Genomic DNA, 72,089 nt, shown 5'->3' with positions numbered 1-72,089 from the left:
GTTTTTCCAGTGGTCATGTATGGATGTGAGAGTTGGACCACAAAGAAGGCTGAGCACCAAAGAGGTTATAATTTTGAAATGTGGTGTTGGAGAAGACTCCTGAGAGTCTCTTGGATGCTAGAAGATCAAACCAGTCCAACCTAAAGGAAATCAATCCTGAATATTCATTGGAAAAACTGATGCTGAAGCTCCAATACTTTGGCCACCTGAAGTGAAGAGCCAACTCGTTGGAAAAGACCCTGATGCTGGGAAAGATTGAGGGCAGGAGAAGAAGGGGGCAACAGAGGATGAGATGGTTGGATGGCATCACCGATTCGATGGACATGAGTCTGAGCAAGCTCTGGGAGATGGTGAAGGACCGGGCAGCCTGGCGCGCTGCAGTCCGTGGGCTCTCAAAGAGTCAGACGTGGCTGAGGAACTGAACACCAACAGAAGCACATACTGAATCATGGCATGCTGGTTTATGTGCTCTCCTTTTTCTGAAAGGACACAACCAACATGTCCTAATCCTATAGGATTAAGGTAGATGGGAAGATAGGGAGAGAGCGTCTACATGTTGTTTACGTGCATTCTAATGTTGCTCTATACAGTCAACAAAAACAAGACCGGGAGCTGACTGTGGCTCAGATCATGAATTCCTTATTGCCAAATTCAGACTTAAATTGAAGAAAGTAGGGAAAACCACTAGACCATTCAGGTATGACCTAAATCAAATTCCTCATGATTATACAGTGGAAGTGATACATAGATTGAAGGGCCTAGATCTGATAGATAGAGTGCCTGATGAACTATGGAATGAGGTTTGTGACACTGTACAGGAGACAGGGATCAAGACCATCCCCATGGAAAAGAAATGCAAAAAAGCAAAATGGCTGTCTGGGGAGGCCTTACAAATAGCTGTGAAAAGAAGGGAGGCGAAAAGCAAAGGAGAAAAGGAAAGATATAAGCATCTGAATGCAGAGTTCCAAAGAATAGCAAGAAGAGATAAGAAAGCCTTCTTCAGGGATCAATGCAAAGAAATAGAGGAAAAGAACAGAATGGGAAAGACTAGAGATCTCTTCAAGAAAATTAGAGATACCAAGGGAACATTCCATGCAAAGATGGGCTCAATAAAGGACAGAAATGGTATGGACCTAACGGAAGCAGAAGATATTAAAAAGAGGTGGCAAGAATACACGGAAGAACTGTACAAAAAACATCTTCACGACCCAGATAATCATGATGATGTGATCACTCATCTAGAGCCAGACATCTTGGAAAGTGAAGTCAGGTGGGCCTTGGAAAGCATCACTACGAACAAAGCTAGTAGAGGTGATGGAATTCCAGTTGAGCTGTTTCAAATCCTGAAAGATGATGCTGTGAAAGTGCTGCACTCAATATGCCAGCAAATTTGGAAAACTCAGCAGTGGCCACAGGACTGGAAAAGGTCAGTTTTCATTCCAATCCCAAAGAAAGGCAATGCCAAAGAATGCTCAAACTACTGCACAATTGCACTCATCTCACATGCTAGTAAAGTAATGCTCAAAATTCTCCAAGCCAGGCTTCAGCAATACGTGAACTGTGAACTCCCTGATGTTCAAGCTGGATTTAGAAAAGGCAGAGGAACCAGAGATCAAATTGCCAACATCCACTGGATCATGGAAAAAGCAAGAGAGTTCCAGAAAAACATCTATTTCTGCTTTATTGACTATGCCAAAGCCTTTGACTGTGTGGATCACAATAAACTGTGGAAAATTCTGAAAGAGATGGGAATACCAGACCACCTAACCTGCCTCTTGAGAAATCTGTATGCAGGTCAGGAAGCAACAGTTAGAACTGGACATGGAACAACACACTGGTTCCAAATAGGAAAAGGAGTGTGTCAAGGCTGTATATTGTCACCCTGCTTATTTAACTTCTATGCAGAGTACATCATGAGAAACGCTGGACTGGAAGAAACACAAGCTGGAATCAAGATTGCTGGGAGAAATATCAATAACCTCAGATATGCAAATGACACCACCCTTATGGCAGAAAGTGAAGAAGAACTAAAAAGCCTCTTGATGAAAGTGAAAGTGGAGAGTGAAACAGTTGGCTTAAAGCTCAACATTCAGAAAACAAAATTCATGGCATCCAGTCCCATCACTTCATGGGAAATCGATGGGGAAACAGCGTCAGACTTTATTTTGGGGGGCTCCAAAATCACTGCAGGTGGTGATTGCAGCCATGAAATTAAAAGACACTTACTCCTTGAAAGGAAAGTTATGACCAACCTAGATAGCATATTCAAAAGCAGAGACATTACTTTGCCTACAAAGGTCCGTCTAGTCAAGGCTATGGTTTTTCTTGTGGTCATGTATGGATGTGAGAGTTGGACTGTGAAGAAGGCTGAGCGCCGAAGAATTGATACTTTTGAACTATGGTGTTGGAGAAGACTCTTGAGAGTCCCTTGGACTGCAAAGAGATCCAACCAGTCCATTCTGAAGGAGATCAACCCTGGGATTTCTTTGGAAGGACTGATGCTAAAGCTGAAGCTCCAGTACTTTGGCCACCTCAATGGAAGAGTTGACTCATTGGAAAAGACTCTGATGCTGGGAGGGATAGGGGGCAGGAAGAGAAGGGGACGACCGAGGATGAGATGGCTAGATGGCATCACGGACTCGATGGACTAGAGTCTGAGTGAACTCCGGGAGATGGTGATGAACAGGAAGGCCTGGCGTGCAGCGATTCATGGGGTCGCAAACAGTTGGACACGACTGAGCGACTGAACTGAACTGAATGTTGTTGTTCAGTCGCTCAGTTGCGTCTGACTCTTTGTAACCCCATGGACTGCAGCATGCCAGACTCGTCCTTCACTACTTCCCGGAGCTTGCTCAAACTCATATTCATTGAGTCCGAGATGCCATCCAACCATCTCATCCTGTCATCCCCTTCTCCTCCTTCCCTCAATCTTTTCCAGCATCAGAGTTTTTTCCAATGAGTCAGTTCTTCTCATCATGTGGCCAAAGTATTTTGGAGCTTCAGCTTCAGCGTCAGTCTTTCCAGTGAATATTCAGGATTGATTTCCTTTAGGATGGACTGGTTTGGTCTCTTTGCAGTCCAAAGGACTCTCAAGAATCTTCTCACTGAAGAAGACTCAGTTCAAAGGCATCAGTTTTTCGGTGCTCAGCCTTTTATAATGTAACTGTATTCAAAAGTTACTGATTCTTTGTGTGTGGGGGGGGGGGCAGGGGGTGGCGAGCGGGGGTACTACAAGAGAGAGAATGGCCCCAGGCAAGTGTAGACAAACAGTTGGGGTCTGAATTACTCCCAGCTTTGAAGCCTCCGTGAACACTTTGGATTTTACTGTGAAAGCGAAGGAGCACTTTTCAGAGACAGGGCAGAGAAGGGGCGAGGACTAGATTTGTGAAGCTTCTGTTTTCTTTTGTTGTAGTTACTCTGGTTTCTCTGTAAAGAATGAAATGAAATGAGTCAAGATTAGAAACCTTGAAGATCAGAAAGGAGACTGCTGTGGAATAGATGAGATTAAATCATTGAGAGTTGATGGAAACAAAGAGAAAGATTTGATTTACATTTTGGAAGTAGAAACAGCAAGACTTAGCAGTGTGGTAAGATAGAAGGGAAGAAGTCAAGGCTGTCTCATACATTTGAAATTAGGAATAACTCTGACAGTTATTCGTTAATATCAAATTTAGAAAGACTGAATCACCTTTTTGGGTTATTAGTTTTCAAATGTTTGTACTGAAGTATGTCACTGCAGTGGGTTGAATGGTGACTTCTAAAAAGATATGCTCACGTCCCAATATTAGGAATTTGTGAATGCTACCTTGTTTGGGAAAAAGGTATTTGCCAATGTAATTAAATTAAGGATCTTGAGATGTGATCATCCAAGGTTATCTGGGAGGGCCTTAAATCCAATGACAATTGTCCTTTTAAGAGTGGGGCAGAGAGAATCCCATGGACAGAGGAGACAGGCGGGCTGTAGTCTCTGGAGTCAGAGAGACTCGGGAGCGACTGAGCGGATCACACACAGAGGGAGACGACAGGTGGAAGGGAAGACAGCCTGACAGTGCCCGCAGACACCTGGTGATGCACCCACCGGGCGAGCACGGCTGTGCGTGTCAGTCACCCAGTCGTGTCCAGCTCTTTGCGACCCCATGGACTGTAGCCCACCAGGCTCCTCTGTCCACGGGGTTCTCCAGGCAAGAATCCTGCAGTGGGCTTCCATTTCCTTCTCCAGGGGATCTTCCCGACCCAGGGATCGAACCCAGGTCTCCCGCATTGCAGGCGGATTCTCGGCCATGTGAGCCACCAGGGAAGCAAGTCTACCAGCCGCCAGAAGCTGGACAAAGGATAGATTCTCCATTAGCGGTGCCGGAGGGAGCTCAGCCCTGTGGAATTTCAGACCTCTGGACTCCTGAACTGTTGAAGACACTGCTGTTGCTGCAACCCAGCTTGTGGTAATTTGTTAGGAGAGCAACAAGAAACTAATTTTAAAAACACAGATAGAAATCATAAGCATACAGTTTCATCAATTAGGTCGAAGTGTTCATTACTCTTTCCCATTTAGGAAAAACGTTTAATCATGGAAATGTTCAAAGATAACACAAAAGCAGGGAGAGTAACACAATGCATCTTCACGTTCCCCACTCCCCAATGCTCGTCAACACACGGCCAATCCAGCTTCACGTGTACTTGCACACGCCCCTCTGCAGCGGAACTGCTTGGAAGCAAATCCTAGTCACTGTATTATTCCAACTAAAAATATTTCCTGGGGCTTCCCTGGTGAGCCAGTGGTTAAGAAGAGTCTGCCTTGCAATTCAGGGGTCAGGGGTTCAGTCCCTGATCTGGGAAGACCCCACGTGCGGAGGAGCAGCTAAGCCTGCACGCCATAACCACTGAGCATGCGCCCCGGAGCGCACAAGCCACTCGACTACTGAGCTCACGTGCAGCAAATAAAGCCTGCTCTCCCACAGAGCATGCGGTCAACAAGAAAAGCCACGCAGTGAGACGCCTGCCAGCCACAACTCGAGAAAGCTGGCACAAAGCAACGGAGACTCAGCACACCCAAAAATAGTTAACTAATTAAACAAAATTATTTTAAAAATTAAAATAAAAATACTTCCTAATAAACCTCTAAAAGATGACTCCTTTTTGACATAAGCAAAATGCCATATGTCACAATATTCCTAAAAATATCGGATACCTAGTCAGTATTCGAATTTGCCCCAACCGTCTCATGCACGGTTGCTCTTCTCAGGTGGCCTGTTGAAGCGGGATCCAGGCACGCCTGCCTTCGGTCTGTGGCTCACACATCCCTCGCCTCCTGGTCTGTGAGCGCTCTTCCGTTTTTCTTTTTCCTCCTAATTTATCTGCTGAAGGAACCTTGTCAGGTCTTTTGCACAGTCGAGTTCCTTGGATTTTAGTCCGTGCCTGGAGTGTCGTCAATAGTTCCCTATCTCCCGTTTCCTGTAAACGAGAAATTACATCTCGAGCAGAGTCGGCTTCACTGGTTTCCGCAGGGACACTTCATAAGTGAGGTTTTGGATTTGCATTGCATCGCATTAATGCCTCCGTGTCTTTTTGAGTGACGGTGAGACTGATCAATGGTTTTGGGTGTCATCAACCTCATCTTCCCCTTATAAAGTTCCCCGGTAGCTTTCCTCTGTTTTCTGTTCACTTGTGATTATTGCCTAGAGTGATCATTTGGGGTTGCAAAATGATGATGTTCTAATTCTTTTGCTCTTTTTGCATTTGTTAGCTGAAACTATTGTATAAAGAAGATCATTTCCTCATAAAGTATTTAATTACTTGGAGGTATGGAGAATTCCATGGACAGAGGAGGTTGTGGGCTCCATGGGGTCACAAAGAGTCGGACACGACTAACACTTTCAGATCTTCAGATGGTCCAAGCAGGAGAGGACCTCTCCCCCCAAAAATGTTCAATTTTTTCTCTTTATGAGCCAGTTTTCAGAATAAGGAATTGCTCCCTATCATACTCCAAAGATAACTAATGAGGTTTGTTTTGTTTTGTCTTCTGTCATTAAAAGCGATGAATTTTGTTTTATTGTTTTATTTCTTTTGTGGCGGGGGGATGGCGGGGGCGCGAGGCTAGCCAGAAGATACAAGTGTACTGTTTCCTTGTCTATGTCTCCTGGGAGCCAGTGTCTATGAGTGAATCCTAGACTCATTCACTCTTAAATTTATAGACTCATCACTGATTTCAGCACCCTTTATAAGGGAGGAGACAGGGCCAGAGCGACCTGGCATTTGCCAGAATAACTCACTTGGTTAGTAGCAGGCTCCAGGTGAGATTCCAAGTCCATGCTACAAATGCACATTTTGGGACTCCACCCCTGGAATAAGGTTACTTTTTCTAGCCAAGTGTCATTAGAAGATTTCCAGGTCTTAATAAACATCAGCCTAAGATTCATAGTAAACAGAATACCTGAAAACAAAGAAATCCCTAGCATAAACACGAACACTAAAAAATTAGATTGTACTTAAGAAAATCAAGAAATTATCCAGTAGATTTAAGGAACTCCTACAAATCAATAAGAAAAGATAGACATCCAACTGGAAATTGGGCAAAAGCCCTGGACTGACATTTCACAAAAGCAGCTATCAAAATGACCGATACTCATGTGAAAGAGTGCTCAGCATTTTAGTCATCAAGTAAATGCAGATTAAAAGCATAATGTGATACCACTACTCACCCACCAGATGTAACAAATAACAAAAAATACCAAAAGACAGCCACCAGGATTCTCATCAGTTACTGTTGGGAAGATCCCCTGGAGGAGGGCATGGCAACCCACTCCAGTATTCTTGCCTGGAGAATCCCATGGACAAAGGAGCTTGGTGGGCTGCAGTCAGTTGGGTCACAAAGAGTCGGACAGGACTGAAATGGCTTAACACATACACACACAGAGTTGAGAGTGCAAACTGGTACAACCATTTGGAAAACTAGTTAGCTGTACCTGTTATGTGCTTGTCCTGTGACATGGCAATTTCACTCTTAAATGTATACTCAAAAGATGTGATCAAGAATGTTCATTAGGGCCTTCCCTGGTGGCTCAGTGGTAAATAATTCACCTGAAAATCTGGGAGACACAGGTTTGATCTGGAAGATCCCACAAGCATTGGAGCAAGTAAGCCTGCATGGGACCCAGACCTCTTGAAGCCCAGGCACCCTAGGGCCTGTGTTCCACAACAACAAAAGCCACCACAATGAGAAGCCGGCGCACTGCAACTAGAGAAGAGCCCTTGCTTGCCACAACCAGAGAAAAAGCTCTCGAAGCAGTGAAGATCCGGCATAGTCAAAGATAAATGCACAAAACTACATATCTATATAAAAGAAACGTTCATTAGAAGCAGGGTCGATAGTAATGAAAACCCAAACACTATCAAAATGCCCACCAACAATGGGATGGATCAGTACATTGTACAGCTTCACAATTTAGTACTCTACAGCGGAGTGAACACAGACTGACTGCCAGAAACGTAAAGTTAAATGAAAGACCCCAGCCACAAAAGAGCGCATATTGTATCATTTCATTTACAGACAAGTCAAGACCACCCTAAACTAATCTACGTTAGAAGACAAGATACAGCTTTTTCAAATCCTAAAAAATGAGGCTGTTAAAGTGACCTGGAAGAAAGGCAGTGACTTGAAGACTTGGGGGTTTTCGGGACTATTCTGTTTCCTTATGAGTACTAGTTACACAAGTATGTTACGTTTGTGAACATTCAGCTAGGTGACATTTATGAGCATTTCCCCGAATACAAAATACACCTTAAAGGTTAAAAATTAAAAAATGGAAGTTAAGTCTCCAGCCTGTCATTTCCAGCCTATTTCCTTCCATTACCAATTCCCTTGATGTTTTATAAGTTGACTTTCAGTGTTAACATACTTGCTCTGTTTTATCAAGTGCTGGGCGCTTGATGTGATTTCCCTACAAATAGTTTGTAGAGTGGTTTTGGAAGTACAGTGCCAATGTTAGTTTTAAGCACAATATATTTTTCTCATAGAGATCACACTATAAATCACAGTACTTTTACTCAGCTTTATTATATCTGTGTAGCACAGCACCTGGAAGCACCCACACTTTCAGCTGCAGATTGTAGCACAGTTGATTCCTAGGCAGATTACAGCTATTAAGAGACATTAAGACAAGCATCAGATAAACTCTTCATTGTTGATCCTGAAATCTTGTCTGAAATACTGAAATTCTGAGATCTGCTGTCCTTTTTCATACTATTTCCCAGTAGTGATCTATGTTTAGTAGAAATAGAATAAAAATCATTTTTATCAGGTTTTAATAAAAATCATTCTGGAGTCCAAACTCCAACTTCCTCCACAGGAGCCCTCAAGTCTTTCCTCCAACCAGAGCTTTTCTCAGCATTGCAACTTCCTCTCTAAATAAAAGCAAAAGAGTTCTGCATAAATACAGACAGAGGTTGGATTAACACTGAGAATAATCACATTACCCCTAAAAGCTGCATTCTGTTGTTCAGAGTAATGGAGCTGGTGGGCTATCCAAAGCCGTAAAAAAGTCTAAAAGAATATAAAAACTTTTAAATTATGAAATGATGAGTTAATGGCTAGATATTAACCCATCAAAATAAACAAACACAGAGCAAAGGGAATGCATCAAGCAGCTGATCGCTTTATTGTAAGTTAAGAATTGCACCCGTTTTGCATTCAGTAAGGTTATGCTCAAAATCCTTCAGGTTAGGCTTCAGCAGTACGTGAACAGAGAACTTCCAGATGTACAGCTGGTTTTAGAAAAGGCAGAGGAACCAGAGGTCAAATTGCCAACATTTACTGGATCATAGAGAAAGCAAGGGCATTCTACAAAAACATCTACTTCTGTGAGCCAGACATCTTGGAGTGCAAAGTCAGGTCGGCCTTAGGAAGAATCACTGTGAACAAAGCTGTTGGAGGTGATGGAATTCCAGCTGAGCTATTTCAAATCCTTAAAAATGATGCTGTTAAAGTACTGCACTCAATATGCCAGCAAATTTGGAAAACTCAGCAGTGGCCACAGGACTGGAAAAGGTCAGTTTTCATTCCAATCCCAAAGAAAGGCAATGCCAAATAATGCTCAAACGACCACACAATTGCACTCATTTCTCAAGTTAGTAATGTTCAAAACTCTCCAAGCCAGGCTTCAACAGTACGTGAACCATGAACTTCCAGATGTTCAAGCTGGATGTAGAAAAGGCAGAGGAACCAGAGATCAAATCACCAACATCCAGTTGGATCACAGAAAAAGCAAGAGAATTCCAGAAGAACATCTACTTCTGCTTCATTGACTATGCTAAAGCCTTTGACTGTGTGGATCACAACTAAATGTAGAAAATTCTTAAAGAGATGGCAATACCAGACCACCTTACCTGTCTCCTGAGAAACCTGTATGCAGGACAAGAAGCAACAGTTAGAACCAGACATGAAACAACTGATGGTTCAAAACTGGGAAAAGAGTATGACAAGGATGCATATTGTCATCCTGCTTATTTAACTTATATCCAGAGTATATCATGTGAAATGCTGGACTAGACGAAGTGATGAATCACAAGCTAAAATCAAGACTGCTGGGAGAAATATTCAACAACCTCAAGTGTGCAGATGATACCACTCTAATGGCAGAAAGTGAAGAAGAACTAAAGAGCCTCTTGATGAGGGTAAAAGAGGAGAGTGAAAAAGCTGGCCTGGAATGACATTAAAAAACTAAGATCATGGCATCCAGTCCCATCACTTCATGGCAAATATATGGGGGGAAAATGGAAGCAGTGACAGATTTTCTCTCCTTGGGTTCAAAAATCACTGCAGATGGTGACTGCAGTCATGGAATTGATAAGACCCTAGCTCCTTGGAAGGAAAGCTATGACAAACCTAGACAACATATTAAAAAGCCGATAAAACTCCATATAATCAAAGCTATGGCTTTTCCAGTAGTCATATACAGATGTGAGAGTTGGTCCATAAAGAAGGCTGAGCATCAAATAATTGATGCTTTCAAATTGTGGTGCTGGAGAAGACTCGTGAGAGCCCCTTGGATTGCAAGGAGATCAAGTCAATCAATCCTAAAGGAAACCAACTGTGAATACTCATTGGAAGGACTGATGCTGAAGCTGAAACTCCAATACTTTGGCCACCTGATGGGAAGAGCGACTCATTGGAAAAGACCCTGATGCTGGAAAAGATTGAAGGCAAAAGGAGAAGGGAGTAGCAGAGGATGAGATGGTTGGATGGCGTCACCAACTCAATGGCCATGAATCTGAGCAAACTCTGGGAAACAGTGAAGGACTGGGGAGTCTGGCATGCTGCAGTCCACGGGGTCGCAGAGCTGGACACAACTTGGAGACTGAACAACAGCAAAATAATAAATAAACCTTGGGGAGAGGACTCACATCCGTGTCCCTGAAGGTCAAGTATCAGGAAAATCAAGACCATGGTGCTTATAACCCATAATGCTAAAAATCATAATTCCTGTCTTTTGGAAGTTGCTAGGCTTTATTTTTGTTGGTGTAGGATGGAAAGTCTAACCTTCTAAAAATTTATGACATTTTTTGAGATTTCTCAGAACCATAGCCTGAGTTTTTAAATTGAATAAGATATGAAAGTTTATCTTTAATATATTTTTGATATGCAGATCAGTGGTTCTCAAATGGTGCTCTAGGAAGCCCTAGGGGCCTGGGGCTGCTACTTAATATGTGAAGGGCGGGACCAGCATTAACAAGTAACAACTAACCACACTTCTCTGGTTTTCACCATCAGCTTCCACAAGGGTTTTAGTTAAAGAAACCATAAAGTGATTATTGAAAAAGAAAAAAAGTTTTAAGTAGACAATTCATCTGACTGAAGTATCCTCAAAAGGGAAGAGTTGACAGTTAAGGAAACTGAGACCCAGGCAGATTAAATGATTGATTTGCCCCAAATCCCAGAGCCAGCCAGGGGCAGGACTGGAACCGGAACTGTGTTTTCTGATTCTGATCTGGATGGACTTTCCAAACTACCAGGTGCCCATAAAGAGCCTCTGCGGTTTCCAAAAAGAGGGGATGGAACTCTTGAGTTGAAATTAGTGCATGCCTTTATAGTTTCCTTTAATTTCAGTGTTAAGACCCTTGATACATTTTTTTAATAACACATAGCGTGCTACATGAAATAATATGAGTAACAGAACCACGGATAAACTATTAAGGCTCCACTGCCTGTTTGCTCCCAAGTGCTATTTGCAAACAGAAAAAGAAATTAGTTGCTAAAAATGTTTAATTGGTTACAGTCTAGAATCCTTCAAGAGTAAAAGTGTCATGGGAACCGATTAGCTCATTTTCAAGCTTAAAACAGGCCTTTTAAGTGAAGGGTTGTTTTTTTTTAATATCAGGGTGTTAGTTCAAAAATGCTACATATTTAAACACTAGCCTTCTCTCTGTCATGCCAGCTTTATTTTCTGAAGAAAATTCAATTCACTTCTTTTTCCAGTTTGGTAGCCAAAGGGTTAAAGATGGGGACCACTTTTTTAGCCTTTACTAGAGTCAGGCTCCCATTCAATCTAAATATAGCCATGCCTTTGCACCATTTTTAACCCTACAAAGCTGAGATTCCTGTCTACCCAAATTAAGGATAAGCTTACATAGCCCATCCTCAGCTGAAACCATGGCAACCAGTACACAGTACACATCCTGCATCTTACCCGGTAGTCCTTAAAATTCTTTAATCACAAGACAGGAAATCTGTTTTGTTTGGTTGTCACTTGACAGATTTACACTATAGGAGGGTCAACCATCTGCTTTTATTTAGGGGCAAAAATGGATTTATGACAGGATAAGCTTTAAAATTAGGGAGAGACAGAGTGGTTTTTATTTACTTATTTATTTACTTACTGCCTTATTTCAAAACAAGGATCTACGGGAACTCCTAGAACTTCCAAAACGGGAAATGGAGAAACTGAGAAGAGAGACTGGAGGGCGGGCTTTCTGCAGTTATGGCCGTGCAAACAAGCGGCCTGGCAGCCAGCCAAACAACGGAAACAACGTTCAGCTCTGCCCGGCGGCACCACCAAGCAGCATGGTTAACTGGTGGAACGTGAAGGAATAGTTATTTTTCTGAGTTTTGTTTCAAACTGAAAATAGCTTTATGATTTTTTTCTGATTGCAAAGTCAAAACACATGCTCAAGTAGCCAATCCACACATTTTAGAAAGGAAGAAAGTAAAAAGTAGCCCAAATCACCCAGAGGTAACTGTTTAAAACTGTGGTGACCCTCCCCCAACATCCCTCTGTGCACGGATACGTGCATGCCTTAATAACTGTATTTGAATAAAGAGCATTCTGGATGATGTTTTGTGACCTGCTTTCCCGCTCAATTCATCGTGAAGATCTCTCCATACTGATTAGTATAGATTTGTTATATATTCTACCACATAGATAAACCCAGATTAATTTAACTAATACCCTAGTTAGGAGTATTTAGTGTGTCCAGCATTTTTCTCTTATGAGCAACACTACAATGAAAACTTTTTACATAGGTCTTTGTGCTACTGATCAATTATCTTCACAGGATAAATTTCTAGATGTGAAATTGCTAAGTCAAAGGGTATATGTACATGTTTAAATATTTGGTCCATATCATGAGGACTGCACCCTGGAAACTGTATACATAAACAAAGCAAGTGGGTAAAGCTTCTCTACACCCTCACCAATATTGGATATCTCATTCTTTATCTTTTCCTACCGAGCAGGCAAGATGTTATTACATTTTGATGATAACAGCTCTTCTCTCATCAATTCATAAATCGAAGAAAAGGAAAAATATAATAAAAATCTAGATGCCTAGATGATTTTGAAATGTTCTTCCAGTTTAAACACCCTATAATTCTACAGAATGTCAATTAATTTCTCTATTAAACATCTATTATAAGCAAGAACCCAAGGGAAGAGAAGCTAACCGTGAGTGCCTAATGTCTATGAAAACAACCCTTTCAGATGCTTGTTTTAGTGATCATTTTATAGACTAAAAATATGGAGGTTCAGAAAAAGTTAAATGAACATAGAATCAGAGCAAGTAATCTGCCTAGAAAGCTGAGGGTTTTATCATGCTGTGTATTATTGGGGTTCCTGTCCTTCAGGAATATACAGTCTATGCTGAGGCAGGGGTGAGAAGTGTAGGAGAGGCCATTTTCACATAAAAAGAATTTTAAGTCATATCTCCTGATAACTCAGGTCAAGCCCTTTTCCTCCTCCACCCACCCCGATCACCACCTTGCACCATTCCCTTAGGACTCAAAGTGGCACTTTATGGATTATAGATGCTCAACAAATAAAGTCCCTGCCCCTCCCCATCTGCCTGCCTATTTGTCCAGGAGGGTTAAAACATTCTCACTGTAGACGGGGAGGTTCTACCATATGACAGTTGCCTGGCAGCTTCAGTCATGTCCGACTCTGTGCGACCCCATAGATGGCAGCCCACCAAGCTCCCCCATCCCTGGGATTCTCCAGGCAAGAACACTGGAGTGGGTTGCCATTTCCTTCTCCAAAGCAGGAAAGTGAAAAGTGAAAGTAAAGTCACTCAGTCTTGTCTGACTCTTCTCGACCCCATGGACTGCAGCCCACCAGGCTCCTCCATCCATGGGGTTTTCCAGGCAAGAGTACTGGAGTGGGATGCCATCGCCTTCTCTGAGAATTACCACTAGCCATGGGTAACTCACATTTTCTATCACATTTTCTACGGCTCAATGTTAATTCAGAATGGCACATCTCAACCACCCTTACTCTAGCTTAGTTACTAGTTCTGAGAGCTAACAAAGAACATGAGCAACAGCTGAGGACCAAAAAGTTACTGAATTCTGACTGCTTACGTTCACCTGTGGTCAATAGGTCCAAAAGTCAGTGACTGATGCACTCATGATGGTCTGGGATCTTGACTCTTCATAACCATTCTTGCAAAGAAATATTTCACATAGTGCAAAGTAGCTTTTTAATTTGTGTAAATATAGGACAAGCTGCAATTCAACTGTTTCTGCAGATTAAATATCCTCAAGCAACAGCTGGGAAGAGATACACATTTCCATTGCAAAGTTCATAGAAACCTCACCTAGTGTATAAAGCTGGACTATATTTCCAGACAGTGACTAAGTGTTCCATGTGCCTTGGATAAGCTGCAGAAATGTTGATTTTAATCAGTTCCTGTGGTTTTTCTAGGTTCTTGGATATGACAAGTTTCGTTGGTGAGTTGTCTACCCCCCTCTAAGATTAGCCTTTCTATGTGAGTGAGAGCACCATGGCATAAGGACACACAATGATAGCCCATCCCAGGAATAAAAGTGGGCCGATAATATTTGCTGCAATAGACACATGCTCTTCTTTCTAATTTGCCATCTTTTTTCCCCAAACAAAAGTGTTATTATTCAACAACAAAGGGTCTGACAAAATGCCGCAGAACTCATACTACAGAGTGACATAAAAGCCGGAGATGATGAATGTTAAGTGCATTCTGGCTTGATTTATTTTAAAGAGATCACTTCTAAGGCACACTTGGGATCAGTACTTGGGGTATTAGAGATGTGTCCTGACAGCTAGGGTTTGTCAGAACATGGGTGCCTTGTTCTCTTTTACGTCTGTTTATGCCCGTGCGTTTGTTGTCAGTCACTGCTCAGGGGGAGGGCAAAGCAAAACATAACAGGAGAGAGCAGCAGCTAAGAGGGGAGACATTCTCTCTGGCTAGTGCGGAGGAGGGCGGATTGGCTGCCCAAAGTTCTGCTTTTAGTAGTTGCTGCTACGATCATTTCAGCCAGTCCAACCTGTCCCTACAAATGACTTCCTGTTTGGGCACTGATGTACAAGTGTAGGTCTTCCCTGGTGGTCCAAAAGTTAAGAATCCATCTGCTAATGCAGGGGATAAAGGTTTGATCCCCAGTTCAGGAAGATTCCACCTGCCTTGGGGCAACTGAGCCCGAGCACCACAACTACTGAAGCCCACACGCCCTGAAGCCCATGTTCAGCAACAAGAGAAGCCACCTTACCCGGAAGCTCGCTTACCGCAATTAGAGAAAGCCCAGGTGCAGCAGCAACCAAAAGAAGTAAAGATTAAAAAATATATATCCAAGTGTACAACCAAATCCATAACCTCTTCCTCCTGTACACACAGGTAGACTCAGCTTCTTAGCCTCCCTTGAGAACCTGATGGAATGTGAACGGAAGCTATGAGGGCCACTTCCGGTCCTGGCCCATAAAATGTTCCGTGGATAATCCTCCTCTCTCTTCTCTCATCTGCCAGCTGGAGAGCTGTGCCCAAGTAACCGTGAAGTCATGTGGGGGAAATGGTGACACCCCCTCCAGAGCCAGAGCCTTGAACGATTATTTGAAGATCAGCTGGCTAACACCAAGACCCCTGTCAACTGGAATGTACAAAAAGGAAATATAAACATCTATAATATCCGTTCTGTTCAGTTCAGTCACTCAGTCATGTCCGACTCTGCGACCCCACGGAGTGCAGCATGCCAGGCCTCCCTGTCCATCACCAAATCCTGGAGTTTACCCAAACTCATGTCTATCGAGTCGGTGATGCCATCCGGCCATCTCATCCTCTGTCGTCCCCTTCTCCTCCCGCCTTCAATCTTCCAGTTTCAATCATCAGGGTCTTTCCAACTGAGTCGGTTCTTTGCATCAGGTGGCCAAAGCATTGGGAGTTTCAGCTCAGACATCAGTCCTTCCAATGAACATTCAGGACTGATTTCCTTTAGGATGGACTGGTTGGATCTCCTTGCAGTCCAAGGGACTCTCAAGAGTCTTCTCCAACACCACAGTTCAAAAGCATCAATTCTTTGGTGCTCAGCCTTCTTTATGGTCCAACTCTCACATCCGTACATGACTACTGGAAAAACCATAGCCTTGACTAGATGGACCTTTGTTGACAAAGTAATGTCTCTGCTTTTTAACATGCTGTCTAGGTTGTTGATAACTTTCCTTCCAAGAAGCAAGCATCTTTGAATTTCTTGGCTGCAGTTACCATCTGCAGTGATTTGGGAGCCCCAAAATAAAGCCTGCCACTGTTTCCACTGTTTCCCCATCTATTTGCCAGGGCCCCTGAACTGTGAGGGGAAGGGGATGATGGGTTTTTATAGTAGTTCTCCTACCCTGACTACCACAGTATGGAGGAGCCCAGAGAAAGAGGAAGCCATGCTCGCTCTGAACGGGCCTGTTCTGACCTCCTGTCTGGTCACCTTTTCTTTGACCTCCCTGTCTGTTTGCTTGTTTGCTCTCTAATAACTGACCCTGAGCATGATGGGGAGGAACATTGGAAAAGACATTATGAAGATGGAGAAGAACACGCATTGTTGCGGAAAGAAATGCCATCCTAACCAACAAATAAATGTTGGACATGTTCCCTAAAGGAGACATTCTGCTAGATGCTGGGAATACAAAGGCATCAAACCTCTTCTCTACCTTGGAATTAAGACAAATGTTAAAGGTACAATCCTGTCCCTCAATAGGCTTACAAATTATTTGAAAAAACATGACTTCAAAGATAAGTTGCCTAATCAGAGAAATGCATTTGAGTCAAGCAGAACTGATTTGCCATGCCAGAGATGCCCCTTATTTGACTTATAGAAAATGAATAATCTGTGCCTCAGTATCTTCATCTTTAAACTCAGAAGATGCCTGAGAAGCATGGTTAAGGTTTTTCTTTTTTTTTTGGCCACACTGCATAGCCTGCAGGACCTTCATTCCCTGACCAGGAATCAACTGAACCAGGCCCCACAGTGCAAGCTTAGAGTCCTAACCACCAGTTCAATTCACTTCAGTTCAGTCACTCAGTCGTGTCCGACTCTTTGCGACCCTGTGAATCGCAGCACGCCAGGCCTCCCTGTCCATCACCATCTCATGGAGTTCACTCAAATTCACGTCCATCGAGTCCATGATGCCATCCAGCCATCCCATCCTCGGTCATCCCCTTCTCCTTCTGCCCCCAATCTCTCCCAGCATCAGAGTCTTTTCCAATGAGTCAACTCTTCGCATGAGGTGTCCAAAGTACTGGGGTTTCAGCTTTAGCATCATTCCTTCCAAAGAAATCCCAGAGTTGATCTCCTTCAGAATGCACTGGTGAAGCCCCTTAATTTTTTAAAATTGGAGTAGAGTTGCTTTACAGTGTTGTGTTAATTTCTGCTCTACAGCAAAGTGAATCAGCTTTGTGTTTACATATATTCCCTCTTTCTCAGATTCCCTTCCCATTTCGGTCACTACAGAGTATTGAGTATTAGACACAGTAGGTTCTCATTAGTTAACTATCTTATACATAGTAGTGTATATATGTCAATTCCAATCTCCCAATTCATCCAGTCCCCACCATGTATTTTTAAAAAGTAGCTTTTTCTTAGTGTTTTAACAAAGACCAAAGTCTAAAATTTTGGAGCTTTGTATCAATGTCCAAGCCCAACCCTAACTGAATTAAATTAGAATTGCTATGAGGGAGGCCTAGGTATTAGTATTTTTCAAAAGCTCCCCTGGGAGATTGTTAATGAGCAACCAGGTTTGGCGTCCAACACCTAAAGCTCATGACTTACCGACTGGTACTTTCTTTTTTTTTTCAATTGGTACTTTCGAATTGTGGTGCTGGAGAAAACTTGAGAGTCCCTTGGGCTGCAAGGAGATCAAAGCAAGTAATCCTAAAGGAAATCTATCCTGAATATTCATTCGAAGGACTGACGCTGAAGCTCCAATACTTTGGCCACCAGATGTGAGGAACTGACTCACTAGAAAAGACCCTGATGCTGAGAAAGACTGAGGCCAAAAGAAGAGGGTGGCAGAGGTTGAGATGATTAGATACTATCACCGACTCAGTGGACATGAATTTGAGCAAACTCTGGGAGACTGCGAAGGACAGAAGAGTCTGGCGTGCTGCAGTATGTGGGGTCGCAAAGAGTCGGACACGACTTCGCAACTGAACAACAAAATGCCAATTGGTGCTAATGTGTGCTATGCAACTGGGAGATGTATTTGATCATGTCTGTTGTTGAAAAGGAAGCAGAACCTGTGGCCAAGCGCCTATCATCCTCACACATCACGTCAACTGTCCACTGACCGCAGGCTTTCCTGACTTCTGACTTAGACTGTAACCACTAGAGGATACCGAAGTATGGTATAGGGAATATGTAAAATCATATTTAACAGAGAAGAAGATAAAATAAATCAATTTCTTTTCAGTTTAATATAAGATGCCTCACTTCAGTCAGTCAAGAAGATACCAGGCAGAATAATTTACTCCCTCACCCTGAAACTTTTCAGTTTTTTTTTAAGACGCTAGTGTCAACAGTCTGTGTGCTTAAACATAATTTAAGACCATGAATAATTTTCTAAGATCAAAATACCAGTGAAATCACTAACACTAAATCTGCCATCTTCCATAAGCAGCTTGATAGCATGGGTTCAAAATAACTCCAAAGTTTTAGCGATTTGGTCTTTATCAGAACACGAGGAAAAGGCTACTTTTTGAGAATACATGGTGTTTTTCACCAAATAGGGACTGGAAGTAACATTTATTGCATTTTAACTCTTTTATTTTAAAGGTCAAGAAACTGAGGCTCAGAGAAGCTCAGGGAGGTATTACATACAAGTTCATACAACCAGTCAGCACCATGCACCCCAAGGATTTCCATTTCGTAAGTCTTCAACCTGTAATATTTTCATGCTATCGTAAGCGAAATTTTTAGAATTGTTAGAACAATTATTCGGCATAATGCCAAGAACAGACAATACCATGGGGGAAGGCAACCTTTACATAAAATTTGAATATGAGTTTGACTTATTTCAAGTTAGTTCTCAAGTTGCTTTTATTATAAATAATGAAAATACCCATATAGAACAGTAAAAAAAAAAAATCTATTGTAATTTCTAATTTGGGGAGACATTTTGGATTGTCTATTCCAAGTGGCCAAAAAAGTTACTTTCTAGAAGAATCCATTTCCATAGTGTAGTTTGAAGTCTACAGAAAATTCTAACTATGTTGGGTTAGGATTATGTATAATTGTGAGGAATAGTGGCAGCCAATTGCATGCTTCCACTGCAAGGAGCACAAGTTGAATCCCTGGTCAGGGAACTAAGACCCCACATGCTACACAGCATAGCCAAAAAAAAAAAAAAATTGCAGAAGTTTAGTTTTTACTTTTGTGGAAGTCTGACCCCAGGGTTGGACTCTACTAGGGTTGGACTCTACTCCAGGATTGAGATGAAGCTCCACGGTGTCAAGGTCTCAGGCTCCTTCTAACTTGTTACTATGCTGAGCACTGCCTTCATCCCCAGGGCCACTTCATGGTCTGAGATGGCTGCTCCATGACCTGCCATCACATCCACTTTCCAGCCCAGAGGAAGGAAGAAACAGAAAAAGAAAGACATACTGCTAGCTTTAAGGACACATCCTTAGTGTTGCATACTTCTTTTCTCTTTTACACTTTAACCAAAATTTGGTCATATGTATTGGACTTCCCAGGTGGCTCAGCAGTAAAGAATCCACTTGACATGCAGGAGACACAGGAGACGGGTTAGATCCCTGGGTGGGGAAAATCCCCTGGGAGAGGAAATGGAAACCCACTCCAGTATTCTTGCTGGAACGTTCCATGGACAGAGGCGCCTGGTGGGCTACAGTCCAAGGGGTCACAAAGAGTCAAACATGGCTGAACACACACACACACATTCTTGTTGCAGAGCATGGGCTGTATACACACAGGCTTCAGCGGTTGTGGCGCATGGTCTTAGTTACTTCCCAGCATGTGTGATCCTTCAAGACCAGGGATTAAACCCATGTCCCCTGCATTGGCAGATGAATTCCTAACCACTGGATCACCAGGGAAGTCCAGAGAAGCTGCTCCTTCTGAGGGGTTAATTCTCCAGTGAAAAATGCTCCCAAACTCAATGTGAATGACAGATTATCTCTGCATCATTTCTCAGTTCAATTCAGTTTAGTAGCTCAATCGTGTCCAAACCTTGCAACCCCATGGACTGCAGCACGCCAGGCCTCACTGTCCATCACCAAATCCCCGAGCTTACTCAAACTCATGTCCATTGAGTCAGTGATGCCATCCAACCATCTCATCCTCTGTTGTCCCCTTCTCCTCCTGCCTTCAATCTTTCCCAGCATCAGGGTCTTTTTAAATGAGTCGGTTCTTCGCATCAGGTGGCCAAAGGATTGGAGTTTCAGCTTCAGTATCAGTCTTTTCAATGAATATTCAGGACTCATTTCCTTTAGGACTGACTTGTTGGATCTCCTTGCTGCCCAACAGACTCGCAAGAGTCTTCTCCAACACCACAGTTCAAAAGCATCCATTCTTTGGAGTTCAGCTTTCTTTATAGTCCAACTCACACATCCATACATCACTACTGGAAAAACCATAGCCTTGACTAGATGGACCTTTGTCAGCAAAGTAATATCTCTGCTTTTTAATATGTCATTTAGGTTGGTCATAGCTTTTCTTCCAAGAAGCAAACATCTTTGAATTTCATGGCTGCAGTCACCATCTGCAGTGATTTTGGAGCCCCCAAAATAAAGTCTGTCACTGTTTCATTTGTTTCCCCACCTATTTGCCATGAAATGATGGGACAAGATGCCATGATCTTAGTTTTCTGAATGTTGAACTTTAAGCCACCTTTTTCATTCTCTCTTTCATTTTCATCAAAAGGATCTTTAGTTCTTCTTCGCTTTCTGCCATAAGGGTGGTGTCATCTGAGTATCTGGGGTTATTGGTATTTCTCTTGGCAATCTTGATTCCAGCTTGCGCTTCATCCAGCCCAGCATTTCATGTGATGTACTCTGCATAGAAGTTAAATAAGCAGGGTGACAATATACAGCCTTGACATACTCCTTTCCTGATTTGGAACCAGTCTGTTGTTCCATGTCTGGTTCTAACTGTTGCTTCTTGACTGCATACAGATTTCTCAAGAGGCAGATCAGGTGGCCTGGTATTCCCAACTCTTTCAGAATTTCCTACAGTCTGTTGTGATTCACATAGTCAAAGGCTTTGGTGTAGTCAATAAAGCAGAAGTAGATGCTTTTCTGGAACTCTCTTGCTTTTTCGATAATCCAATACATGTTGGCAGTTTTATCTCTGGTTCCTCTGCCTTTTCTAAATCCAGCTTGAACATCTGAAAGTTCATGGTTCATGTACTGTTGAAGCCTGGCTTGGAGAATTTTGAGCATTACGTTGCTAGTGTGTGAGATGAGTGCAATTGTGTGGTAGTTTGAGCATTCTTTGGCATTGCCTTTCTTTGGGATTGGAATGAAAACTGACCTGTTCCAGTCCTGTGGCCACTGCTGAGTTTTCCAAATGTGCTGGCATATTGAGTGCAGCACTTTTACAGCATCGTCTTTCAGGATTTGAAACAGCTCACCTGGAATTCCATCACCTCCACTAGCTTTGTTCGTAGTGATGCTTCCTAAGACCCACTTGACTTCACATTCCGGGATGTCTGGCTCTAGGTGAGCGATCACACCATCGTGGTTATCTGGGTTGTGAAGATCTTTTTTGTACAGTTCTTCTGTGTATTCTTGCCATCTCTTCTTAATATCTTCTGCTTCTGTTAGGTCCATATCATTTCTGTCCTTTATTGAGCCCATCTTTGCATGAAATGTTCCCTTGGTATCTCTAATTTTCTTGAAGAGATCCCTAGTCTTTCCCATTCTATTTTTCCTCTATTTCTTTGCATTGATTACTAAGGAAGACTTTTTTATCTCTCCTTGCTATTCTTTGGAACTCTGCATTCAAATGGGTATATCTTTCCTTTTCTCCTTTGCCTTTCGCTTCTCTTCTTTTCACAGCTATCTGTAAGGTCTCCTCAGACAACAGTTTTGCCCTTTTGCATTCGTTTTTCTTGGGGAAGGTCTTGATCACTGCCTCCTGTACAATGTCATGAACCTCTGTCCATAGTTCTTCAGGCACTCTATCAGATCTAATCCCTTGAATCTATTTGCCTCTTTCAATGTATGATCATAAGGGATTTGATTTAGGTCATACCTGAATGGTCTCGTGATTTTTCCCACTTTCTTCAATTTAAGTCTGAATTTGGCAATAAGGAGTTCATGATCTGAGCCACAGTCAGCTCCTGGTCTTATTTTTGCTGACTGTATAGAGCTTTCCCATCTTTGGCTGCAAAGAATGTAATCAATCTGATTTTGGTGTTGACCATCTGGTGATGTCCATGTGTAGAGTCTTCTCTTGTGTTGTTGGAAGAGGGTGTTTGCTATGACCAGTGCAATCTCTTGGCAAAACTCTGTTAGCCTTTGCCCTGCTTCATTTGGTGCTCCCAAGGCCAAATTTGCCTGTTACTCCAGTTATCTCTTGACTTCCTACTTTTGCATTCCAGTCCCCTATAATGAAAAGGATATCTTTTTTGTGCGTTAGTTTAGGAGGTCTTCTAAGTCTTCATAGAATCATTCAACTTCAGCTTCTTCAGCATTACTGGTTGAGGTGCAAACTTGGATTACCATGATATTGAATGGTTTGCCTTGGAAATGAACAGAGATCATTCTGTTGTTTTTGAGACTGCATCCAAGTACTGCATTTCAGACTCTTTTGTTGACTATGATGGCTATTCCATTTCTTCTAAGGGATTCTTGCCCACTGCAGTAGATATAATGGTCATCTGAGTTAAATTCACCCATTCAGGTCCATTTTAGTTCACTGATTCCTAAAATGTCGATGTTCACTCTTGCCATCTCCTATTTGACCACCTCCAAATGGCAACCCACTCCAGTACTCTTGCCTGGAAAATCCCATGGACGGAGGAGCTTGGGAGGCTGCAGTCCATGGGGTCGCAAAAAGTCGGACACGACTGAGCGACTTCACTTTAACTTGCCTTGATTCATGGACCTAACATTGCAGGTCCGATGCAATACTGCTCTTTACGGCATTGGACTTGCTTCCTTCACCAGTCCCATCCCCAACTGGGTATTGTTTTTGCTTTGGCTCCATCTCTTCATTCTTTCTGGAGTTATTTCTCCGCTGATCTCCCTTAGCATATTAGGCGCCTACTGGCGTGGGGAGTTCATCTTTCAGTGTCCTTATCTTTTGCCTTTTCATGCTCATCTCTAGGGCAGGAGAAAAACTGGGCTCAACTGGGCTTGCTCTCATTCTGAAAGAATCATATAAGTCAGTCTTTTAGAAAAATGTATGACTTTATACATATTTCTCTCAGCCAGCTTAAAAAGAGGTTTGCCTATGACAAAGGACTTAAGCAAATTCTCATTTACCTTTTCCATTTTATGTGTCCATGATTGCACAATAAAATAGAATTTCTGTTTTATGGGGTGGTACATGCATAGACACTAAACATACCTAGTGAAACGTCACTGAGATAATTGTCTCACTGCCTGTTTCCTGACTTAGTGTGGTGAGCACTAAATTGGGAGTCAGAAAGCTGAGTTGTGTGGGCTGAGGGTGTGCTCTGGGCTCCAGCAGCCTTTTCGGCAAGATGAAGCTTTTGGCTTGGTGATTACTGGCATCCTTCTGGCCCCTACATTATCTGATGTACAAGGGAAAGTATTTGTTTACTGTTAGCCTTGTTTAGAAAGTAAATTAATAAGGCTCAGAGTGTCACTGTTCTTTAGCTTATTTGTCCAGTTATCTTATATAAGGATCTACTCTGCATGTTATAAATGACACAGAGGAAACCATTCTGTGCCCAGACCATGACCAAAGTTTCTAGTCTGTGCCTTCACTGTAGGCTGTGTCTCCTGGACATATTTTTTAACTCACAACGCTTTTCTTTAATTTGAAGTTTCCTATGGGTACACATGTCAGTGGACACTTAATATCAGGTAACAAGAGCTGTTTTCATTATGTATTTTCATACTGTTGGAAAAGTTAGATTAAAAAAAAAAACATGAAACAGTGAACACTGAAAAATTGTTGCAGACAGGGAAATGAAAGGACTCAGAGAAGGTTAGAGAAACCTATATTTCAGTCAATAAAGGCAGAGACTGACCGTGGCTGGGGGAGTCAGTAACCCAGTCTCATCTCCAGCATCTAAGCTTCGTTATTGGTCAGTCGCTAAGCCGTGTCTGACTCTGCGACCCCAGGCTCCTCCGTCCTCCACTGTCTCCCAGAGGTTTGCTTACTTGCTCAAATAGTATAAAGAAGTAATTAATGCAGTCTAAATTTAAACAGTCCTGAATGTCCTTCATTTCTGTCCTTAATTTTCTTTAGAGTGGAGATTAGATCCCTTAGGGCATTAAAAAGGGATAGTTGTCATTGGTGGCTTACAAACTCAGGGTTTTTTATTTGATTGCATGTGGCTATTTGTGATTCATAGGTACAGCTAGAGGAGCTTCATTGCAACTTCCTAGAAATCCACTAATCATTAAAACTTCAGACTATTTTTTAAGTGAAAAAAATAATATCAGGGTAAAGTAACGCATCAGTTATGCTATTTGCTTTGCTTTCTTTTTAATGGTGAAGACACTTATAAACAGAGAATGCATTAAGTGGAGATAACCAAACCTTTAGGTCAAGCATCACCTTTGATGTATTGTGGCAACTGATTGGCAGTGGAATAAGAGATAAAATGCTCTTCTTAAGCTATAGGGACAGCCTACCCAGTAACCACAGAATGATTAAGTTCTGTTCATGGAGACTTCTTCTCTTAATTGGATGAAAAGATTTAAGGAACACATCTGGGGAGCCATGGAGACGTATGATAGTTACTACTGGGCTTAATACATGCAATTCTACGAGTGATTCTTTTTTTAGTAGCAAGAAATCAGCTAAGCTCCCCCCAGAGTCAGAATCCTGTGCTCTTTTAAACTGTAGGAAGGGACTTCCTTGGTGGTCCAGTGGCTAAGAATCTACCTGCCAGTGCAGGTTCAACCCCTGGTTTAGGAAGATCCCACATGCCACATGCCCCATGCCACAGAGCAACCAAGTCCATGCCCCTAACTACTGAGCCCAAGTTCTCGAGGCCACGCGCTGCAACAAGAGAAGGCACCGCAAGGAGACGTCCTCGCGCCGCAGCCCCCTTCCCCCGCCCCGCCCCCCCACAACGAGAGAAAGGCTGCCAGCGGCAAGAAAGACAGGGTACACCCGGCAGTAAAATACATGAATCAGCTTTAAAAAAACCTCTTTAAAAATAAATAAACTGTAAGGAAAATAAAAACGTAAGTGTGGAATGGAGCATAATAAAAAGTGCAGTGACCTCTGTGTAGTGTTACACAATTGAGAATAATTTTCTATGGGCAAGATGATATTTGTGTTCAGATGTCAGAGTTCTTTTCCCCACGGGAACTCAAAATGGTCTTTTGGGATCCGTTTATCCTATTATCACCCTTTCTTGTCTCTTTTATTTTCTGTTAGGGTCATGTCGCTTTATTGAGAATTATGGTCATCACTGCTCTCTCTAGCTTTAACAATTAAATTAAGAAAAATCAAGTTATAGGTTGACAATGATGACAGTTTTTTATTCATGAAGGGCCTTTAGATAATACAATAATTTCTTTCTGTGCTCAGGAAAGAATTCAGTATACATGTCACTACTATTGGAGAAGTTCTACCTCGGAGTCACGTTTCAAAATGCTTTTCACTCCTTACACTCCTCGAGTAAGATTTGTAAGTTAATGTTGTCTTCTGTGGGTTGGCTGTCTTCCTCACAGAGACGCAGTTTAAAACTTTCCTAAAGCCCCCTCTAGTGACAAACAGCAAATTAGTCCATTACTTTATAACATTTAATACCATCAAGCTTTAAAGTTCCATTTTCTCATCTATTTATTAGATAAATGAATAACCTACAGTATTTTGATTGGAGAATGGTTAAGATATAGTCAATAGCTCGAATTTCCAGGTTCCCACCAAAACCTAGGGGATTTTCTTTTGAAATGAAAACCAGCATCATTTAATTCCATTTCTTTTCTCTGCCCTGAAGGGTACACCTTAAAAAAATCCCCTAAAAAAGGTCCTTCATTTTTATCCTTCAGGGACATTAAAGATGAAAATATGTTTATAATTAGCCACTGAATGGGAAAAGATTATCTTGGCCTTTACCTCTTGGTGTCTCCATTACATTCACTGGATAATTTTCATTCATAAAGCTGAGCATGGCCAAACAGGAAAACATAAATTCTCTAAATTATGAAAGCAATAGTAATCTATAAAGATATAGATTAAATGTAAATGTAATAATACAATGTTTTAAAATAATAAGTAATAAAATACAATCAACTATACAGTATATGTATTGGACTACATATTATGGTGTGTAATATATTATAGTATGTAATAATATATAGCTTATTTCATTTGTATCTCTTTTTCCAAAGAGCTTCAAACTCATCTAATTAAAAATAGGCTTGATTAAACAATTAAATAAGAGAAGAATAAAAGCCTTGAGTCGTATCTGACTCTCTGTGACCCTATGGACTATAGCCCACCAGGCTCCTCTGTCCAGGGGATTCTCCAGGCAAGAGGTCTAGAGTTGGTTGCCATTTCCTTCTCCAGGGCATCTTCCCGACCCAGAGATCGAACCCGTGTCTCTTATGTCTTCTGCATTGGCAGGTGGGTTCTTTAACTGCTAGCTCCACCTGGGAAGCCCATATAGAGTATATGTATTAGGCTATATATTATGGTATATAATAATATATAGCTTATTTCATTTGTGTCTCTATTTCCAAAGAGCTTCAAACTCATCTAGTTAAAAACAGGCTTGATTAAACCATTAAATAAAAGTAGAAGAATAAAAGCCACCTGCGTAATATAGGGAATTAAAGAGATGAATAGAAAAATAGGCTATGAATAGTTATTGCAGCAAAGCATGTCTTAGTTTTGAGCTGACAAGGTAAGACAAAAAGAAGAAAGTAAGAAAAGTGGACATTCCAGTGCATTAAGGGAGAAAACTGCTTTCCTCCTGAAATACAGACAGACAAGCCTCTAGATAGCAGTAACGAAAACGCATCATCGGAATGATTCCTTAACAATGAGAAATTCATGTTTTAATACTCAACAAGAAGTCTCAGGAACGTCTGTGCTCCAAGGACATTGCAGTTGGTGGTGATTCCCCTTCGGAAGCGTGTTCCCGGGAGCACACTCGACAATAAACCCAGGCCAGCTGCATACATTTACCCATGATCGGGGTTATCTCTGGGAATAGCAACCGGAAAGGATCTTCTCTCTCTTTTTTATACAGAGTGCAGACAAAGGATAATTAAATTAACTGTCATAAAGGGACTCATGATATGTTCTCTGCTATGGTTGGAAAGAAAAGGACTCTATCGTGCACTTCTTGAAAGAACCGGAACAAAATACTTAAAAATCATGAAATGAGGATGGTTTCAGTTGAAGTTGGCTACCAAGCAATGTAGTCTTCACAACCTTCATTTTGTTGTCTCTCAATGGTAGAGCCCCTTTCCTTTTGGAAGCCAAAATTTCCTTTTGATACCCAAAGCCTACTTTCACAAGAGAAACTGGCATCACCCTTGAGTGAGTCAGGTCTTGTGTTGCCTCTCCCAGGGCTGTTTGCCCTCTATGCTTCAGCTCTAATCCAATTTAACAAATGCTTACTGGAGGTCTAGTATATGCAAGATATTTTCCAGATGCTAGTACTGGAATAAAAGGCTTCCTGTTCTTAGCGATTTCAAGCATTAATGAGCAGGTAGGCAAGAGTGTCTTTGTTCTCTAGGTAACACCTGAATCTCAGCCCTTCAGTTCAGTCGCTCAGTCGTGCAGCAAAGTCCATGGACTGCAGCACACCCCTGCACCCCTGGGTATCCTGCCCCTGTACCCTTCTAAATGACTTTTTGTCGTTGGGGCCGCAGGGACCGTCACACACTTCCACATTTCTCAATTCTGAATCTAATTTTCTCCTTTCCCTGGAGTCTTAGAAAATCAGGAATTCAGGTGAATTTCTGGCGATAGATACCCCTTTCCTTTTCATAATCTTCCTAACTTACTCCTTTGTGCCTGATTTCCCCTTCTGAGACAAAAGTCTTAAAAGAGAGAAAACTGTTATTTGCTGAACATCTTTTTCTGCCAGGCACTGTATGTGTTAATCCTTACAACTACAAAGTTAGTAGTATCTCTTACATCTTAGATAAGAGGGGCTTCAGGCTTGGAGAGGTTTACAAAGCAACTCAACAGATGTAGGAACTAATTGCAGCAGAAAACTCACAATTAGACGTTCCACATATCTGCCTTCAAAGAGTACTTTTGCCATTACAGAAGAGATACTGGTGGGGGTTGGAGGGTGCAATTTTGTGTTTCAGAGGACCTTGGCAACAGCTGGGGACCTTTCCTGGCACAACCAGGGGTGGAATAGGTGGGCTGCTACTGCCATGCAGTGCGCAGAGGTCAAGGCTCGCTGCTAAACACTCTGCACTGCACAGGACAGCCCAACAATCATGCATCCAGCCCCGAATGTCCGTAGACCCGCTGCAGACAAGGACAACATTACAGAACGCTGCCCGGCCCCAGTCTGTCCTCGCGTCCAAGGATTCAAAAGTAACTCCTTCGAAATTAAATTGTGGAAAGCCACGGATAATTCAACGCCTTGTTCATGTTACAACTGTCTTCCATCATAAAGGAAAATTGATGACTTAAGATTTTATTTTTTAAAATATAAATTTATTTATTTTCATTGGAGGCTAATTACTTTACATGGTTTTGCCATACATCGACATCAATCTGCCCCGGGTGTACACAAAAAGGCGGAAGGTGGTGGTGGAAGAGGAGGGGGTGCGGGGAAGCTCAGAAGCAGAAAGGAAATGTGAAGTGATTACTGGGATTAAGAATTAAGATAATATGTAGATACCTTTCATCCCCAGGATTTTCACTAATGCAATGTTCAAGTACTGCTGCTTGTAAATTTAATTATTTGGGGCTTCCTTGGTGGCTCAGATGGTAAAGCGTCTGCCTGCAATGCAGGAGACCCGAGTTTGATCCCTGCGTCGAGAAGAAATGCAAACTGATTGTTGGGGTTAAGAATTAAGATAATACGTAGATGCTTTTCATATACAGGATGTTCACTAATCCAAATGTTCAAGTCCTGCTTGGAAATCTATCTGGAGCTGGTTAAATGCTACTCTGAGTTCAACCAACAATTTTTTCCGGAACCCATGGAACACGGACGCCCGATGAGGCCGGCATGTCTTCCCGCTCCGACAAGGCCTGCCCGGTGCGGGGGCGGAGTCCCGACGGGCGGCAGAGCCGCAGGGCCGCAGGCCGGCGCTGCACCCCAGCGTCTTCACGTCCTCCGCTCCCATCTCGAGACCCGGGGGGCGGAGGGGGGCGGGGGGGACGGGGGCGCGGCCCTGCGCGGTGACGTCACAATCCGGCGCCTCGGGGCCCGCCCTCAGACGCCCGCCGCGCGTGAGTCTCCGGCCGCCTCCGCCGCCGCGCCGCCCCGCCCTCCGGCTGCATCTCGCCGAACCTCTGCCGCGGGGAGCCGGCCCGGCCCCTGGAAGGGCTGAAGGGGACGCCGCAAGTCCCCGCGGTGTGGCCGCAGGAGGACCCGAGCATGGACGCCAGCCGGAGAGGTAAAGGGCCGCCGTCGCGGGCTCCCGCCGGCTGCCCGGCCCCCTCAGGTGTGAGGTCGGCGTCGCGGCCGCGCGCGCGCGCGCTCCCGGGCCCCTGCTTGGTCGTCGGCGTTGCCTCCGACCCTTCCACGAGCTGTCTAGGCCTCTTGCCGCCGAGGAAGCCCTGCGTGCGGGCTCCCCAGGTGCGCTCGTTGGCTCAGAGTTTGTTACCCCGGCTCCGGGAGGCCCTGTCCCCCTGAAGTCGGGGTCGGAGGCAGACCTCCCTGAGCCCCGATTCAAGTCCCCCCTCACCCGCCCCCTGCACTTAGGGGTGAGCCTCGGTCTCCATCTCGAACGTGGTTGTAAAAACACCCATGTCTTGGCGCTCTTGAGGATTAAATGCGGATAATACCTACAAAGCTCTTGGCACACTGTTAACTACTTCAGTTCAGTTCAGTCGCTCGGTCGTGTCCGACTCCTTGCGACCCCATGAATCGCAGCGCACCAGGCCTCCCTGTCCATCACCAACTCCCGGAGTTCACTCAGACTCACGTCCATCGAGTCCGTGATGCCATCCAGCCATCTCATCCTCTGTCGTCCCCTTCTCCTCCTGCCCCCAATCCCTCCCAGCATCAGAGTCTTTTCCAATGAGTCAACTCTTCCATTGAGGTGACCAAAGTATTGGAGCTTCAGCTTTAGCATCATTCCTTCCAAAGAAATCCCAGGGTTGATCTCCTTCAGAATGGACTGGTTGGATCTCCTTACAGTCCAAGGGACTCTCAAGAGTCTTCTCCAACACCACAGTTCAAAAGCATCAATTCTTCGGCGCTCAGCCTTCTTCACAGTCCAACTCTCACATCCATACATGACCACTGGAAAAACCATAGCCTTGACTAGACGGACCTTTGTTGGCAAAGTAACGTCTCTGCTTTTGAATATGCTATCTAGGTTAGTCATAACTTTTCTTCCAAGGAGTAAGCGTCTTTTAATTTCATGGCTGCAGTCACCATCTGCAGTGATTTTGGAGCCCCCCAAAATAAAGTCTGACACTGTTTCCACTGTCTCCCCATCTATTTCCCATGAAGTGATGGGACCAGATGCCATGATCTTCGTTTTCTGAATGTTGAGCTTGAAGCCAGCTTTTTCACTCTCCTCTCTCACTGTCATCAAGAGGCTCTAGGAGTCAGCCCAGCCCAGATAGTTTGCATCTTCACACTGTGAGCAAGGCAGATAAGGCAGTCTTCAGACTTCTCCCAATTCAGTGTTCCTATCTATTTTAAATTATACCTTTAAACCAAGCTGCCACATGGTTCCTAGCAATGTCTTGCTTTGCATACAAATGTGCCTTTATTATGTAATCATCGATCAAAATAAGTGCTGTTCTGAATGTAGGAGATAACTATTCATTGATCAGCAAGCTGTATTTTCTGACAGTTTACCATGTAAGTTCCAGAAAAAGCAAACAAAAATACGTTATGGTTTTCAAAAGTTTTACCACAGAAGCGAACATGACTCTTGGTGTATACTGGAAACTATTCCGAAATTATCTCGAGTTTTAGTGCACAAAACATCTTGTACATTGATTTCACAGTGAATAAACTAATAAGATCATAAATAACTTCCCAAGGTCCCAGTTAGTGACACAACAGACTTTCAATCCAGGTATGATAAAGCAAAACCTTAGAGCATCTCATAGTAGAAATGGGAGCATGGGAAAGGATATATGTAAAAATTAGAGTTATCATAGACTTAGTAAGTCTATTTGTTAATTAGGTTGTTTTTAAAATCAAGTTCATGTAAAAAAAGTAAAAAGGTTTCTGTTTTTATAGCTTACCCAGTTTAGCTCCATTTTTAGGACAGTATATGATGTATAGTATCAAACATTGCTTTTTATTGAGCTTTTAAGGAAAATGTATTACTCGACAGATCTGGGGTAATTGTTAATAGAAAACCATAAATAAATTTAGCTAGAGCTAAAATACTTAAGGAGACATGGAGCAACGGACTGGTTTAAAATTGGAAAAGGAGTATGACAAGGCTGTATATTGTCACCCTGCTTACTTAACTTATATGCAGAGTTTTTGAAGTCCAAACCCCCTACCTCAGAATTCGATGGTATTGAAGATAGGACCCTTAAAGAGTTAATTAAGTTAAAATGAGGTGGTTAGAGTTGCCCTAATCCCACTTGGGGAACCCCATGGACTATAGCCCACCAGGCTCCTCTGACCATGAAATATATGCAGAGTACATTATGTGAAATGCCAGCCTGGATGAATCACAAGCTGAAATCAAGATTGCTGGGAGAAATATCAACAACCTTAGATATGCAGATGATACCACTCTAATGGCAGAAAGTGAAGAGAAACTAAAGAGCCTCTTGATTACGGTGAAAGAGGAGAGTGAAAACTCAGCATTCAAAAAACTAATATCATGGCATCTGATCCCTTCACTTCATAACAAATAGAAAGGGGGAAAAGTAGAAGCAGGGACAGGTTTTCTTTTCTTGGGCTCCAAAATCACTGTGAACAGTGACTGCAGCCATGAAGTTAAAAGATGCTTGCTCCTTGGAAGAAAAGTCACGACAAACCTAGACGGTACATTAAAAAGCAGAAACATCATTTTGTCGACAAAGGTACATATAGTCAAAGCTATGTAGCCATGTATGGATGTGAGAATTGGACCATAAAGATGGTTGAGTGCTGAAGAATTCATGCTTTCAAATTGTGGTGCTGGAGAAGACTCTTGAGAGTCCCTTGGTCTGCAAGAAGATCAAACCAATCAATCCTAAAGGAAATCAACCCTGAATATTATTGGAAGGACTGATGCTGAAGTTCCAATACTTTGGCCACCTGATGCAAAGAGCCAGCTCAGTGGAAAAGACCCTGATGCTAGGAAGGAAGGAAAGCAAAAGGAGACGGGGGCAATAGAGGATGAGATGGTTGGATGGCATCACCGACTCAATGGACATGAGTTTGAGCAAGGTCCAGGAGATGGTGAGGGACAGGGAAGCCTGACGTGCTGTAGTCCATGGGGTCACAAAGAGTTGGACATAATTTAGCTACTGAACAACAAAATTGCACCTTTTAAATTGATTAGATTTCATTACCTCTGATGATTTTGAGAGCAGAGGGTACTATGACATCTAAAGTTATTTATCTTTTGTCACGGCCTCTGACATTGTGCTCTCTCACTTCTCTGCATATACCTGCTTTTCCTTTTTCTGTAAACTGTAGTGAAACACGTGTTCATTAGGAAGGAACTTGGAAGGAATAAACTACATACTTCTTAGCCTGTTTCATATGATATAATAGTAGCATGCAGCATGATTTGAGTACTAGCAATTTATATTGATCAGGACAGTGTAATGGTTAAGACTCAGGAGCCAGACTGCTGAGGTCTTGGGCAGATGACATGTCTTACCTCTTTGTGCTTCATCTATACAATGTGAATAATGATAGTACCAATCTCATAGGATTGTTTTTAGGATTAAGTGAGTTTCTAGCTACAAAGTGGTTAAAAGGTTGCCAGGTACACTTAGCAGTATTCAGTAAGTGAATACAAGTGAAGAAATCCAACTCAAATTGATTTAAGCGAATGGGAATTTTTGAGCTCCTGTGGAGAAAAGTCTAGGGAGGGTAGAGCTTCAGACATGGTCATATCCCAGTGCTCAAGCAGTGTTACCAGTGATCTTCTTTGGTCCTGGTTCCACTTACCTCTGTGTAAGTTTCCTTCTCAGGTTCCCACTGTGTGGGGCAAGATGGCCACCAGTAGAGTCAGGCCTGTTTATGTTCTAGGGATTTCCTAATAGTTCCAGTAGAAGTCCCAGGACGGTGTCTCATTGTCTGGACTTGGGTCAGCATAACTGGCCGGTTTGGGATGATACGCGCCCCTCCGACAGTGGGATCCTCTTGAACCAGCTAGGCTAAGCGAAAGGAGGAGTGGTTCCTCAAGCAGGTGGAGGTCCTGTTTTCCTCAAAGGGGCACTGGATTCTGGGTAGGCAAAAAGTCAGCAGTTTTCTCCTCTGGAGAAATAAGATTTGTTTGAGAGTTTGGTGGTTAGTTTTCTCCTTTTATATTTCTATGTGCTCCTTCATGACTGTCTTTACTACCAACTCAAGTGTTCCCACTGTGACTTCTCTTGTCCTAAATAAGTTAATGTTTTTCCTTCTTGCTCTGACTTATGATGTAGATGGAGCTTCTTGGATTATCTTAGGTGGTTTTTTTGTTTGTTTCACTGTGTTCTAGCAGGATTTGCTCTCTCATCCTGGATTTTAGTTCTACTGACTTGATACCTCTTTTTCTGTTTTCAGACATCCATATTTGTTTCAGACTTTGACTGTTTCTTCCCCACACCTTGATAGCTTATAAAGCAGACTGACCATTTACCCATTTAAAAGATGTCTTGGAATACACTATATTTGCTTGTTGAATTCCATTAAACTCTGTGACTCAGCCTTCCTATCTTGGAGGTTACCCCTCAAAACACAGTCACTTTGGGGGGACAGAAGTTGTTTTGTGATGAAGTATATATCTAGTTTTCTGGCAGCGCATCTTGTCTGAAAGGTGAGACACTGACGTTAGGGGAGATATTAGTTTTCTGTGCCCCAGTGTTCATTACAGCACTATTTGCAATAGCTAGGACATGGAAGCCACCTAGATGTCCATTGACACATGAATGGATAAAGAAGCTGTAGTACATATTGGAATATTACTCACCCATAAAAAGCTGTAGTACATATGGAGTATTACTCACCCATAAAAAGAAACACATTTGAGTCAGTTCTAATGAGGTGGGTGAAACTAAACCTTGTTACACAGAGTGCAGTGAATCGGAAAAACAAATTTTGTGTACTAACACATGTGTATGAAATGTAGGAAGATGGTCCTGATGACGTTATTTGCAGGGCAGCAGTGGAGACAGACGCAAAGAGCAGACTTGGCGTGGCTAGGGGGGAGGGGAGGGCGGGGTGTGTGGGGAGGGTGGTGTGGGGACACGCGCTGCCACCTGTAAGATAGATAGCCAACGGGGGTTTGCTGTATGCCGCAGGGCATGCAAACCAGAGCTCTGTAACAGCCTAGGGCGGTGCGATGGGAGGTTCACAAGTGTATGCCTATGCTGATTCATGCTAATGTCTGGCAGTTTGCAATTGTATAAAACAGTTGTATGATTCATGTTAATGTTTAACAGTTTGCAATTCTGTATAGCAATTATCCTTCAAGTTCAATTTAAAAATAAATTAAAAATATAAAATAAATATAAATAAACAATTAAATATAAGATGTTTAGATAGAATCCAAGCAGGAGGGTAAATGGATTGGACTAGACGAAGCTTAAGACATCTTTAATCATTAAGTTCTGACATTTTTATGTACTTTTATATAATAATTTTATAGTATATATAATTTTATAAGTTACTAAATTACTCTATGAGAGGATCACTTTCTTAAAATTATTTTTAAGGACAGACCAGCCTATGATTAACTAAAATAGTTAATATATCTATATTAACTCAAAATCTTATTGATTGTATCTCAAAATCATTTAAAAACCAATAGGTCAGTGATTTATGGAATAAAGTCAGTACATCCTCAAGTAACATAATTGATGTGTTTATCATTTTATCCAGTAAAACTTAAGTCTCAAGGCAGAACTTTTTAAAAAGTAACTTATTTTCTTAAAAAAGAAAGCCTTTTATCTATGGCAGCAGGATTTTTATGTGATATATTATTGCTGGTTAGTAATTGAATTGATTGAATAAATTTTAAACAATTTTGGTAAAGATAAGCTTATGATTTTTTATGTGTTCAATAGTGTCTTTGTGCAAGTGCTGTTTCATTTGTCCTAATTCATGTTTTTTTGTTAAAAGTCAGAGCAACCTCTGTGCTTCCCACATTTGATCCATCATGCCTATTTAAAGGACACTTGAGCACCAAAAGTAATGGTAAGTGAGGTACTTAAAATGGTAAAAGATGGTTAAAAGATGGACCAATTGTGTTTCCTTTATGTGTAAATTATATAGCATGATGAAAAAATACTTCCTTTAATCAATATTTGAGCGTCACACTCCTGCTGGGCTGTGCCCAGTAGTGTGCTGCTCTGGACGACCCCGTGGACCGTAGCCTGCCAGGCTCCTCTGTCATGGGATTTCCCAGGCAAGAATACTGGAGTGGGCTGCCACTTCCTCCTCCTTCATACTGCTACTTAGGATTAAATATTGCAAGAATTCCTGAGACTAGAGAGTGTAGGAGTCCATCCTGCCCTGGATGTGGCCCTGGTCGCCTCCTGCCCCCTGTGGCAGCTCCAGCCCAGCTCTTCTGTTGCTGGCAGACTGCCTTGGCTGAAGGCTTGCCTTCCTTGTTAAAATGGTGATTAGCAGGTGGTTAAAGACACAGCACTGAAGAGGAAAAGCCAGTCAGAGAAAAAGAGAAATGCACTTGAAAAGGCCGTTTTGTATCAGCAACAAACACTTGTCCAGTTGGGCCTCTTTATCCAGTTGGAATTTCTAGATCTTCTGAAAGGAAAATCAATATTCTCTAAGATGTTTTTTAAATCTATATTCTCTAAGACCAAACATCTTAATGTTTTTACATTTTAAGGACTTTAAATTTTAATGTACATTTTAAATATTTTATAATTGTAGCTTAAAGTTTTTAAGCCTGGGTTTTTGGTCAAAATAATTGAAAGTCTTTTTTTCCTTATTTACATGAAAAATCTTTGATGCTGATCCTCCAAATGTGAAGGAAGAATCATTTTCTCACTTATTTCTTGGTAATAAAGCATATATATAAACATGGAACCAGAATCATAGACTTTGAAAAGTATTTTTAAATAAAAATTTTGAACTAGTTTTAAAAGATACTTACATAGAAAACCAGATTGAAGAGCAGTATGTTGTTTACTAACTTGTTTTTTTAAGAATATGTTGCAGAGCTGGTGTAGAAACAGTGATTGTGAGTATGAGATTGCTTTGGTTCACATCCACACTATGTCCTTTATCAGCTGTGTGACCTTGAAGACGTTACATTCCTGTGCCTCAGTTTCCACATCTATTAAATGGTGATGATAATGACTAAATGAGTTACTGCGTGTAAAGAGCTTGGAACAATGTATGCATGGTACCTATTCAATAAGTGTTTTTAGCAGTAGTTGTAGTATCCGTGTCAAGGTTATCACTATTGCATACACTTCTATTATGCATAGAATTCCCTTAGAAGGATGCATTAAAGAAGCAGCAGACTTTACTTCTGGGAAAGAGCACTCAGGGTCAGGGCAGGAAGTTCACTCCTTTACAGTGTCTATGCCATTTTAGCTGCAGTTTTTTTAAACTACATGTATGTATTATTCTCAAAACCTATTTAATATTTTAAAAAATTATGCCTGTGTTTATGTTTATATTGTATATGTTTATACTTGTATATGCGTGCTTAATTCTAAGAATTCTTTTAACAGTTTAGATGAGGTCAAGAAGTTTAATGTCATCTAATTTCTTTGTGATTGTACTTGTCTTAAGGTTGTCCTAATACTTCCAAAAGAATTCAGTAAACTGATTTGTAGGACTTGTTTTCAGGTATAAAATTAGAAATTTTCATCTCAGAATAGAATCTTCACCTGTAGGATTTGTTTGATTTCCCAGACCAGTGTATTCAAATGTTAAACATGATAACATTATTTTATCATCAGGGAAGCAGCTAAGTATTTTTAGTTATGAGATGAAGAGCTGTCAATAAGAAATAGTTTTGTAAATGTAATGGTAGATTATCTTCCACAATCTCTTCCCAAAACTCTCAGGCTTGTAAAACTTAGGAAGGTTTGAACCCAGAGTAGTCAATAGCTTGTCAGTTATCATTGCAGGATGACAGCTAGGACATACTCAGCATCACAGATACAGTGCCAGTATCTCCATGGTTAAAGTTCAGAACATTTTATAAAAATGTACTTAATACTGAGTAACTTGTTTATCTCATGATGGTTTTTAATTAATTTTAAATATATAATGATTAAATGTGTTTTAATTTTTAGCTTTTTGCACTGACTCCTCCTCTCTCAGACTAAGTTCCCTCCAACTGGTCAAGAATCACATGGCTGTTCACTATAATAAAATCCTTTCAGCCAAAGGTAAACATGTGCAAATGTTACTTTCTGTACCCAGTTTAAACCCTTCTCAGCTTCACTTCTAATTTGTGTTAATCTGTAGCAAAAATGAATACATTATGTACCAATGGGTTTGTGCTTGGTGTAGTAAAGTACCAACTACAGATTCTATACACCTAGCAAATTCGGAATGCCATTTTATTAACTGTGTTTGAATATAATGTCTCTATTTCATTTTACCTGTGTTATCCCTAATATATTTTTGTGATTAGATGCTGATCTTAATCTTGTGATTAGACAGTAATTTATAATCTGTTCTTTTTAACACATTCATTCTTGTACATATTGGCTATGGTGGCTTATACTAAAAGGCAGAGTTGACTAGTTGTGATGAGGTTCTATGATCCTGCGAAGCCTGTGAAATTTATTGTCTGTTCTTTTACAGAGCACGTTCACTGACTTCTGGTACAGACCATTTCATCATTTCACCAAAAACTTCTCCCTAGTACTTTGCAGTCACTCTCTTCCCTCCAGTTCCTGGCAACCACTGATCTTTCTTCACTGTAGTTTTGCCTTTTCTAGAATTTCATATAAGTGGACTTACACAATATGTGTCATTTTGGATCTAACTTATTTCAGTTAGTTAACACCCTTGAAACTAACCCATGGTCACTATTTCTTTTTTTGCTAAGTAGTATTCCATTTATTGAATATACCATAGTTTGTTTATCGACGTTCACCAGTTGGTGGACATTTGGGTTATTTTGACTCACTTTTGGCTATTAGGAATAAAGCTTCTGTAAACATTCATTTAGAATATTTGACTATATGCTTCCATTTCACTTGGATAAACTTATTTACTAGGAGTGGAACTGTGGGGTAATATAGTAAGTGTATGTTTAACTTTATAAGAAACTGCCAAACTGGTTTCCAAAGTGGCGGTCATTTGTTTGTTTCCATCACTTCCACATCCTCACCAGCACCTCCTATTGGCAGGCCTTTTTTAGCCACTCTCTGGGTATGTAATGGTGTCTCAGAGCATTTTAGTTTGTATTTCCCTAATGCCTGGTGATGTTTGTGCTGCTGCTGCTGCTGCTGCTGAGTCGCCTCAGTCCTGTCCGACTCTGTGCGACCCCATAGACAGCAGCCCACCAGGCTCCCCCGTCCCTGGGATTCTCCAGGCAAGAGCACTGGAGTGGGGTGCCATTGCCTTCTCCAATGCATGAAAGTGAAAAGTGAAAGTGAAGTTGCTCAGTCATGCCCGACTCTTAGCGACCCCGTGGACTGCAGCCTACCAGGCTCCTCCACCCATCGGATTTTCCAGGCAAGAGCACTGGAGTAGGGTGCCATTGCCTTCTCCGCCTGATGATGATAAGCAGCTCTTTTTTCCTTTTTTTAAATTGAAGTATAGCTGACATACAGTATTATGTTAGCTTCAGATGTACTGCATAGTAATTTGACATTTGCTTATGCTCTGAAATGATCAGCAAGGTGAGTCTACTAACCATCTTTCCCCATAAAAAGTTAATTACTGTGTTACTGACTCTCTCCCTTATGCCATGTATTACTTATTTGTGGCTTACTTATTTCATAAAAGGAGGCTTGTACCTTTTAATCCCCATCATTTTATTTTGCCCCACATTCTCAGCTTCCTCTTTTTTGCCAACAGCATTTACTCTCTGTATCTGAATCTTTTCATTTTGTTTGTTTTTCAGATTTGCACATAGAAATGGGATCATACTGTATTTGTCTTTTTTGTCCAGTTTATTTCACTTCCAATAAAACCCTCTAGATCCATTAATATTATAGCAAAACACAAGATTTCATTTTTTGTAGCCAAGGAATGTTCCGTAGTGTATATATACCACGCCTTGTTTTTCCATTCATCTATCAAAAGGTACTTAGATTGCTTTTATATCTTGACTATTGCAAACAGTGCTGCAGTGAACGTACAGATTGGTGTTTAATTTCCTTCCGGTAAATTCTCAGAAGTGGAATTACTGACTCATACGGTAGCTCTATTTTTAACTCTGAGGAGCCTCCATAGTGTTTTCTGTAGTGATGGTACCAGTTTAGAATCCCACCAGCCTCCATAGTGTTTTCTGTAGTGATGGTACCAGTTTAGAATCCCACCAGCCTCCATGTGTTTTCTGTAGTGATGGTACCAGTTTAGAATCCCACCAGCAGTCATGAGGGGGTCCCTTTTCGTTGGGCAACTTTTCTTATTCTTATTTTCCATCTACGTATCTTCTTTGGTGAAACATTTATTTAAATCTTTTGCCCATTTTTTAGAAAATGGGTTGTCTTCTTAGTGTCAAGTTGTGGGAGTCCTCTTCATGTAAATACAGTCCTATGTCAGATACATGTTTTGCAAATATTTTCTCCCAGTCTGTGATTTGTCAGTTCATTTTCTTGATTTAAGTTTTTATTATGAAATAACTTTAGACTTAACAGAAAAGTTGCAAAAATAGTACAGAATGTCACAGAAACCCTTCATCTAGCTTTCTCTGATATTAAGATTTTATATAGCTATAATACAATTATTAAAACCAGAAAATTAATATTGACAGCATACTATTAACTACAGACCTTATTAGAATCTCAGCAGTTTTTCACTAATGTCTTTTACAAAATTTTTTATTTTACCATTTGAATAACTAAAGTTTTTAAAATGTTGGTTAAGTTTTAGCTTCTACATTGTTTGTGATCCATTTTGAATTAGTTTTTGCATGGGGTATTATATAAGGATCAATTTTTTTGCCTAAAAATGTCCCAGGTACCATTTGTTGAAGAGATTGTCCTTTCCTCATGGAAATGCCTTGGCACTTTTTAAAAGATGATTGACCGTATGCAAGGGTCTGTTCTAAATTTACTCTTCAGTTCTGTTGATCTGTATGTCTGTTACAACACCACACTGCCATAATCACTGTAGCATTACAGTGAGTCTTGAAATCAGATAATGTCGCTGCTCTCATTTTGCTCTTTTTTCTCAACTTGTTTTGGGACTCCAGTTACTATGTTAAGTGAGTGATAAGTCAGTGACACTCAGTACCCTGGTTTTCTGATGTTTCGTGTTGACTAGTTTGCATTGCTGTGTTCAAAATCACTACTGTTTCCTTCTGCAGTATCCAACGAGCTGTTAATCCTAACCAGTGTGTTTTTTATCAAGGATATTTATCATCTCTAGAAGTGGCATGCATACAAGGAACTTCAAGTTCTGGAACCTCTTGTGATTTTGACTTTTGATAGTTATTGTCATTTATAAATATTAAGAACAGTATTAAAGCAAGTGATTTTTCTCTTTCAGCTGCAGTAGACTGCTCAGTTCCACTAAGCATGAGTGCCAGCATCAAATGTAAGCAATTTTTAACATACTGCCTTTAAAAAAAAAAAATATGGTAAACTGCACACACAACTTAAAATTTACCTTCTCAACCATTTTTAAGTCTACAATTCAGTGACGTTAAGTGCATTCTTCTTGTGGTACAGCCATAACCACTGTCCATTTCCAGAATTCTTTCCATCTTGGCAGAACTGAAACTCTGCCGGGTTTGTTGGGATCAGTGTATCCAGGGCAACAGCAAGAAGAGCTGCGTAGCTGGTGTGAAATAAACCAGCTGGAGTGACAGGTGATGAGGTCATTGAGATAGGTCAGAGAGATGCAGACCACACAGGGTTTGGCCATGTGCAAGCAAGTGAAAACTCTAATTGACATTGGAAGCCATTAGAAGGTCTTGAGAAGAGGAAGAGGAATAGCTAGTTTAACTTTTTAAAGTATTTCTCTGGCTGGTAAGTTGAGAATAGTCTACAAGGGGCGATGGTAAAAGCAGAATAACTAGTTGGGAAACAGCAATTCAAGTGAGAACTATTGGTGGTTTGGATCAGTGCTTGTAAGTAGAGGATGGGTGTGTGTACTTGCTCAGGCACTCAGTCCTGTCCAACTCTTTGCGACCCCCATGGTCTGTAACCCACTAGGCGTCTCTGTCCTTAGGATACTCATTGTGCTTGTAAGCAGAGGGAGTATGAAATGGCTTGATTCTGGAAGCTTTTCAGATGTCTGTCAGCAGTATTTCCTGATGAACTGGACGTTGATAGAATAGGAGAGAAAAAGAGGGGTGAGTCAAAGATGCCTCCCAACGCTGAAAACACAAGCGTTATAATTCACTGATGTTGTAAATATAATAGGAAGCCATCTAGGGGAGGAAGTGAATCAAGTGAGTCGGAAATTCAATCTTGGTCATTCTAAGTTAAAAATAAATGCCTATTAGAAATCCCAGTGGAGGTGCTGAGGAGGCAGTTGGGACGCAAAGCCTGGAGCTCAGGAGGAGGTTCCGGGTGGAGGTAAGCATTGAGAAGCTGACACATACATGGTTTGCTTACAGAGTTGCTCCCATTGTTTGGTTTAGAATTTAGACTGAGTGCTTATTTGCCCCACGATACTTTCTGCTTTCAGTCAGTGGAGACAGGAGTTTTCCTTTATGATCATGTAAATGAAAAAACTTGTGATGTCTTGAACCGCAAAGATTACCATCACCGCATTGAAGTACAGTTAACAGTCATTACTGTGTGTGTAACGTAGGTGATGTGCGTTCTAATCAATACAAACTTACTTAGAAATAGGCTTTATAGACATATTTTCAAAAAGAAATAAGTCTCTGGTCTTGAGTCATCTCTGTTTTTATAGTCTTCTGTCAAAGCAGACAACTGAATTGGTAATTTCAGTCATTGTCTGAATTAGGATTTCTGTATACTTTGTTGAATTGTTTAAGTAATGCCATATTCTAATGCATTAGAAAGGCTTTCCTTTTTATGTTTTTAGTTTGGGGCTGTGCGTGGGCTTTCTCCAGGTGCGGTGAGCAGGGGCTGCTCTTAGCGGCGTGCTCAGGCTTCCCTTTGCTGTGGAGCACAGGCTCGGGAGGTGGGCTCCGTCGTTGTGCCACGTGGGCCGAGTTGCCCCGCTGCATGTGAATCTTCCTGGGCCGGAGACTGAAGCCGTGTCATCTGTCTTGGCAGGCAGATTCTTAATCATTGGACCCCCAGGGAAGTTCCAAGAAAGCCTTTACCTTTTATAGCAGTTTTATTGACAAATAATTTTCCTACCATAGAATTTATGGATTTTTACTAAGTTTACAAACCTGTGCAGCCATCACTGCAAACCCCTCGAGAATATTTTCATCATCTTAAGAAGTTCCCCAAAATGGTAGCTTTGCAGCTGCTTCCTCATCCCACTCCTCGCCTTGAAAGCCACGGATCTGGTTTCTTTCCCTGTACATCTGTTTATCAGTCGATTGACACTTTGGCTGTTTGTTTTTTGTTCATGACGAGTAGTGCTTCTGTGAACATTCATGTGCAAGTCTTGTGTGTGAATGTGAAGTTTCATTTCTCTTGAGTATACACCCAAGAATGGAATTGCTCGGTCATCTCATAAAATTACATTTAACTTTTTAAGAGACTCCCAAACTGTTTTCTGAAGTGACCATACCATTTTACATTCTTGCCTCCGACATACTAGGATCTCAGTTACTCCGTATCTTTGCTAACACATTATTGACTCCTTTTTTGATTGATAGCCATTTTAATGTGTGAAGTGGTGTCTCGTGATTTTAATTTGCATTTTCCTCATGATTAATGATGTAGAACATTTTTATATGCTTATTGGCCGTTTGTATTAAATGTATCTTTCGTAAAATGTTTCGTAAATGTATCTTTCAAATGTTTTGTCCCATTTTTTCCCCCAAATCAGGGTGATTTGAAACTTGAAATTATCTTGTCCATCAAGTTGAGATACATTCCAATTAAAAAGCATATGTTAAATTTAAAATTTTACATGAAAATACAAGTCATTTAATTTATGGTTAGCCTCTTTAAATTTTTTATTTTTGCCTGCACTGCTCTTTTGGCTTTCATTGAGTTTATGTTGCAGTATTTTTTGTGCATTTGTTTAGCTTATTGCTTTGTGCAGACTTTCTTTAGTTGCCGCAAACAGAGGCTACTCTTCTAGAGCCGAGGCTCTAGGCCTGTGGGCTTCACTGGGTGTGGCTCACGGGCTCTAGAGCATAGGCTCAGTAGCTATGATATCAACACAGGCTCAGTTGCTCTGTGATGGAATCCTCCTGGACCAGTGCTCGAACCCATGTCTCCTGCACTGGCAGGCCGATCGTTATCCACGGTGCCACCAAGAAAGTCGCTCACCTTCCTTTTAACTCTGAAACTGGACTAGCTTTCATTTTGCTGTTTTCAGTCTTTGAAAATGACTCAGTACCTGACTTAAAGCTCACTAAAATGTGAAACCACTTTTTTGGTTTGTATTTTCAAATGAATAGCAGTTAAGAAAAATGGAAGTCAGTTATCCTAATTAAAAATAATACTTTAAAATTTAATGTCATTTTGGTCATATAAAACTTAAACTTTTATAACATGATATTGACAGTAGTATTTCATTTGTAGGGGAGTGTATGAATTAATCCAACCTCTGCATTTCCAACCTTTGTATCTCTGCGTCTGCTAGCAGTTGTTCCCTTAAGCCCTTAGGCTTAATCAGTTTGTCATATCTTGTTTGTGCTCTTTCAATAGTTAATCCATTTGAGGTTTCAGGAAACCATATGGATTTTTATTTACATATCAGTAGTGTAAACATTTTTAGCAAGGAAAAGAGTACTCTTTCTTAGTCTTCAATCATCAAAAAATTATTTTTTTTATTTTACTCTGTATTTCAATATTTTTTCCTCTCAGATGCAGACCAACAGCGAAGAGAGAAACTCAAAAAGGAATTAGCAAAGTGTGGGAGGGAGCTGAAATTTACTAAGACTACAGTGCATCCTAAAAGTCATTCCAAATCATTACTTAACACTCTACAAAAGGTAAGATAGTATTTTTACCTTTTCAAAGTAAATGTTTCTAAGATACTTCATTGATGGTGCAACCTGAGTTTTTTATAATGTTTGCTATAGGTCAGAATTGGTAACCTTTCCTGTAAACAGTCAAATAGTAAATATTTTAGGCTTTCCAGGCCACACAGTCTCTGTTGCAACTTTTGTGCCACTGGAACACAGCTGTAGACAGTACTTAAATGAATGGATATTGCTTTGTTCCAGTAAACCATTAGTAACAGAAAAAGGCGGTGGGCCGGATTTGATCTGTAGTGGCTATAGTTTCCTGACCACTGCTTTAGGTTTTTTGTGATACCCTTTATCATCTGATTAACGAAGCTCTTTTCAATTCCCCATTGCTTAGAGAATTTTCTTCCTTTCTCATGAATATATGTTAATTTTATCAGCTGCTTTTTCTGCATTCTTTGAAATGGTGGTACAGTTTTTCTTTTTAATCTATTTCAAATATAGTGAATTAAAATTGAGTTTCTAATGTTAAATCAATTTTGCATCCCTAGTATAAATATAGCTTTGTCATGATATATTACGTTCTTTTTACACATTACTAAATACAGTTGCTAGCATGTTGTTTAGGATTTTAGCATCTGTGTCCACTATTGATATTGACCTGTCATTTTCCCTTTTTCTACTATGTCAGGTTTTGCTAGCCTCGTAAAATAAACTGGGTGCTACTTCCTCTTTTTCCATGCTCTAGAGTAGTTTATGTAAGTTTGTAATTATTTGTTCCTTGAATTTGATGGATTTCAACATTAAAATTATTTGGGCCTAGAGTTTTCTTTGTGAGATTTTTGACTGGTTTAATTTTTGAAATTGTTATAGAACTATTTTCATAATTTGTACATATGTAGAAAGTTGTCCATTTCATCTAAAATTTCAAATTCTTGGCATAGACTTACTCATAATCTCATAAATCATATTATAATCTCTCAAATATGTATTATTTCTTCTTGTTATCTTAATATTGCTTATTTTTGCCTTCTTTCTTCTTTTCTTTATTATTCTCACCAGAGATTTGTCAGTGTTATTAACCTTTTTAAGGGCATGTTTTTTGCTCTGTTGATCCTGTGATAATTTGCTTTCTAGTTCAGTAATGTTTATGCTTATCTTTATTCTTCTCTTTTGGCTTTCATTGAGTTTATGTTGCGGTATTTTTTGTGCATTTGTTTAGCTTATTTTCAGCCTCACTTCTTTTGTAGTGTGAACATTTTAAGGCTGTGTATTTTTCTCCAAGTACTATGTTAGCTGCATTACTCAAGTTTCGATATGTGGTATTTTTATTGCAGTTTAATTCAAAGTATTTTATAGTTTTCATTATAATTTTTTCTTTAACTCATTGTCTTTTAGAAGTGTTCCTTAATCTCTATGTCTGTTTTTTCTCCTGGTTTTCCCTTTGCTACAGATTACTAGCCTAATTGTATTTTGATCAGGGAACATCTTTTTGATACTCATTTCTTGAAATCTGTTGAGATTTGTTTTATGTCCCAATAGGTGGACAGTTTTTTTTTAATGCACTGTCATTATGTGTTTGAAAAGAAAATATGTTTATAGCTCTGTGCAGTGTTTAATATATAGTGTATTCATTAGATTAAGTTTTGTCTGATTAGTCTGTCGTGATTAGGTATTTAGGTATTTCTCAAAAAATTAGCACTAGCAATTTTTGTTTTATATATTTTCAGTCTGTATAATTACATACAGACAGACTTGTTCTTGTTTAGTTGCTAAGTCATGTCAGACTCTTGCAACACCATGAACTGTAGCCCAGCAGGCTCTTTCTCTCCTTAGGATTTCCCAGGCAAGAATACTAGAGCAGGTTGCCATTTCCTTATCCAGGGGATCTTCCCAACCCAGGGATCAAACCCACATCATCTGCTTTGGCAGGCAGGCTCTGTACCACTGAGCCACCAGGGCAGCCCGCATAGAGACTTGGAGACGATATATTTTCTTGGTGAATCAGACCTGTTGTCACTGTGCTTTGAATTTCTTTACCTTGATGCTTTTAATGTTAATATTGAAGTATTTTCTGATAGTAATATGGTTAAACTAGCCTTCATTTCATTGGTATTCCTTTGGTATATCTTTCTCCATTTTTTAATCCTAGTAGTTTAGGTGGGTCAGATTATTCACTGGTCATTTTTATTCTTTAAAGTGAAGTGTTGCGTATATTTTTATTTCTTCTTATTATGTTGTGTTTGACCACAGTAGTAGACAGAATTCTGAGCCCCACAGTGACGCCTACCTTTAAACAATCTCCTCCTCCTGCATGTAGGCAGGACCTGTAGCTTGCTTCTAACCCATGGCATGTGGCAGAGGTGATGGGGTGTCGCTTCCCTAGTTGTTAATGGCAAAGTGAAGGGAATTTCCCCCCGGGACCGAGAGAAAGAGAAAATAGGTCTGGGGGTAATTTCTGTAGCGGTCGCTGTTCCCCTCTCCCAGCCATGACAAAGAAACAAGAGGAAGGGGCTCTGTGCTCCTCCCCAAGAGCTTTTGGTGTGGTTCCCAGAGGAAAAGGCTGGCAAGCGGGTACAAACTCCCCAGGTCTCAGAGGCCTCATGCACCTGCGCTAGTCTACACTCAGTCTTAGCAGTTAGCTGCAGGCGTCTCGCTGCAGGCGTCTCGCGCAGTCTTCTCAGCAGCGTGTGTCCTTCAGCAGCTTCCGTCGCACAGAAGCACTTGCTCTGGTCCTGTTTTCTCCTTGCAAATGCCTGTCTCCTCCTTGCGAGTGCCTGTCTCCCTCTGGATTTCAGGTTAGTTGTTTGCTCTGTGACCTTATTTCTCTCATTAGTTCAAGAAAAATTATTAATTTGCAGGATGTCCAGCTTTTTTCTTGTTGAAACAGTGAGAGGTATGTCTTTACCATTTCTCAGCTGAAACTACAAATCTTTGTGTGTATGGGATGGTCTCTTTAAACTTTTTAATTTTGAAGATTTTTAGCGCCTGTAGAGACCGTGGTATAATGAACCCCCATGTTCTTGTCCCCCAAGTGCAGCCATGGTCAGTTCAGGGCCAGACTTACTCCACATATAGCCTCATTCACTGCTTCCTCCCCAGATTATTTTGATGCAAATACCAGATATATATTTTTTATCTATAAATATTTCTATATGTATCTGAAAGACCACCATACCATTATTATGCCTTTAAATTAATAATTCCTTGATAGCATCAAATATCCACTCTTCAGATTTCTCCATTGTCTCTTTCTTTTTAGTTTGTTAGAATTGGCATCTAAATAAGTTCAACTAATTGGTAAATTTCTTTTAATCTCTCCTCCTCTCATCTTTTTATCCCACTGCAATTTAGGTGTTGGGAAAAACCGAGTCATTTGTCTTGGTTTAGGGTTTCTGTGGACCATCTGGGTAATGCAGATTTAGGCTGCAGTCTTGTATGGAAGCAGCATGTGATTTCAGATTCTCAAAGGCCAGTGTTTCCTCACTGCCAGTGCTAAGATGGACAGGTTTCCTTGCAGGTCACTCCCTGGGGTGTAGCTGTGGAGAGGACCCCAGATTTGTGAGCATAGTCTCCTAGGCTGTCTGGATGAGGCCCTGGGCTTTGTTTCCTGTCCCCCAGCAATAACACCGCCTGTTGGTAAAAGCCACCGTCACAGCTGCCCTTCCTAGGCACCGAGTGGCGTTTTTTAACTCCAGCTCTTGGCATTGTACATGAGGCTGTGACATGTCAGCAGGCAGGGGGCGTGAGTAAGGGCATTTGTAAGTTAGTAGTGAACCTGGGTCCTTTTTATGTGAGGAGTGTGGAGGAATCAGAGACCACTGCTTAGTTGGGAAGTTATGTCGTCATATTGACTCATTATGTGACAGTTGGCAGTATGGGGAGGGCTTCCCTAGTGGCTCAAATAGTAAAGAACCTGCCTGCAATGCAGGAAACCCAGGTTCAGTGCCTGGGTTGGGAAGATTGCCTGGAGAATCCCATGGACAGAGGAGCCTGGCGGGCTGCAAAGAGTTGGACATGACTGCGACTTTCACTCACTGCGGTGTGGGGAAGAAATGATTAAGACATGGTACGTAAGACAGCAGAAGGGGCACAAGGAATGTAAAGTAGAATCCCCCGGACTTGGTGACTGACTCCGATGAAAAGCAAGAGGCAGGAATTACAGAGTTCCCAGGTTTCTGGTTTGGGCAACGGAGAGGATGGTGATCATTCACTGAAAGAATAACAAAGTGCAGGCTTTTTGGGGGGGTTGGGGGAGGCAGATAATATAAAGTATAAATTTACTTGTTTGGACCTGCTTGATTTGAGATGCCTTTGGAACATCTAATGTATTCAGTAGAGAGTTGGATAGAAGTATCTGTGTCATGAAAGAGGTGTGGGCTGAAAATAGACTGGGGAGTCATCAGGAGAGCTGTGACTGTGTTGAAGAGCCCCCAAGGCTGCTACCCTGATCGAAATGGACTAGAAATAGAGCTGCTACCTTCAGAGGAGACCTGCTGTGCGCTGTACCAGCTGGGAATGTGTTCGTCGGATTTGACTCATACGTGTACTTCCGTTTTTAGTGACTGTATTTTTAAACTGAAGATTTTAAATCCATTTCTATTATCCATTTCTATTTTGAATATCAATTAATAATTATATTTTGAGGTAAGAGTGGGACTTGTTGAAAACAAAATATATAATTAAGTCCGTAAGTGTAGGACTTACTCATTAATTTTTCCTTTAGTCATTGTAACTCTGTAACTTTTTTTCTCTAAAAAGTTAGTTCATAATTCTTTTATACAGGTATATTTTTTTACTCCATTTAGACTTCACAGTAATTTGCAATTCACTTACATTTTTATAAAACTTGATAAATATTTCAGTTCAGTTCAGTCTCTCAGTCGTGTCCAACTCTTTGTGACCCCATGAATCGCTGCACGCCAGGCCTCCCTGTCCATCACCAACTCCCAGAGCTCACTCAGACTCACATCCATCGAGTCGGTGATGCCATCCAGCCATCTCATCCTCTGTTGTCCCCTTCTTCTCCTGCCCCCAATCCCTCCCAGCATCAGGGTCTTTTCCAATGAGTCAACTCTTCGCATGAGGTGGCCAAAGTACTTGAGTTTCAGCTTTAGCATCATTCCTTCCAAAGACACCCAGGACTGATCTCCTTTAGAATGGACTGGTTGGCTCTCCTTGCAGTCCAAGGGACTCTCAAGAGTCTTCTCCAACACCACAGTTCAAAAGCATCAATTCTTTGGTGCTCAGCTTTCTTCACAGTCCAACTCTCACATCCATACATGACTACTGGAAAACCATAGCCTTGACTGGATGGACCTTTGTTGGCAAAGTAATGTCGTGTCTGCTTTTGAATATGCTATCTAGGTTGGTCATAACTTTCCTTCTAAGGAGTAAGCGTCTTTTAATTTCATGGCTGCAATCACCATCTGCAGTGATTTTGATACATATTTAGGTACATTTAAATTAAAATTATTTCAGGCATAATATTTTGATAATTGGATGGGTTTTATGGGTAATAGATGCCTGTGGTTATAATCTGCATTTACTGAAAAGTTTGCTGTGATTAAAAAGAAAGTGGTAACTTTAGCCTATGGACATATTAGCTGTTTATATACATGAGAGCAAGTAATCAAAAACCTTTTCTTTAATTTCCCACACTCTTAATATGGGCTACTTTTTTTCTCTCACATTTTGACTCACATGCTGTCACCTCAGATACTTAAATCTGCACCCTCTACCCTACACACAGATTTCACCATTCACTCACATCAATGGTGTAGCACATACTATGTGCTATTAAGATTAGTTGAATATATGAATATGATTACGTTCTTAAATAAATGTGTTTTAAAAGCACTATAAACAACAAAAATGAGAAGCTGTTGGTTTGTCTTATAAAATATAATTTGAAGCTTTTTGCAAAACAAGTGTAATCAAATTTTTAAATTGTACCTATCCTGTTCCACACTTGAATTGATTCCTTAACTGTTTTAATACCTAACAGTTGGAAAATGTCTGTATACTGTTTTTTCTGACATTATCCCTGAAAAATATTGATTTAATACTCAGTTGTTCTGTGATTATAAAATTAACATAAAAACGTGTTTCTGTAAACTTTCAATGATTATCACTTTATATAAATTCTTAAATCACAGGAACAATTTATAACAAATCGCACTAAACCAGAAAGTGACGGTGGTCAGATTGTCACCAGAATGTTTCCCACTGACGTATACTTGATGATTCCTTTTCTGATTTTAGAACTTTACAGTGATTTACTGTTTTAATTTTGGTGAATTTACCAGTGTGTTACACATTTTCTGTGAAAATTATATCCAAGGTTTCTGATACTGACAGCTAAAAATTATATAATCTGAAAAAAGCAGATGGATATAGTTGATTTTGCACTGTGTCCTCCTGGTTTCCAAGAAAAGACAAGCTAGGATACATGGTAGAGATTATAAGATATAAAGATACAGAAAAGTTTCATGCCTTCAGTTGATTCAAGAGCAATTTCCCCAGGCCATTTCAGGCGCGTGAGAGTTTATTTCTATCTTTAAAGACGTCAGTGTTTCATTTTGTTTATTAAATAGCCATTACTGATAAGAATTTTCTTACAGGCAGTCTGATGCTTTATGCATCTCTGCCTGCTATGATCTCAGTTTGTACCGTTCCCCAAGTGTAAATAATTCCTGTGATTATTATTTAATAGCCCCTAGAAGACTTTTCAGATCGAACTAGAAATTGCTTTCCAGGGATTCAGACTCCTCTGATATGTAAGCTGCAGTGTGAACCTAGTTTGGTAACACTTTTAACAACTAACATATTAAAGTCATTAACTAAATAGTACCCTAGTAACTCACAGTTTAATGCCAGAATACTTCATTGCTTTGAGTCATTCTGCCTTATGTTTGGGTATAGTTAGAAAGCACTTGGAAAGGAAATAGGTAGATTTGCCCTATTTTAGGCTGTAATCACAATATCCAGTTATCTGCAGTTTCCTTACGAGGCAGATCAATACTTGAGTTAGCTGACTTGTTCACTACCACGAAAGGAGTGGAAATCGGTTTAAGATTCCTGAAGGTATAAAAAATGAATAATTTCCAAACGAGTCTGTAAAATAGCATGACACAGTGGGACGAGTTCAAAGCTGTGAGACCCTGAACCTCAGTTTCTTCATCTGTGAAGCAGAGGAATAATCGTGCCACCACCCAGAAGTTGATGCCGTGATTAACTGAGTTGAATACGTATATTAACTGGAACAGAGCCTTGCACATGGTCTGTACGCCACACCTAGTGGTGAAGTGGTGGCAGCTATTCCTCCTCTTACTCCTGCTCACGGGCAGTAACAGTGTATTGTGCCTTGAAAGCACTCGGCTCCTCCTCATCCCGTGTATCTTCACTTCTCTCCTCCTCGAGCTTGTGGGATAGATACAACTGGCTAAATCCTGGCCTTTTTCACCTCAGTTTAACTTGCATGTAACTTCCCCTGTACCATTTAATGAAGTGTCTCAGAGTTCTGTTAAGGGTATTCAGGTGTCCATAAAGTCTGGAATTATGGACAAGATTTCTTGGGCATCTTGTCTGTAAAAAAATAAAATATTACCAATACTCTTAAGCCTTATGAACCCACAGCAGAAACACTTCTTCCGAAGTTAAAGCACACATACGTACACTGTAATACTACTGAGCTGTAAAAATGAAATAATGCCATTCGCAGCAACAAAGGTGCAGTGAGAAGTCAGTCAGAAAGAGAAAGACAATACCGTCAGTGCAGTTCAGTTCAGTCGCTCAGTCGTGTCCAACTCTTTGCGACCCCGTGGACGGCAGCACGCCAGGCTTCCCTGTCCATCACCAATGCCCAGAGCTTGCTCAAACTCATGTCCATCGAGTCAGGGATGCCATCCAACCATCTTATCCTCTGTCATCCCCTTCTCCTCCCACCTTCAATCTTCCCTAGCATCAGGGTCTTTTCCAGTGAGTCAATTCTTTGCACCAGGTGGCCAAAGGATTGGAGTTTTCAGCTTCAGCATCCTTCCAATGAATCAGTCCTTCCAATGAATACCCAGGACTGATCTCCTTTAGGATGCACTGGTTGGATCTCCTCTCAGTCCAAGGGACTCTCAAGAGTCTTCTCCAACACCGTAGTTCAAAAGCATCAGTTCTTCGGTGCTCAGCTTTCTTTATAGTCCAACTCTCACACCCGTACATGACTACTGGAAAAACCATAGTTTTGACTAGACAGACCTTTGTTGGCAAAGTAATGTCTCTGCTTTTTAATATACTGTCTAGGTTGGTCATAGCTTTTCTTCCAAGGAATAGTCATTTTATAATTTCATGGCTGCAGTCACCATCTGCAGTGATTTTGGAGCCCAAGGAGAGAAAGCCACTCACTGTTTCCATTGTTTTCCCATCTATTTGCCATGAAGTGATGGGACCAGATGCCATGATCTTAGTTGTTGAGTTTTTTAAGCCAACTTCTTCACTCTCCTCTTTCACTTTCATCAAGAGGCTCTTTAATTCTTCTTCACTTTCTGCCATGAGGTTGGTGTCGTCTGTGTTTCTGAGGTTATTGATATTTCTCCTGGCAAGAATTTTCCAGAGTTTGTTGTGGTCCACACAGTCAAAGGCTTTGACATAGTCAATAAAGCAGAAGTAGATGCTTTTCTGGAACTCCCTTGCTTTTTTGATGATCCAACAGATGTTGGCAATTTGATGTTTGGTTCCTCTGCCTTTTCTAAATCCAGTTTGAACATCTGGAAGTTCTGGATTCACATACTGTTAAAGCCTGGTTTGGAGAGTTTTGAGCATTACTTTGCTAGCGTGTGAGGTGAGTGCAATTGTGTGGTAGTCTGAACATTGTTTGGCATTGCCTTTCTTTCGGATTGGAATGACAACTGACCTTTTCTAGTCCAGTGGCCACTGCTGAGTTGTCCAAATTTGCTGGCATATTGAGTGCAGCACTTTCACAGCATCCTCTTTTAGGATTTTAAATACCATATGACATCACTTACACGTGGAATCTAAAATATGGCACAGATGAACCTCTCTACAAAACAGAAACGAGACTCACCCGACGCGGAGAGGAGATGTGTGGTTCCCGAGGCGGAGGGCAGGTGGGAGAGACGGGCTTGGGCTTCAGGGTGAGCAGATGGGAACTGCCCGTAAATGAGCAAACAAGGGTCTGCTGTGTCGGGGGAGGGACCTACGCTCACTACCCTGTGATAGACCACGGAGAAGAATATGAAAGCGTGTGCATATAGCCGATGGGAACTGCTCGTAAATGAGCAAACAAGGGTCTGCCGTGTCGGGGGAGGGACCTACGCTCACTACCCTGTGATAGACCATGGAGAAGAATATGAAAGCGTGTGCATATAGCTGAGCCACTTGCTGTGCATCAGAAATTAACACAACACTGTGAGTCAACTCTACTTCAGGTAGAAAATTTTTTGTTAAGTTAAACCAGAAAGAAATAAAGCATGCCAAAATGCCTTCCCTTTCAAAGCTTTCCCCCCTCATGGGAAGTTCATAAAGAAACACGTATGAACTTTTTCTGGCATAAATCTTTCTTAATTGTGTTTAAAATATCAATCACTTGAACTAGAGCTCCATACGTTGTGAGCTCTTGTCATTCCTTCAAAGCGTTTAAGTCACAGCAGAACCGCTGGCACTGAAGATGGCCGTGACGACAAGGCAGGGAGGGGTAGATGCTGCCGCCTGCTGTGGTTGAGAGGGCTAGTGCTCAGAGCTGATTTAGAAACTCAGATAAAACGGAGGAGGACAGGGGAGCCAGGCGTGCTGCAGTCCATGGGGTCACAAAGAGTCGGACACTTAGTGACTGAACAGCCACCACCTCAGGACACGAGTTCAAGACTACAAATATTGGTATGTGTTATTAATCACTTTTTTAGTTTCAGAAAGAAAAATGATTGCTATCACTTGGGTTTAGAGCGATATTTTTATATATAAATAATTAAAAAATGAGTATAACTTCATATACGAATTTCCAGGAACATAGACATTATATTTGCAGGATGTAGCCCCGAGGCTTTGCGTTTTTTAATGTGTAATCAGGAGATCCCCAATCATCTGAATTTGTAAATGTGATTGATCACTGTTAAACCCAATGTTCTTAGCCTTCAGGAGAACCACAGGATGAAAACGGTTTATTAATCGAGGAAGTGAATGAATTTCCATCTTTTACACGGTCACCAGTAATTTCTTCTGAGAGGCTAAGTCTGCCTAAGTCTCAGAACGTCCTCACGAATTGTACTGAGAAGAACTCCAGCTGTTCCGTGTCCAGCATGGATTACGCTGCCTCTGTGTCCAAGAAACCATCCTCTGGAACCTCCTACAGCAGAGGGCCCAGGGGCACATTCCCCGGTTCCCAGAAGTTTCAATTAGTTATTTCAAAAGCACCCAGTGGGGACCTTTTGGACAAACATTCTGAACACTTTTCTAACAGACATTTGCCATTCACCCCACGCACTTTAAAAACAGAAGCCAAATCTTTCCTGTCACAGTATCGTTATTATACACCTGCCAGAAGAAAAAAGAATTTTACAAATCGGCGGATAGAAGCTGAAACTCAGACTGAATTAAGCAGGTATCACACAGTAACTTACAGTATATCCTTTAAGATGTGGTAGAAATTAGGTACTACCCCTTGCGTTCCACCATGTGTCTGCTGGGCCGGGCTCCATGTCTGGCAGTGTCCTTTGATTGCAATGAGACTAATGTAACTTTTCCTTCTGCGTGAATCATTAGAACTATCAGAGTAATTGTTAAAAAAGAGAAATCGCTATTAAACTTGTGAAGCTCTTTATAAACATGAATGTTATGTATTTTAATTTATTGTTTCAGACATGGTACTAGAACTTTTGTGTGGTTTTAAATATACTTCCAGAAAATCCTTAAAATATGTCATCAAACAGCATTTGTGTAAATATGTTCATTGATTTATGTTAGAAATAGCAAAACAGTGGACTGCGTGTGGGGAGCAAAAGCAGTTGTCTGACTACCCCTGTGGTCCCTTGCCTGCCGGTACTCAGCAGCAAGTCCTCGGGTGTAATGTAGACAACTGGGACAATTTCTGGGAATTAAATATAATTTGCATCAATAATATTTCCATATACAGTAGTACCTGGCACACAATGAATAGTCATTAAAGGTTTTGCCAAATGATTAAAGAAAGAAGCAAATCCCGTTAAGTATTGAGCGCCAGCAGATTTGTCATTGGTTTGCCTAGTGTTCTATAAGTGGATACTTACTTGGTACTAGGTTTTAAAAGTAAAAAACAATTCATGACTAGTATCTTTTTCTCTGGGTAAATATAAGAAGTATAACAACATCAGTCTGTATACATTTAAAGAATTAAGAAATTAAATATAATGGTAGGATCTTCAAGTGAAGAGGAGATGATGAAAGCAAATGTTAGGTTGCTGCCAAAGTAATTGAGGTTTCAGACCTTGAATTTAAATCATTATAACTCGGCTCACACACATCTTTATTGATCAAAATAGAAACCGTTACAGCCAACACATTTTTGCCAATGAAAATTAGTTTGTTTATTCCTATAGCCTAAAAATCCATGCCTCAGGATTCAGTGACCTCTTGGAACACATTTTCTGCCTCCTGCAGGCTGTGGAAGATGGTTCCTTGTGAAAAGTCGTGGGGTTGCTTAAAGAAGTGGTAGTTGCAGAGAGGTCAGGCGAACATGCCAACTGAGGCAGAACCTTGAAGCCCAATTCGCTCAACTTTTGAAGCATTGGTTGTGCAGCGTGCAGTTGGGCATTGTCATGAAGAACTGCAGGCGTTGTGGTCTTCGTGCAGCTCGTTGATTTGCTGAGCATACTTCTTAGATGTAGTGTTTTCGCCAGGACTCAGAAAGCTGTAGTGGGTCAGACCGGCAGCAGAGCACCAAACAGTGACCATGATGTTTTTTTGGTGCAAATTTGGCTCTGGGAAGTGCTTTGGAGCGTCTTCTCTGTCCAACCACTGAGCTGGTCATCGCTGGTTATTACATAAAATCCACTTTTCGTTGTACGTCACAGTCCGATTGAGAAATGGCTCACTGTTGTTGTGTAGAATAAGAGAAGACGACGTGTCAAAATGATGTTTTTGATTTGTAGTCAGTTCATGAGGGCACCCCCTTGTCGAGCTTTTTCACCTTTCTAATTTGCTTCAAATGCTGAACAGCCTTAGAAAGGTCAGCATTGAGTTCTTCGGCAACTTCTCGAGTAGCTGTAAGAGGATCGGCTTTGACGATGGCTCCCAGTCGGTCACTGTTAACTCCCGAGGGCCGCCACTGCGCTCCTCGTCCTCAGGGCTTGGTCTCCTGTGCAGAACTTCCTGGGCCACCTCTGCACTTGGCAGGCGCCGTCAGCTCCTGGGCCAAGGGCATTGGTGGTGGTGTGAGCTCTCTCCACTGCTTCACAGCCCATCTTGAACTTGAATAAGAAAATCACTCAAATTTGCTTTTTTGTCCAACGTCATTTCCATAGTGTACATATAAAATAAATAGCAAGTAAAAGTCATAGGCAAAAAAACATAAAGCCAGGTATGTACACTAAAAGGATGTGTAACATAGCCACATTTATTTAAGAATGTATTCCAGTATCAAATGGCAAATTTCAGCAATGCAAAAACTGAAATTACTTTTGTACCAACCTACTATATTGGGTAGCTAATATATTGGGTTGGCCAAAAGGTTCATTCAAGTTTTCCATACCGTCTTACAGAAAAACCTGAACGAACTTTTTGGCCAACACAATAACATACTTTTCTGATTATGCTTTTGACAGCTCTTTCAAGACAATAGTTTCCATTTCCCTAGCCCCATTCTATCCAACTGAAATCTAGCTGCTATTTGAAAAAGGAACAAGAAGCATATGTGATCCAAACCATATCTGTTTCCCATTTGTATCATTAGAAATCTCTCTCGTGTTTGAAGTTTTTTTTTTTTTCCCTAGATAGCAAAGTTTGTTTTCACAGTGTTTGTGTCTTGAAAGTTTAACAATAACTTCTTTTAAAATATTACAGCTTTAAATCTGATTTTGAGACAGTTGAGATCAAGAACGCCACAGATTCAGAAATGAACATAAGGCAGGTAATAAAAATGAGACCTCTGTGTTACACATTAGAATTATAGCTGCCTTAATTGAATATGTGTAGCTCTTTGAACTGTTAAGAATAATCTTTGGTGACATTTTTTGCATGTGATATAACCAGTATACAGAAGTCTTGCCTGTTTACCAATGGTTATAGCTCTCCATGAGTGGCCAGACTGCCCAGTCTGCTAAGTCATTTGCTGTTTATGTGTTTTCCAGAACACATGGCTGGCTGAATGGATGGATGGATGAATAAAATATCTTAAATTCTTTTTTTTTTAATACCTTAAATTCTTTTCAAAGATGCAGACTCAAATCACTAAAGGAGCCAGAAAAAATTGTGCAGAAGTTTAGTTTCTATGCCTATTTTCTTTCTTTTTTTAAGAATTGCCACTGATAATATATAAAAATAGATGGATATTATTCTCCTGTGCTTGCTCTTTTTTCTAGATCATAAAAATCTTTTTTAGTGTTTGTATTTTGAATGTTTAGCAATCATTTCTTTTAAACTGTTACAGCTTTAAGTCTGACTTTGAGATAAACTTTTTATTAATCATGCACTTGTTAATCATACACTTGTATCCTAATTTTCAAGTTATTGTTTGTGAGAATGCTTTGTCTATTAAAATCTCAAACAGACTCAGGGATAGAAGAATAAAATATAAGCACACTCAGCTTTTCTCCTTCCTTCTGAAAGTGAGTAGAGGATTGTGGGTTTGTATCTCGGCCATTAATAGCTGTGTGACATCGGGTTCTGCCACTTAAGGCCCAAGGTCAGATCAGTTCCCCGAGAGCTGAGTCACCACATCTAGAAAATTGTACTTTTAATGTTCAGGATCATTGGAAGGAAAAAGTGTTGTAGGTAAAATACCTAATCTGACCTGGGCTCGATAAATGATGGCTATGGCTAGCTTGAGATATTGGAGGATTACCTCCATAGGTACCCAAATAGACTAGAGCAGAAGTTCATTTTATGACATTGTACTCCAAAGGTCTATCTGTAACCCTGTAAGAAAATGGCATGTCCCTTACTCTATAAGCAGTACCACCAGCATCTACTTGAGTATCAGCTGCAGTAGATAGACCAACATTCAAAAGCACTTTTAACACTGTCAAGCACTACACACAAATTAGCATTATAAAGGTTAAATCTGATCATTATATGCTCGGCACAGTATGTGGCCCCTAGTCAGGGTTCCGTAAAAGTAGAAGTTTGTTGATATTGTTCAGAGTGCCAGAGCTGCCACTGCTTCTATGTGTTAGATAACATTTGAAACAGATGGGCTATTTTGAGTTTCTGAATAATAGGATATTTACTCTCAAGTTAACTTAAAACTTGCACTTCATTTTCTCTTTCATATATGTATGGTATTTAATACCATTTAAAATATTCCTCATTAAAGTATAAGAAATTGTTTTATCTTTAAATAAATATAAGAAAAAAGTCTTGATTGTATGAAAAATGAATTCTAAAATATCCTTTGTCCTATAAAGCATCAGTCACTTTTTTCTGCTGGATATCTCTACTCTCTTTCATCAAATATTTTTGGAAATTTGATGTTTTGCTTTAGCTCTTCTTTCATAATGTATGTTTGAAGCAAAATAAAGATTTATTCTTCTTGTTGCATCTCCAGGCATCCGGTTGTGTGTCAGATGGTACCAAAGGAAGAATAAGCCCTTTACCTTTACAAGGGCATGAGTTACTGTGGGACAGGATTAGAGACGGCGCCCTCCAGTGTTCCTCGTCAAGGTATTTCAACTGTTCATGTCTAACCACTTTCCTGTGCAACAGACTGAGTCCTGGTTCGTCGTCGACATGCACTCCAGTCTAGTTTGGTATTATGCAATTCAGTTTACTAAGGAAATATTACAAAGTAGGCAGTCACTATAAAAGTTTAGATGGATTCATTTTGCTGATTCCTCACTAAAGGGAAAGGGGACCCTGGCTTGTACTATTTGCCATCACTATTCATCCAAGAAAGGATTTTCCCCAAGACAGATCCTGCAGCGCGGTGCTCACCAGTTTACACGGCATAGGTAGTACTGGAGGACCTTACCACTTGAGGACTCGTCATTTGTGATTTGAACACTCAATTTTTCAAATGATTCATCCTGTTTAACAATTACGGAACACTGCCTGTAGATAAAAATGATAGGTTGTTGGTCGTATAGAACCTAAAAAATGCCTCTGATAGCTTTAACTGTCGAATGCATTTCCAGTGTCAGAGTTTGGATATGAGATGAAGGTGGTAGAAGGGAAAAAAGGACTCAAAGATCAAGAATGAGACCTCCTAGCGGAGGTGTCCTTCCCTCGTGGAGCCCTGGTAAAGAACCTGCCTGCCAGCACAGGAGACACGGGTTCCCTCCCTGGTCTGGGAGGACCCCACTGCCAGGGAGCAGCTAAGCCCGCGTGGAACAACCATTGAGCCTGTGCTCTGGAGCCAGGAGCCACAGCTCCTGAGGCCCACAGGCCCAGACCCGCGCCCTGCAGCAGGAGAGGCCACCGCTGCGAGAGGCCTGCACGCTGCAGCTGGCGTAGCCCTCACTCTTGGCAATGAGACAAGCCAGAAACTAGGCAGATAATAAATAAATAAAAAGTAAATGGTTTAAGAAAAAAAGTCAAAGACATCCTATAGCAAACTGGAAGCAAGCACGTGCAATCCCTCAGGGCCCAGGTCTTTCCTTGGGCCTTTCCTTGGGGAGAGCTCACCTGGCAAGGCTTTGTGGGGGTTTGGGGGAGAGGAAAGGGGGGTTATGGCTACCTGCTCTGTCTGGAAATTCCTGATGCTTTAGCTCTCATCAGTTGAGCCAGTCTGCAGTGAATGTAAAGAATGACCTCAAGAAAGCAATAGTTACCTTTCCTAGTGAGTCAGTTTAGTCACTCGGTCGTGTCCAACTCTTTGCAACCCCATGGACTGCAGCACACCACGCCTCCCTATCTATCACCAACTCCTGGAGTTCACTCAAACGCACGTCCATTGAGTCAGTGATGCCATCCAGCCATCTCATCCTCTGTTGTCCCCTTCTCCTCCCGCCTTCAGTCTTGCCCAGCATCAGGGTCTTTCCCAGTGAGTCAGTTCTTCGCGTCAGGTGGCCGAAGTATTGAAGTTTCAGCTTCAGCATCCGTCCTTCCAATGAACATTCAGGACTGATTTCCTTTAGGATGGACTGGTTGGATCTCCTTGCAGTCCAGGGGACTCTCAAGAGTCTTTTCCAACACCACAGTTCAAAAGCATCAATTGTTTGGCGCTTAGCTTTCTTTAAAAGAAGTAATATATTATAATTTAATATACCTGTGAATAGAAAGCTTGGAATTAACTAATGCTGATATAACTGAATAACAAACAGAATTTATCATAATAGGCAGCTTACAGTATTTTTCCATAGGAAAATACGATTCCAACATCATTTATATTTTAACCTTATTCCAATTGATTATCCTTTTTACACGATAAGTTTCATAGTACAATTTTTAAAAGGATTATGAATTTATAATTAGAAGACTAGTTTCAAAAATCTGTCTTTGCTACTTACTAACACATGACCAGAAGAAACACAAGCTGGAATCAAGATTTCCGGGAGAAATATCAATAACCTCAGATATGCAGATGACACCACCCTTATGGCGGAAAGTGAAGAGGAACTAAAAAGCCTCTTGATGAAATTGAAAGAGGAGAGTGAAAAAGTTGGCTTCAAGCTCAACATTTAGAAAACGAAGATCATGGCATCTGGTCCCATCACTTCATGGGAAATAGATGGGGAAACAGTGGAAACAGTGTTAGACTTTATTTTGTTGGGCTCCAAAATCACTGCAGATGGTGACTGCAGCCATGAAATTAAAAGACGCTTACTCCTTGGAAGAAAAGTTATGACCAACCTAGATAGCATATTCAAAAGCAGAGACATTACTTTGCCGACTAAGGTCCGTCTAGTCAAGGCTATGGTTTTTCCAGTGGTCATGTATGGATGCGAGAGTTGGACTGTAAAGAAGGCTGAGCGCCGAAGAACTGATGCTTTTGAACTGTGGTGTTGGAGAAGACTCTTGAGAGTCCCTTGGACTGCAAGGAGATCCATCCAGTCCATTCTGAAGGAGATCAGCCCTGGGATTTCTTTGGAAGGAATGATGCTGAAGCTGAAACCCCAGTACTTTGGCCACCTCATGCGAAGAGTTGACTCATTGGAAAAGACTCTGATGCTGGGAGGGACTGGGGGCAGGAGGAGAAGGGGACGACAGAGGATGAGATGGCTGGATGGCATCACAGACTCGGTGGACGTGAGTCTGAGTGAACTCCGGGAGTTGGTGATGAACAGGGAGGCCTGTCGTGCTGTGATTCATGGGGTCGCAAACAGTCGGACACGACTGAGCGACTGAGCAGAACTGAACTGAACGCATGACCTTAGCAGGTTACTTAGCCTTTCTGCCCCTTTGGTGATTTGTTTAGAACGGTAATGTCTTCCCAATGTACTTGACAGGGTCATCCTAAAGATGAGATAAAGATAATGAGTGTGACAGGTGCTTTGAAATTCTGAAACCTGTTTATTACTAACGTATTACTGTATGCCAACCATTGCTTTGTTCAGATATTCTAATTTTCTCTTTCCAGGGCAGTATGTCAATATTCGCTGCAGCCACCTTCAGGGAGAAAAATGTATTCTGAGTAAGAGCTCTTTGACTGCCTTATTTTACTTAGTGGAAATGAAGAATTAAGGCTCACAAATTTTTATAAAATAAGTCAAGATTGAACATGAATTTTTCTTTACAGTCAGCTTTGGGGTTTGGTCATATAGTACACATTAAATTTGAGAGAATTATTAATGATTCTTATTAATATTATTGATGATATTATCCTGAAATATCTGAAATAATTACCAATCACTTCATTTTTCTGTCTAATGGAAATTGGTCCCTAGATTTATAATTCTTGCTAATTTTTTATAATCAGTACCCATAATTTTTATAAGTAAAAATAATGAAGATGCGATTTAGAGAAGTGCAGCCTTTTGGTAGCTCAGGATACCGTTCTTGGGCTTTTTTCACCTCACCAGTTTTTTTTTTTTTTTTTTTCCAGATATTATGCTTCTGAACTTGAAAGTTGTTTTAGTTGGGACTGCCTTTTTTTCAGGGAACGCAATCTATTTTTATAGCATTTCATTTGTTCTCAAATTTGCTGCCTATGAATTGGTTTGAAAGCATAAGTTTTATGCAGTAATCTCCTGCTGGGTATGCCAGTTAACTCTTCCCCTTAACGTTTGCTTATTCCATAACTGAAGTAGTTTTAGGCTTCCCTGGTGGCTCAGTGGTAAAGAACCCACCTGCCAGTGCAGGAGACGTGGTTTCCATCCCTGGGTCGGGAAGATCCCCTGAGAAGGAAATGGCAGCCCACTCCAGGATTCCTGCCTGGAGAATCCATGGACAGAGGATCCTGGTGGGCTACTTGCTATTTACATTTTCTGTCAATTCACTGATTTTTAGCTAATTAAGATCAAACTTGTAATAGTACCCTACTTTTTGTGTAATAACTACTAAAATATATAACTCAGAGTATGACAGAGAAATATACCCAAGTAATTAAAAATTACCACTATATGTATGTACACAAATTTTTTCTACTCGAATATTTTTCCTTATCTACAGACTTGTCAAGAAAAAAAAAATTTTTTTCTACTCAATAAATTTCTCCACCTTGAAACCAGATGCCCTCCTCGGAGCAGGAGAGGATTTCATTGTTTAGGTTCCTGCTTCTCTGGATGACCTTTCTTTTTCCCTTCTGCCTCACAGAGGGATTCACGCCTCCCTGGCTGGACGTGGCCAGGAGCCCAAGGACATTTAAAATGCTCGTTAGGAACACGGCAGCCCCCACAGGGTCACCCCTAAGTCGCCCTCTTGCTCCTTTGCGTGGTTGCTTTCTTTTTTACTTAATCCCTGCTGCTTTTTTACTGCCTGATCAGTGTTGCAGACATCTATGAAATATTACTCTATTAGGGAATACTTTCTCATCTTTAGTAAATATCCTTGCATAATTTGAGAAGGTAGACATATATTTGTTTTATAATATTCCTCTTGATAATGTGAGATGGAAGTGCGTTTGTAATAGTACAGATATTTCAGTATAGGTACTCTAATTTTCAGCGTAAATAAGCAGTAATTTTTTTTAATAAGCAGTAACTTTTATGCTGTATATCACTTTGCCTTCACAGTGAAGAAGAACTGTTGTATCTGAGTTTCATTGAAGATGTAACAGATGAAATTTTGAAACTAGGTTTATTTTCAAACAGGTTAGATTTTTTTAATCGTATTGTGGTCATTGAACTGTACATTAAAACTCTTCGTTTGGTGTTAATTTTATTTATTTTCACATATTGGGAAATGGGAATTATCTTGCTTTCTTAGGGGACCATATTCTTATAGTTGATAGAAATTCTAAAGAACATTTAATCCGTCCTCTTCCGGGGACCCCTGGTGGCTCAGGTGGTAAAGAATCCAGCTACACTGCAGGATACCTGGGTCTGACCCCTAAGTCGGAAGGACCCCCTGGAGGAGAGCGTGGCAGCCCCTCCAGTGTTCCGGCCTGGAGAATCCCACGGACAGAGGAGCCTGGCGGGCTGCGGTCCACGGGGTCGCAAAGAGTCGGACACGACTGAGCGACTAAACACAGTTCATACTCTAAGGCAGGTTCACAGTTTAGGGGAGATAGAGAAAAGAATAGAGATTTTATTCATCTATATACGGTTACATCCCTTAAATACAAAGAGCAAATTGCCGGCGGGGGGTGGGCATGGGGGGAATGGGGCAGAACGGCTGAGGGGAGTCAGAGATGCAGGCCTGCAGTTATGAACTGATCAGACCATGGGGATGTAGTTAATGCACAGCGGTGACAGCTGTCGGCAACAACACCTTATCGTATAGTTGAAAGTTGCTAGAATAGATCTTAAAAGTTCTCGTTACAAGAAAAAAAATTATTCTGTAACCGTGTGGTGGTGACAGATGGTAACTAGACTTACTGTGACTGTTTTGCAATAGATACAGATAAGAAATCATTATGTTGTATTCCTTAACAAAATGTCAACTATACCCCAATTTCAAAAAAATCTTATCGCAAAGAAAAAGAAATGGTATCCACATTTGAAGGAAAACCATAAAAGTCTCTTTATTCAGAGATGACATTATCATACATGTAAAAGTCCCATAGAGAGAGAAGACAAAAATACTATGTCTTTTAGTTTAGAATAGGCTAGTACACTAAATTTTTGCTGCTTCTTTGCAAAATTCCATCATCTCTTTTTACTATCTGAAACTGTCATGAAGATCAAAAGCAGGCTTTTTTCGTTAGGACTGTTACTAGTAACGTGAGGACAAGTTAAAGACTAGGTTTGCACACAGCGAGTGAAAGGGGAAGTTTGTAAAATCATCTTAGTACTATATATCTTAAGGAACCCATTGTCCTGAACCAGCTTGAACTTTTATGTAGCCGAAATTCATTTAGGTAAAACTTTATGATATGTATCAGAAGACCCTACTGTGTGTATGCTACGTGCTTTCCCTGTCATAAGAGTATGTCGAGTGCAGACATTCTTAATAAGTTGTTTCTATTTAACAACGTGAATAGACATAATACTACTGAACTGTAAATTTTAAAACTGGTCAAGATGGTAAATTTTATGTTATATAGTTTTGGTTTTTTTTTTTACCACCACCAGAACAAAAACACTGCCTCCAACTATAAATCAAAAAAATAAAAGATTAGAAACCAAAACAAAGTTGACATGAAAAATGCACATTCATGCTTAAGAGCATTAAAACTCACATTTTTCATTTAATAAGGCTTTTTACTGTGACAATTTTCATAGTAGCACAATAAAATGGAATCAACCTGCATATTGAATAGTAAGGTTCAGTTGAATAAATTTTAGAATGTTTATAATAGGAAGGTCTGTTCAGATATTTTAAATGATGTTGCAGAAGTGAATTTATTGATACATAAAGATGTTCAAAATAATATAACTGATTAGAAAACAGTACAGATATCAAACCAGTATGTATTATTTAATCCCAGTTTTCATAAATACATATGCATAGAAAAGTGCCCAGTAAACATCAATGATAGTTGTAAAATATAGGATACAGATTTCTTGGGCTTTTTAAAAATTTCAAAATCAGAAGAATAATTAAATCTAAGACTGTCTCATGACTTCATTGATAGTAACAAATGGTAACAAATGAGTAGTTTTTAAAAAACCAATTGATACACTCCTGTGGTAGCTAGACAAGGCTGGTATAGTTGAAAGAACGTGCCTGGAGTCAGACACTTCTGAGTTAAATTCTCTTAATGGCTTGTGACCTCAGGGCGCGGGGTTGGGGGCGGGGACGAAATCATCTAGACAGGCTGTTCTCTCATCTGAAAACGGGCTTCCTAATGCCTTTCTCTGCCAGTGGCTTCCCCGGTGGCCCTAGTGGTTAAGAACCCGCCTGCCAGTGCAGGAGACACAAGACGCAAGGGTTCTATCCCTGGGTTAGCAAGACCCCCTGGAGGAGGGCATGGCAACCCACTCCGGTCTTTTTGCCTGGAGAATCCCGTGGACAGAGGGGCTGGTGGGCTTCAGCCCATGTGGTCAGAGAGGCGGACACGACTGAAGCAACTGAGTGCACGTCTGTTGGTCATGATTAGAGAGAGAATGATTATCACGCGTCCAGCACAAACGGATCGAACCGGGTCTCCGGCACTGTAGGCAGACCCTTTACCGTCTGGGCCACCAGGGAAGTCCACAATAAGTGCTAACTTTAACTTGCTATGTCAGTTTACCCTGAGTGAATATCTTTTCAAGTATAATTTAGGAAACATTGTAAAGTAACGCTTTATAAGAGAGTTTTCTTTAGAGTTTGCCTCTGGAGGATGAGTGTATGTGACAGAGAAAGGGATGAGGGAAGGCTTTTGGTGTTTGTGAGAGAGAAAAAGGATACAGGGCTCTTTAGTAGGGGGCGTTACAACCTCATGTCAGTTTATTTCACAGAAATGTAAGCAGCGTGCAGTCTCTCAGAAGAGACATTGGCATCTGTTAACATAACTTAAACATAGTAGAAGTCAGGCTAGCTTCCACACTGGAGAGCTTGATAGAACAGAGGAGGATTATAGTCTGTATCTTCGAAAAGAAAAAGGGTGAAAACAGATTTTCCAGCCTTTAGTACTTTAGTTCTGGCATGACTCTGTTTAGTTGGTTTTCTGATTCTGAGACCATTAACATTTTTATTTATCATTTGTAGGTTTCTGGAACGACTGTTTGAGAGACATATAAAACAAAATAAACATCATTTGGAGGAGGTTTGTCTTAACTTTATAAGAAAAATCCTAATATAGAAAGAACTTTCAGGTTTTACCTTTCTCTCAAAGAATGCATTAAAAGCAGACACTTTTTCTCTTGCCCTTTCTGTGTATGTGGGGAAAGGGGAGATACAGGCAGAATGAGGAGGAGGCAGTATTAACCCCGCGGAGGTGAGCAGTGCTGCAGCACCCTTGACTAGCCTAATTAATATAATTACTCTTGTATTTTTTTAATTCCAGGAGAAAATGCGCCGGCTGCTACACGTCTTAAAGGTGGACTTAGGCTGCACGTCCGGGGAAAGCTCAGGAAAGCTAGACGATGTGGATACATTGCATTTACGTGATGTTGGAAAGACTGAGAATTTAGAACAAAATGAAAATAAAAGTGAACAAGATTTAATCACTCAACAGGAACGTCAGGAATACCAAAAAGCTTTGAATATGTTATTGACTATACCAAAGGAAGAGAATGAGAAAGTCTCTTCGAATGAATTTTTCCTCCCCATCTATAAATCAAAGTATTCAGAAGGGGTTATCATTCAACAGGTGAATGAGGAAACAAATCTTGATACTCCAGTTTGGGATGAGAAAAATGGAAGCGTGTCAGACAGTTTGCTAGACCAGGAAACCTCCGTGAGCGTCATTGAAGGCGACAGTGATGCTGAGAGGGCTGAGACTTCCACGGAGCTGTGTTGCCTCAGCACAGCACTCATGCCTTCTGTTCAGTTGTGCAGAATCAAAGACAGCCAGGAGGTGGAAGGACCAACTCTCAGGATCATGGAAATGGGCATTGAGGACTGATCTTGGATGTCTGATCTTCACTAATAAATATCCCAAATGGCCAAGCATTCAATATTCCTTTTACTTTTTTTTTTTTTTTACTTTTATATGTTAAGAGTTCTGTATTTGTCTTTTATGTTGTATAATAAATTACTATAAATTTAGCAGCTTAAAAAAACACACGTATTATTTATCGCACAGTTTCTGTGGATCAAGAGTCCAGGCACAGCTTAGGTGGGTCCTCTCTGCCTTTGGTCTCACACACCTACCAGCCAGGGCTCGGCTGGGGTCACGGGGGTGACTTCTGCTTCCAGACTCTCCCAGGTGGTTGGCAGGGCGTCTTTCCTTGTAGCTTTCGGTTTGAAGGCTTCCATTTCCTGCTGACTGTGCCCACTGGAGGCTGTTCCCGTTTCCTGCTGCGTGGCCCTCTCTGTAGACGGCTCACAGCGTGGCTGCCTGCCTCTCTCAGGCTCACAGGAGAATGAAGGAGGCTCTGCTAGCCAGACGGAGTCTCAGAGAAAACAGTCATATGACGTGGTGCGTCACAGGAGTGACTTCCATCACCTTTGCTTTCTCTTGGTTAAAAACACATCGCAGCTGAGCGCACATGTGTATTACACAGTACTGTGTAATTTCTCATGATGATATAATGATGAGAATCAGAAAAGTAAAAAGATTATCTGAATCAGGGTTTTCTAAATTAACAGGATCTATTTTTAATTCTTCTGAAATGAATGCCTTTTTTGCTGATGCTAAATAGATATTTGTAAAGCTAAATTTGCTATTGGAAAAAATGGTTCATGCTTGTTTGAAATGAAGCTAAATGCAGTGCTTATCTTTATGAAAGTGAAAGTGAAGTCGCTCAGTCATGTCTGACTCTTTGTGACCCCATAGACTGTAGTCTACCGGGCTCATCCATCCATGGGATTTTTCAGGCAAGGGTACTGGAGTGGGTTGCCATTTCCTTCTCCAGGGGATCTTCCCAACCCAGGGATCGAACCCGGGTCTCCCACATTGTAGGCAGACGCTTTACTGTCTGAGCCCCAGGGAAGCCTTTATAGATAGAGTTAAAAGACAGGAAAAAGCGAGACCTTTTTGTTTTGGCAATTAGGCAATTTACATTTATTTGGAACAGAGGCTAACCACAGTCTATAATATATTCCTTGTCATAAAAAATAGTGTTCTTTAAATAGAAAATATTCTTTACCCTTAGCAAAGCAAAGTCACTCAGTCATGTCTGACTCTTTGGGACCCATGGACTGTAGCCTACTCCAGCCTACCACTGGAGTGGGTTGCCATTTCCTTCTTTACCCTTGGGATCAGCTTATTCCCCATGTCACTTCTTAATTAAACCTTTCTGTCTGCCACTGGAGGAGTTTGGTACAACAAGCAAAATCATATCTGTCCATAGTATTCCTTAAAATTTTCTACCTCTTTTCCTGTATTTTGTGATTAAGAAATGGGAGCATTGTCAGAAATTTATGATTGCATATTACTGATGGTATAAAATAAAGATGCTCTAAAAAAGAAAAAAGTCACAGGTCTTGCCCACATTAAGAGGCAGGATAGAAGGGTGTGAATGCGAGAAAGTGAGACTCACCTGGCTCCCCTTAGGGCCAGTGGACCACAATTTCTGAAGTCCCTTTATAGGGGAACAGATTCCACCTAGCTATGAGTGGTTCTGCAGGCCCTGGGGGAAGGGCCTATAACCTGGAGCAGCTCCTAAAACATTAAGCGTCTGCTGCCATCTTGGGGCTTCCCTGGTGGCTCTGATGGTAAAGAACCCGCCTGCCAATTCAGGAGACCTGGGTTCAATCCCTGGCTCAGGAAGATCCCCTGGAGGAGGAAATGGCAACCCACTCCAGTATTCTTGCCTGGAGAATCCCATGGATGGAGGAGCCTGGCGGGCTACAGTCCACAAGGTCACAAGAGAGTCGGACACAACTTGGCGACTAAACAACAGGATCTTTCATTTCTTTCCTCTACTTTCCTACAGTATCTAAAGCCTCAAGGCCTTTCTAGTATCAGTGAGCTTGGACGGCCTGTTGGCTGAGACGCCATCCGTTCTTGTGTAGATGAACATTCTACCAGGCCCAGTCTTGAACAGGATCCTTAACTGAACTCAGATAGGTCTCATAAGACTTACCTCTACTTAGGTCTTTTCAACCACTCACAGTAATGGAAATATTTGAGTAACTGTTAGATAACGGTTTCATGCCTGGGCACCATGGAGGATAAAAAGATGAATCAGAATATGGGTGATAACCCAAATGTTCTTCTAGAAATTTAGCAATTTCCTCCAAGTATCTCATTCTTTAATGCAGGCTTTTAGCATTCTCTTGCCCACACAAGTGTTTCCCAAAAGGTGGTGCATATCACTGGAGGTATTAGAACTGATTTCTGGTGGTGGGTAGGTGACGGTCTCAAGTAGGGGAAACTTCAGAGCCCAGGCTCAGGGACAGCCTGCAGTACGGTCGGGCTGGGTACCCAGTGTCAGGCCCCAGATCATCCTGCCGCATTCTTTCCTTGGCCCTGCCGACCCTCTGCTCTCACCTGTGGAGTTTTATCTTACACCCTAACAACAAAAGATGCAACGTACAGATCAGGCAACTGTGGAAAATCTAAACTGCGTGAAGATCTGTCAAAATTACGAAAAAAGGGATTTACTTGGCTTTCAGACTTCTAAATACACTGTTTTATCCAAGAAATCAGCCATTTTCTAAATCATAGAGAATAAATTTCAATATTAGTCTAAAAGACTGTATTTGCATAACTTACTATTAATAAGATATATACTGAAATAAAGAATTATGTAAAAGCCATTCTCTGAAATATGTTACGCAAAGTATGTATATGGGCTTCCCTGTGGCTCAGCTGGTAAAGAATCCGCCCGCGATGTGGGAGACCGCGGTTCGATACCTGGGTCGGGAAGATACCCTGGAGAAGGGGTAGGCTACCCAGCATGGTGTTCTGGCCTGGAGAGCTCCATGGACTGCGTAGTCCGCGGGGTCACAAAGAGCGGGACACAACAGCGCCTTTCACCCCACTCCGCAGCCTGCGGTCCTCTGTCACCTGCTGTGACCTCTTTCTTGGCGCCTGCCCGGGTCTCCCGTCACTCACATGTCCCCCTCTCCATCCCGTCGGGCTGCCCCGCTCCTCCAGCTCCCAGGGCTCCTGCCTTCAGCCCCAGGCTCGCCACCACGAGGCCCGCACCCCCCTGCCCTTGTCAGCTCCCCATTTCCCTCCTCTGCTGGAGCTTGCTGCCTTCCTGCTGCGCCTCCCCACCTGGGGCCCTGCCCCAGACTCCCTGCCTGCTCTGACACGTCCGTCTTCTCTACCTTCCAACTCGGGGTACAGCCTCTTGTCTCTGAGGCCATGGCCCATCCTGACTTTATACGTTTTAGGGTATTCTGTTGTTATCCTCAGGATTCTCTAAAATTTAAAGAGATGAGCTGGTTTAAAGATTTTTTTTTTTTTGGTTTAAAGAAACATTAAAAGTCGTTCTCAGATGGCCAAAGTTCTGTAACGGTGAAGTGAATGGTAAGTCTGGGAAACACTGGCTTAGTCTCAGATCAGGATATTAATTTCTCTTTCCCTCCTCTTCTCCCACAGCTCATTCTCTGATTTGCAGAGTCGTTGATGAGTGTTTTAAGCCCAGTTGCTCAGGTTTGATCCTTATGAGCTGTGACTTTAAGCTGGTTACTAACCTTCCTCCTGCTTTTCATGTTTTGAATCGAGTAGTTACAGAGCCTTCATTGCAGGGCTGTAAGAAGTTAAACAGGTTCTTTGAGAAAGACTCACAGGCCGCTACTCTTATTGTCAAACAGACCAACAGACCATGTCACTCCCTTCTTTATAACACAAGCCAAACTGAGTTTCCTCTTGCTAACCAGAAAAGGTACAGGCCCCTTTGCATTTGTTTATAAAGTCATGTTTTCCTCCCAATTCATCTCGCCAGGCTCGCCCAAGCATCCTCAGCGTCTTAGTTGCTTCTTCCCAAATAGGTCCCTCCCCTCTCTGCCCCTGCGCTTGCCATTGGCTCCAAACACCATCTCCCCGCTGGGGCCCCACGGGGCCTGCACTGACAGCCCAGAGGGAAGGTAACATGGAAACCTTGAGCGGCTGCTCTGACCGATGTCCCCTGCTCTGGGTGAGACCTTCCATGTCTGCGGCACGATTATCATACTGTTTAGAATCTACTTGGTTTCCCGTCCTGGCGCTGGGCTTCTCAAGACAAAGAGCCTGTTTCTCTTTGGATCCTCGAAGCACGGATGCATTTGTTCAGGCAAAGAGACATTTCTGACCTGGAGGGGATGTTTAGCTCCAGACAAGGTTATAGGGAGACAGGATAGATATTTCCTCCTCTCTTTACACTCAAAGGGCAAATTCCCCATTTAAAAGGAGCAATGTAGCAAATTGCTAAATTACATGAAAATTTCCTCATTTGCTCACATCTCAAATGGTTTAAAATATAAATTAGCATTCTCCT

General features: G+C 41.3%; 1 protein-coding gene across 5 annotated transcripts; it reads left to right on the top strand.

Moving 5' to 3' along the window:
• The first annotated feature begins 29,332 nt into the window (after positions 1-29,332).
• On the top strand, positions 29,333-67,775 carry SPATA7 (spermatogenesis associated 7). 5 transcript variants are annotated; one of them, XM_040227514.1, is made up of 12 exons: positions 29,333-29,484; positions 35,331-35,405; positions 37,484-37,579; positions 40,863-40,910; positions 44,288-44,415; positions 54,531-55,000; positions 57,436-57,502; positions 59,138-59,253; positions 62,108-62,161; positions 63,702-63,779; positions 66,763-66,820; positions 67,061-67,775. In XM_040227514.1, exons 1-12 carry the CDS (start codon positions 29,466-29,468, stop codon positions 67,619-67,621), a joined length of 1,770 nt encoding a protein of 589 aa, XP_040083448.1. In that variant the 5' UTR covers positions 29,333-29,465; the 3' UTR covers positions 67,622-67,775. The 5 variants fall into 5 exon arrangements, with proteins under 5 accessions (XP_040083448.1, XP_040083449.1, XP_040083450.1 ...); XM_040227515.1 differs by having other exon boundaries at positions 29,334-29,484; positions 54,603-55,000; XM_040227516.1 differs by lacking the exon at positions 63,702-63,779 and having other exon boundaries at positions 29,334-29,484.
• The last annotated feature ends 4,314 nt before the right edge of the window (positions 67,776-72,089 follow it).

This window comes from Oryx dammah, unplaced genomic scaffold (genome assembly GCF_014754425.2).
Source record: "Oryx dammah isolate SB20612 unplaced genomic scaffold, SCBI_Odam_1.1 HiC_scaffold_26, whole genome shotgun sequence".
NCBI classification, from domain to species: Eukaryota; Metazoa; Chordata; class Mammalia; order Artiodactyla; family Bovidae; genus Oryx; species Oryx dammah.
The sequence above is the reverse complement of the archived record's forward strand: the minus strand, read 5'-3'. Positions and strand labels throughout refer to the sequence as shown.

Bases quoted from the DNA above. Each gene is read 5' to 3' on its own strand.
- SPATA7 (XM_040227514.1), top strand. The intron at 35,406-37,483 runs GTAAGTGAGGTA...TTTAATTTTTAG, and splicing joins CTTGAGCACCAAAAGTAATG to CTTTTTGCACTGACTCCTCC. The intron at 55,001-57,435 runs GTATCACACAGT...AAAATATTACAG, and splicing joins ACTCAGACTGAATTAAGCAG to CTTTAAATCTGATTTTGAGA.